The following is a 72,089-nucleotide window of genomic DNA, read 5'->3' on the forward strand; positions in this document are numbered from 1 at the left end:
GCGGATCTCTTGTGCTGGCGACTTGATATTCAGTTTCTTTATTCTTTATTCTTTTGCTTTCCTTGAATCCACGCTCACTCCACAATGCCAGACGCGTTTCGGGGTCTTGCGCCCCTTCCTCAGTGGCCACTGAGGAAGGGGCGCAAGACCCCGAAACGCGTCTGGCATTGTGGAGTGAGCGTGGAGTCAAGGAAAGCAAAAGAATAAAGAATAAAGAAACTGAATATCAAGTCGCCAGCACAAGAGATCCGCTATCAGATTTGAAATTACCGCCGCATAGCAGTGACGTCATCTAAGCGTCCGCCCGGAACCCCAGAGCATCAGGTCACGTGGGACGCCACAGACGGCCGTGTTCGGCTACCTGGAAAATCAGCGCTACAGCCGTGCAACAAGGAGGGGTGAGACCGGGTGAGACCGGGAGACTGCAAGCGGCTGGACACTGTGAGTAATCTGAGGATCTGTGCAAATATTCACATATGCAATTCTTAATACTGGACATTGCTATATAGTCAGCAGTATTGTTCCATCGCATTTGAATTGAATACACCCGTTGGTGCCATCTTCTGGATACTCCGTACTATTTTGTGCTATCATACATCTACATAGCACCGTACGAATTGGGACATTATTTGGATGAACTTTATTTTATTGCACCCACAGCAGTATCCAGAGCACTGCAGCTGAACAGTGGACATTATTATCCATACCAGTGGATTTATATGCACATGAATTACAGGTTGCTATCAATACATTTTTATGTATGTTTTATATATATCTTTTTAGGGGAGTGTTTTTAGAGTAATAAATATTAATTATTCATCCATCAATTGTTTCCCTGGTGCGTGTGCCCCCTCACTTCACCTATTACCTTTTGACCGTGTAATAAACCTCCAGCCACATAATCACTTGATCTTTTCTGTCCGGTAAATGCCTAATGTTTGGGGCCTGTAGTCCATTGGCCTGCGGTAAAATTGTTATCCAATGACCGTCTAATATACCTCCAGCCACATGATCACTTGATCTTTAATCTACGGTGAATGCATAATTTTTGAGGCCTGTAATTTAACTGGCGAACAGTAAAATTGTTATACAGTGACCGCGTAATGTACCTCCAGGCACATAATCACTTGTTCTTTTCTATCCGGGAATGCCTAATGTTTGGGCCCTGTAATCCACTTACCTGCAGTAAAATTGTTATCCAATGACCATCTAACATACCTCCAGCCACATAATTACTTGATCCTTTTTGTCCTGTGAATGCCTAATGTTTGGGCCTGTACTCCACTGGCCTGCAGTGAAATTAATATCTGTTGACCGTCTGATATATCTCCAGCCACATAATCACTTGTTCTTTTCTGTATGGTTAATGCATATTTTTTTGGGCCTGTACTCCACTGGCCTGCAGTAACATTTTTATCCAATGTCCATCTAATATACCTCTAGCCCCATAATCACTTGATGTTTTCTGTCCGGTGAATGCCTAATGTTTGGGGCCTTTACTCCACTGGCCTGCAGTAAAATTGATATCCAATGACCGTCTAATATACCTCCAGCCACATAATCACTTGATCTTTTCTGTCCAGTGAATGCCTAATGTTTGGGGCCTGTACTCCAGTGGGCTACAGTAAAATTGTTATTCAGTGACCGCATAATGAGCCACATAATCACAATTTCTTTTATATCAGGTGAATGCCGAATTTTTAGGGCCCATACTCCCATGGCCTAAAATAAAATAAAATTCTAGGCTCCAGCAGGGCAGATTTTTAAGAATTTCCCTTTAAGACGCATAAAAATGGCCCATGACAAAAAATACATATTTTTTGTGGGAATTTTTGTCATTAATCCTCCTCTAGTATGTCACTGTCCATGTTGTGGGATCATTTGTGCACTTCTAGTAAGTATTTGGTGGCTTCAAATATGACCTGAAGGTTTTTCAGGTTCGCCTGCCATTAAAGGGAATGGGGTCCGCCGCGATCTTGCGGTTCACAAACATTTGATCGCGTTTGTGCGATAGCGTTCACGGCCAATGTTCATCCATCACTAGTGGACAACCCCTTTAAAGTCCCACTCTTACAGACCTAACCTTCTACATGCACACGACTGTTGCTTTGGTCCGCATCCGAGCCACAGTTTTTGTGGACGCGGACCCATTCACTTCAATGGAGTCGCAAAAGATGCGGACAGCGCTCCATGTGCTGTCCGCATCTATTGCTCCCTTCCGTGGTCCGCAAAACAATATAACTTGTCTTTTTCTTGTACGTTTTGCGGACAAGAATAGGCAGTTATATTAATGTCTGTCCGTACCGTTCCGCAAAATGCGGAATGCACGCGGACGCCGTCTGTGTTTTACGGATATGCAAAACACACAATGATCGTGTGTATATAGCCTTACTCAGTAAATAGGTTGGTAAATAATTTCAACATGATATACATGGTCACTATAAAAGTTATTTTTTTTAGATCAAACTGTAGTCATTTTTGAAAAAAGAAGTCCCGAATTTAGATTTTTCTCACATTTGCAAAGATACTTATTTTGTCAATTCAGCTACTTCACTTTATTTCCAGTCATTTTCTAAAATGTTATGTACTTTTTGGACAGTATGAAAAAAAATCTGATTTTTTTTAATTAAATTCCAGTGGATTGCTTAATTAGCAATATACAGTAAAGCATTCTGAGAAGAGGCTAATTACTTGATTGTCAAATAAAATAACAACAATTTTCCTCACAGTGAAAGCTTTCATCCTGCAATTAGATTATGTCATCGTTTGACTAGAATAAAAAAAAACAAACAAAAAAAAACAATAACTTTTATTTTTGCTTTTGCTTTTTTTCTCATTTACATATCAGATTATTACATTATTAATATTGACTAGATTATCAAATCTTTAACAGTTTGTTGAACATGTTCATCAATATTTCACATGACAGTTATAGTCATCCTACAAAGTGCAATCTATTGATTGTTTTCACATAGAGATGAGGATTGCTGAATTTCTTAAAAATTTGGTTCAGACTAGTGATGATCAAGCACCAAAGTATTCGGGTGTTCGGCCTGAACACATTGCTATATTTGTGTGCTCGGCCGAGCACCCGAGTATAATGGAAGTCAATGGGAGACAACCAGGAACCCCTGCTCTGAACAGGTGAGGGTGCCTGGTCCATTGGAAAAGGTCAGAAAGTGACAGAAACACCACCAAAATGAATCAGGAACACCATGGGGATGATGTCTGGATGCATCTTGGACTGTCGGGAACCATGTTGTCTGAGTTGTACACCACTTTTACAGACTGACAAAAATATGCACAAAACCCCCCAAAAAAATCTATTTTACAGGAAAAATTGTTAGGAAACATTCTTTCCTGTATATTCAATTGTATATAAAGTTCAAGTGCTGCAAAAAATTGCAAGAAAGAGGTACTCCTAAACAGCCTGTATATCACATAAAGGAGGGCCTAATTCACATTATAGTACAATTGTTCAGGTAGTGGAACTCCTACACTCATAAAGTGAAAGGTCTGCCAAAAATTACAAGGAACCGGCACTCCAAAACACCCTTTGTTACACATAAAGGAGGGCATCATACACACCACTGATGGTCTGCTGGTGACCCTCAAAAACATTTGGAGCAAGGGCCTGCTGATCTGACCATCTAAAACCTTAGGGGTGAGGGCCTTCTGCCACATTGGTGACTCTAGATAACCTCTGGGCGATTGCACTTCCCCGTGATGGCGACAATCCATTTGGATGTCTGCCCTATCAACTTTCGATGTTCTTTTCTGCGCCTACCATGGTGATCACCGGTAACTGGGAGAATCAGGGTTCAGTGTCGATTACCCACTCCCAAGTCGGGGAGGTAGTGACGATAAATAACAATACAGGACTCCTAAGATGCCCTGTTATTGGAATGAGTAATAAAAAATTACAGGGAATGTCACTGCGGTATTTTGGATGAGGAAACGATATACAGGAGAGGCCCTGCTGCCGCTTTGTTGCCTCTAGAAAACTTCTGCCTGATTGCACATCCCTGTGACGTCCACGATCCATTTGGATATCTTTCCTATCAACTTCTGATGTTCTTTTATGCGTCTACCATGGTGATCACGGTTAATGGGGAATCAGGGTTCGATGCTGGGGAGGAAGCTTGAGAAAGGGATACCACATCTAAGGGAGGTCAATGGCTGAAATCTGATTGGCTGTTGTTGCCTTGCCACTTTTTTTTTCATAATTGTCAATCACCCAGAGAGCGTGGGTCAAGTTATTAAAGCAGAAACATCCAAGGAAGGCAGCAGGCGCACGGCAATTACCCACTCCCGACTCAGAGAGGTAGTGATGATAAATAACAATACAGGACTCTTAAGATGCCCTGTTATTGGAATGAGTAATAAAAAATTACAGGGAATGTCACTGTGGTATTTTGGATGAGGGAACGTTATACAGGAGAGGCCCTGCTGCCGCTTTGTTGACTCTAGATTACTTCTGCGTGATTGCACGTCCCCGTCACGCCAACAATCTATTTGGATATCTTACCTATCAACTTTCGATGTTCTTTTATGCGCCTAATATGGTGACCACCGGTAACGGGGAATCATTGTTCGATTTTGAGAGGGAGCCTGATAAACGGCTAAGGCTACTACTTCAAAGCAAGGCAGCATGAGTTGTGGGCCTGCAGGTGAGCTGACTCTGTAAAAGATTAAAAGATTTGAGTTGCAGGCCTGAAGGTGAGCATACCCTGTAAAAGATTTTAGGTTCGGACCTGCTGGTGAGCTGACCCTGTAAAACATTTTATGTGATGGCCTGCAGCTGAGCTGACCCTCTAAAATGTTCTATGTGAGGGCCTGACTGTGAGCTGACCCTGTAAAAGATTTAAGTTGCGGGCCTGCATGTGAGCTGAACCAGAAAAATGATTTGAGTTGCGGGCCTGCAGGAGAGCTGACCCAGTAAAAGATTTTAGGTGCGGGCTTGCTGGTGAGCTGAGGTGGAACCGACAAACCAAACTTGAATTTGATGGCTGCATTAATCTGCAGATGACTGTGATACAGCTCCACAGATGGTTTCCATCTGCATCTTTCTAAACAATCTGTGGCAGGGCCGGCTGCACCTCCAAGGTTGGAGCGCAAGTTCGTGCCACGTACCAAGCTTGGACATCTAGTAGTTGTAAGGCACTGAGGGATCATTTAGGACGCTGACACAGTCTGCTATGTATTCCTTCACCATCTTCCACCATCTGGGCCTGCAGGAGAGCTGACCCAGTAAAAGATTTTAGGTGCGGGCTTGCTGGTGAGCTGAGGTGGAACCTACAAACCTTGAATTTGATGGCTGTATTAGGCTACTTTCACACTTGCGCTTGATCGGATCCGTTCTGAACGGATCCGATCATATTAATGTAGACGGAGGCTCCGTTCAGTACGGATCCGTCTGCATTAATAACTTTAAAAAATTTCGCAAGTGCGCAAGTGCGCAGGTAGCCTGCGCGGATCCGTTCAGACTTTCAATGTAAAGTCAATGGGGGACGGATCCGCTTGAAGATTGAGCCATATGGTGACATCTTCAAGCGGATCCGTTCCCATTGACTTACATTGTAAGTCTGAACGGATCCGCACGCCTCCGCACGGCCAGGCGGACACCCGAACGCTGCAAGCAGCGTTCAGCTGTCCGCCTGTCCGTGCGGAGGCGAGCGGAGCGGAGGCTGAACGCCGCCAGACTGATGCAGTCTGAGCGGATCCGCATCCATTCAGACTGCATCAGGGCTGGACGGAGGCGTTCGGGTCCGCTCGTGAGCTTCTTCAAACGGAGCTCACGAGCGGACCGACGAACGCTAGTGTGAAAGTAGCCTTAATCTGCAGGTGACCGTGATACAGCTCCACAGATGGTTTCCATCTGCATCTTTCTAAATAATCTGTGTCCTCAGTCTTTTATCCAGACTCTCATTGTGCCACTATGTGCCATCTCCACACCATGTCACCTTGCCACTCATTTTTATCACCATGTTGCTGCTCATGTTGCTTAAAAGGCCTTAAACTGATCACCAGGACCACAATTTAGTTAATCTTTTGTAATCGATAAACCAAACTTGCTTTTGTGGGCTGCTTTAGTAGCGTAGATAGAATTGACTGGGCACCACAGTAAATTTTTTAATGGGGCTCCATCCCACAGTAATTTTTTAGCGACCCCTTTCTTTCATGCCGCCCCCATTCCTGTGGCTAGTAAAGATCGCTCTCTCAGACCAGGGCCGGCAGCTGCTTCATCAGTTTTATACACTGTCTATAATGTCACTGTATATAATTTCATTGTGTAATACTGTTGAGGGGGCCCTGACCAAATCCTTTAGTCCTCCTCCTCCTGGATGCCCGTCAGGGCCCCAAAGCTGCAGCTTCCCCTGCTTCCCATATAGCTACGGCCCTGGTCTGCATTAATCTGCAGGTGTCTGTGATACAGCTCCACAGATTTTTTTCATCTGCATCTTTCTAAACAATCTGTGGCCTTAGTCTTTTATCCAGACTCAGTCATTGTGCCTCTATATGGCCTCCTCATGCTGCCATCTCCACACCATGTCACCTTGTCACTCATTTTTATCACCATGCTGCTGCTGATGCAGCTTAAAAGGGCTTAAACTGATCACCAGGCCCACAATCTAATTAAGGTTTTACGCACAAAACCAAAGTAAAAAAATCTATTTTATAGCAAAAATTGCTTGAAATTTTTTTTTCCCTGTATATTTACTTGTATATAAAGTTCAAGTGCTGCAAAAAATTACAAGGAAGAGGCACTCCGATACAACCTGTATATAACATAAAGGAGGGCCTCATTCACCTTGAGTTGAGTGCCTGCAGGTGAGCTGACCAAGTAAAAGATTTTAGGTGCGGGCCTGATGGTGAGCTGACCCTGCAAAACATTATATGTGAGGGCCTGCTGTTGAGATGGAACTGTAAAACATTATATACGAGGGCCTGCACTTGAGCTGACCCTCTAAAACATTAGGGGCGAGGGTCTGCTGGTGAGCTGACACTCTAAAACATTATATGCGAGTGCTTGCTGATGAGCTGGTGCTCTAAAACATTATATGTGAGTGCCTGCTGGTGAGCTGATGCTCTAAAACATTATATGTGAGGTCCTGCTGCTGAGCTGACCCTCTAAAATATTAGGGGTGAGGGCCTGCTGCTGAGCTGACCCTCTAAAACATTATATGCAAGGGCCTGTTGCTGAGCTGACCCTCTAAAACATTAGGTGTGAGTGCCTACTGGCGAGGTAACCCTGTAAAACATTATATGCAAGGGCCTACTGCTGAGCTGACCCTATAAAAAAATTCGAGTTGAGGGCCTGCAGTTGAGCTGACCCTATTAAAAAAATTTGAGTGGAGGTAATATATACAATCTGAATGAGAAGGAGGTGGAGAATGCAAGATTCAACCATATACTCTTTTTTGTGGTGGAAAACGTGCATGGGAATACACTACAGTAGATTGAGTAACATAGTACATATGTACATTATAAATAATAAATTGGAATTGCCTTTATGTTCATCTTTAGCTCAGCTCTCCTCTGGTGGAGTTGAGAAGTCAGGGGCAATCCAGGCCTTGTTCATTTTTATCTGAGTCAACCTGTCAGCATTGCCAGTGGACAAGCGGATACGCTTATCTGTTATAATGCCACCAGCAGCACTAAATACACGCTCAGACAAAACGCTGGTGGCAGGGCCAGCTGCATCTCCAAGGTTAGAGCGCAAGTTCGTGCCACGTGCCAAGCTTGGACATCTACACTACGTGCAGAATTATTAGGCAAATGAGTATTTTGACCACATCATCCTCTTTATGCATGTTGTCTTACTCCAAGCTGTATAGGCTCGAAAGCCTACTACCAATTAAGCATATTAGGTGATGTGCATCTCTGTAATGAGAAGGGGTGTGGTCTAATGACATCAACACCCTATATCAGGTGTGCATAATTATTAGGCAACTTCCTTTCCTTTGGCAAAATGGGTCAAAAGAAGGACTTGACAGGCTCAGAAAAGTCAAAAATAGTGAGATATCTTGCAGAGGGATGCAGCACTCTTAAAATTGCAAAGCTTCTGAAGCGTGATCATCGAACAATCAAGCGTTTCATTCAAAATAGTCAACAGGGTCGCAAGAAGCGTGTGGAAAAACCAAGGTGCAAAATAACTGCCCATGAACTGAGAAAAGTCAAGCGTGCAGCTGCCAAGATGCCACTTGCCACCAGTTTGGCCATATTTCAGAGCTGCAACATCACTGGAGTGCCCAAAAGCACAAGGTGTGCAATACTCAGAGACATGGCCAAGGTAAGAAAGGCTGAAAGACGACCACCACTGAACAAGACACACAAGCTGAAACGTCAAGACTGGGCCAAGAAATATCTCAAGACTGATTTTTCTAAGGTTTTATGGACTGATGAAATGAGAGTGAGTCTTGATGGGCCAGATGGCTGGATTGGTAAAGGGCAGAGAGCTCCAGTCCGACTCAGACGCCAGCAAGGTGGAGGTGGAGTACTGGTTTGGGGTGGTATCATCAAAGATGAGCTTGTGGGGCCTTTTTGGGTTGAGGATGGAGTCAAGCTCAACTCCCAGTCCTACTGCCAGTTTCTGGAAGACACCTTCTTCAAGCAGTGGTACAGGAAGAAGTCTGCAAGGTAAGAAAAACATGATTTTCATGCAGGACAATGCTCCATCACACGCGTCCAAGTACTCCACAACGTGGCTGGCAAGAAAGGGTATAAAAGAAGTAAATCTAATGACATGGCCTCCTTGTTCACCTGATCTGAACCCCATTGAGAACCTGTGGTCCATCATCAAATGTGAGATTTACAAGGAGGGAAAACAGTACACCTCTCTGAACAGTGTCTGGGAGGCTGTGGTTGCTGCTGCACGCAATGTTGATGGTGAACAGATCAAAACACTGACAGAATCCATGGATGGCAGGCTTTTGAGTGTCCTTGCAAAGAAAGGTGGCTATATTGGTCACTGATTTGTTTTTGTTTTGTTTTTGAATGTCAGAAATGTATATTTGTGAATGTTGAGATGTTATATTGGTTTCACTGGTAAAAATAAATAATTGAAATGGGTATATATTTGTTTTTTGTTAAGTTGCCTAATAATTATGTACAGTAATAGTCACCTGCACACACAGATATCCCCCTAAAATAGCTAAAACTAAAAACAAACTAAAAACTACTTCCAAAAATATTCAGCTTTGATATTAATGAGTTTTTTGGGTTCATTGAGAACATGGTTGTTGTTCAATAATAAAATTAATCCTCAAAAATACAACTTGCCTAATAATTCTGCACTCCCTGTAGTAGTTGTAAGGCACTGAGGGATCATTTAGGACGCTGACACAGTCTGCTATGTATTCCTTCACCATCTTCCAAAACGTTTCCCTCCTTGGTCGCGCTTCTTGGTGAGGTTGCTGGTGGGGTGTCATGAAAGTGTCCCATACCTTGTAGAGTGTTGTCCTGCCTTTGTTGGAACTGCTGTTTGCTCCACTTGTCTCCCTTCCTCAGTTGCCTAAGGAAGTATGGACTCTGCCGCCAGCTTTGTCAGATGGAACATTTTGGAGCAATCTCTCAACAAGTACCTTCTGGTATTGCACCATTTTACTTGTCCTCTTCTGAGGGATGAGAAGTTCTATTTGTAGCGGGGGTAGAGAAGGGTGAACACCCAGTAATCTGTGTTATCTAAAATGCGTATAACGCGAGGGTCGCTGGAAAGGCAGCCTAACATGAAGTCAGCCATGTGGGCCAGAGAACCAACATGCAAGACGTGGATGTCGACATCAAGATGACTATCCATCTCCTCATCCTCCTCCGCCTCCTCTTCTGCTCATCCACGCTGAACAGATGGAATTAAACTTCCAAGGGTACTACCCACTGTAGCAGAAGCAACTGTCTCCAGCTCCTCCTCCTCCTCCTGCTCTTCATAGTCCAATTTGCGCTGAGAAGACGAACTAAGGGTGGGCTGGCAAAAACCCTGTGTAATGTCATCCCCCATTTCCTTATCTGCCACATTCAGACCGTTGTCCTGAATTGTGTGCAGCGATCGTTTGAGTAGACACAGCAGTGGGATGGTTACGCTGATAATAGCGTTATTGCCACTATCCATCTGTGTGGATTCATCAAAGTTTCTTAAAACCTCACAGAGGTCTGACATCAATGCCCACTCCTCACTTGTAAATAGTGGCAGTTGACTCGAATGGCGATGACTATGTTGCAGCTGGTACTGTATTCCACAACTGCCCTCTGCTGCTCACAAAGCCTGGCCAACATGTGGAATCTAGAGTTCCAGCACATGCTCACGTCGCACAACAGTCGGTGAGCTGGAAGCTTCAAGCACTGCTGTAGCGCTGACATACTGGCTGAAGGTGTGGATGACTTGTGGAAATGGGCACACACGCGGCGCGTCTTCACTAGTAGCTCTGGCGAATTGGGGCAGGTTTTGATAAACCGCTGAACCACTAAGTTTAAGACGTGGGCTAGGCATGGGATGTGTGTCAGGTTGCCGAGCTCCAAAGCTGCCGCCAAGTTACGGCCATTGTCAGACACAACCATGCCTGGTTATAGGTTGAGTGGCGAGAGCCACAGCTCAGTTTGGTCCCTTATACCCTGCCACAGCTCTGCATTGGTGTGCTGTTTGTCCCCTAAACAGATCAACTTCAGCATAGCCTGTTGACGCTTACCCACAGCAGTGCTACACTGCTTCCAGCTAGCGACTGATGACTGACTGCTGTTGGAGGTGGAAGTCAAGGAGGAGGTGGCAGAGGAGGAAGAGAAGTGGGGGTTGTAATATAGCTGCTGGTGGAGACCCTGATGGACGTAGGGCTCGCAATCCTGAGCGTGGGTAGCACCTGTGCCATCCCAGTGTACGACTCACTCCCGGCCTCCACAACATTCACCCAGTTTGCAGTCAGGGAAAAGTAGCGCCCCTGGCCACCAGCACTTGTCCATGTGTCCATGGTTAAGTGGACCTTCCCAGTAACTGCATTGGTCAGGGCACGGGTGATGTTCTGGGACACATGCTGGTGTAAGGCGCGCACGGCTCACCGTGAAAAATAGTGGCGGTTGGGGACTGCGTACCAAGGGACGGACGCCAACATCAGGCTGCTGAAGGCTTCAGTGTCCACAAGCCTAAATGCCAACATTTCAAGAGCCAGTAATTTAGAAAGTTGTGCATTTAGTGCTATGGCCGGTGGGTGGGTGGGTATTTGTGCTTCCCTTCAACCGACTATGTTATGGACATTTTGACGCTGCGCTGGCACAGAGAAGTGGATGTTGTTGCTGATGGTTCATGCAAAGGTCCAGGTGCAGGGCGAAGGGCATCCGGGCCTGCGCCTTCGACAGGGGATTGGCCAGCAGTGGAAGAGGAGGCAGTGGTGTGACCCGCAGACCTAGATTGTGGACTCAGGCATTTGTCCCACTTGTTAGGGTGCTTGAATGCCATGTGGCGGATCATGCTGGTGGTGGTGAGGTTGCTACTGTTCATGGCCTGGCTCATTTTGGTAGGGCACAGGTTGCAAACTACCACTCTTTTGTTGTCTGCACTTTCTTCAAACTACCGCCATACTGCGGAACACCTACCCCTTGGCAAGGTAGATTTACGCATGGGGGTGCTCAGTGTAACAGTTGTGGGCCTGTTTGATGTTGGCTGACTACTCCCTTTTGTAACCCCACTGCCTCTTCCAGCCTGTTGCGGTACTGCGGATCCCTCCCCCTCTGTACTGCTGTCGTCACTCGGCTTTTCACCTTCCCATGTTGGGTAAGTGGCCTCAACGTCAACCACCTCCTCTTCCACGTCCTGACTCTGCTCATCCTCCTGACTTGACCTAACCACAACCTCAGTGATTGGTAACTGTGTCTCATCATCATCCACCTCGTGAACGAATGATTGCAATTCACCACCGCCATCTTCTTGAGACTGTGAAGGCTCAAGAGGTTGGGAATCAGGGCACAATATCTCAGGTCCATCTTCAAGCATGCTGGGCACGAGGGCCAAATGTAATAGTGGTGCTGGAAAGAACTCTTCGGAATATCTGAGTGTGGGATCACTCATTTGGCAAGCCTCTCCATTGTGGCAGGAATGATGATCAGAGAGAGAATTCAGTTGACCAGACTCTTGGTTACAGAAACTGGACATGGTGGAAGAGAGGGTGGTGCTTAACCGACTGGAAGCATTATCTTCAGCAATCCAACCGACCAACTGTTCGCACTGGTCCGACTGTCCTGCGCCGCTACCAGCTAAATTGGACATGAAGCTGGGTACGATGGATTACTATTTTTTCTAGTGCACTGGCAGCAGACACTGTTTAATTGTGCCCAGGGCTACGGCCTCTGCGTGCACCATCAGCATGACGCCCACTTCCCCGTCCCTTAGTGCTCACCTTCTTCATAATAATGGATTTGTCACTAGATGTGGTGCAGATTTATTTACAGTCTGCTAAAAACACCGTTTTCTGATGCAGAACAGTATATGTCACAGAAACACACAGAATATGGACACTATTTTAGGCCCTGATTTTTTTAATTTACCCTAAAGAAAGAGTTTTCGGATGCAGGACAGTATTTGTCACAAAAACACACAGAATATGAACACTATATTAAGCCCAGATTAATGGAATTTGTCCTAAAGAAAGAGTTTTTGGATGCAGGACAGTATATGTCAAATAAACACACAGAATATGGACACTATATTAGGCCCAGATTTTTGAAAATGACTCTAAAGAAACAGTTTTCGGATGGCGTACTGTATATATCACAGAACACCACTGAATATGGACACTATTTTAGGCCCAGATTATTGGAATCTGCAGTACAGACACTGCACTGAGAAAAATAGTTTTATGTATTTTTTTTTTCCCCCCCTATATCTAGGCATGACAACCACACAAGGTATTGAAGCGCAGATCACACAATTCACAGATTACACCGTTGACAGCAAAAATGTGTATAGATTATGGGAGGAATTTTGTTTTCTGTATTTTATTTTTTCCGTATATATAGGTCTGACCACCACACAAGGTATTGAAGCGCAGATCACACAATTCACGGATTACACAGTTGACAGCAAAATTGTGGATGGATTTTGGGAGAAAAATTGTTTTATGTATTTTAATTTTTTCCTTATATCTAGGCCTGACAACCACATAACATGTTGAAGCGCAGATCACACAATTCACGGATTACACTGTTGACAGCAAGAATGTGGATAGATTATGAGAGAAAAATAGTTTTCTGTATTTTACATTTTTTCCCTATATCTAGGCCTGAGAACCACACAAGGTATTGAAGCGCAGATCACACAATTCACGGATTACACTGTTGACAGCAAAAATGTGGATAGATTATGGGATACATTTTTTTCTGTATTATAATTTTTTCCCTATATCTAGGCCTGACAACCACACAAGGTATTGAAGCGCAGATCACACAATTCATGGATTATACCGTTGACAGCAAAAATGTGGATTATGGGGGAACAAAATATTGTTTTTACTAATATTCTTCCTATCTCTGCCCCAAACACACAGAAGGTATTGCTGCACAGATGTCACAAGTCAGTGCAGACACCTTCTATATAGCAAAATAATCACAATTTCACAAAAAAATAAAAAAGGTAGTACAACTTTGCACAATTAAATTGCTGCCACCACACACAATAGTCCTTAAAAGGACTTTTGGGTCTTTGAAACATTATTCACTGAAATATATTGTGATCACAATCTCCCTACACTTTCTGTCCCTTCCTAAGCGCAGCTCTCCCTGACTACATTTTTTCCGTATATATATATATATATATATATATACTTTTCAAAGAACGAGGCAGCACTTCCAGATTTCGGTGGCAGGGTGAAGACCCCAAAACTTTATTCCCAGCAACGTTTCGGCCTACTCAATGAGGCCTTTGTCAAGCTTGACAAAGGCCTCATTGAGTAGGCCGAAACGTTGCTGGGAATAAAGTTTTGGGGTCTTCACCCTGCCACCGAAATCTGGAAGTGCTGCCTTGTTCTTTGAAAAGTACATATCTTGGAGGAGAAGACGACCTCTGAGAGGAATTGCACCCAGTGCACACTGTCTGACTGTGCTGCTGCGGTATTTGGTGTTTTAAATATATATTATATATATATATATATATATATGTATATATATATAGGTCTGACCACCACACAAGGTATTGAAGCGCAGATCACACAATTCACGGATTACACTGTTGACAGCAAAAATGTGGATAGATTATGGGAGAAAAATAGTTTTCTGTATTTTAAATTATTTCCCTATATCTAGGCCTGACAACCACACAAGGTATTGAAGTGCAAATCACACAATTCACGGATTACACTGTTGACAGCAAAAATGTGGATAGATTATGGGAGAAAAAATGTTTTCTGTATTTTACATTTTTTCCCTATATCTAGGCCTGACAACCACACAAGGTATTGAAGTGCAGATCACACAATTCACGGATTACACCGTTGACCGCAAAAATGTGGATTATGGGGAAATAAATTATTGTTTTCACTAATATTCTTCCTATATCTGCCCATAACACACATAAGGTAATGCTGCACAGATGTCACAAGTTAGTGCATACACCTTCTATATAGCAAATAATAGCTATTTCGCAATAAGAAAAAAATATATAATTTTGAGTACAACTTTGCACAATTAAATTGCTGCCACCACACACAATAGTCTCCCTACACTTTCTGTCCTTTCCTAAGCGCAGCTCTCCCTAATTCGCAATGAGACGAATCGATAGCACCCGATGACGCGTTCTGGCCAGCCAATCACTGTAATGCCAGCAGCCAACATGGCTACTGGCATTACAGTGATGGCAGTACTGACCTACACGTTTATTGGCTGCTAAGTAGGGTTGAACGAACCCGAACTGTAAAGTTCGGGTTCGTACCGAACTTTAGGATTTTTGGACCCCCGACCCGAACCCGAACTTTTCAGTAAAAGGTTGGGTTTGGTGTTCAGCGATTTAATGGTGCTTTTTGAAAGGCTGCAGAGAAGCCAATCAACAAGCGTTTAACTTGTGTGCCCATAGAAGCCATTACAGCCATGCCTACTAATGGCATGACTGTGATTGGCCAGTGCAGCATGTGACCCAGCCTCTATATGAGCTGGAGTCACGTAGTGCTGCATGTCACTATGCTCTAAATAGTGTAGCGATAGGTTGCTGCTGCTGTGAGGGAGAGAATAGGACAGAATCTTGAATCTGAAGTGCTTGTTAACTCAGCAATCTACCTAGATTGTGTTTTGTGGGTGCAGTGCACAATCTTTTTACCCTGCCCTGAGCCCAGTGACCCAGAATTTTTTTTTTTATCCGTTTGTTAGTTAGGTGGGCGGCGGCGGCCATTTTATGCAAGTTCTGTGCACCAGCACAGCATATGTGCATTTGTGACAGTCAAATAGAAGCTTGAAATACTGCAATTATATTCTGGGTTTTAAAAAAATCACCCCTTTTTGGCAATACCCTTCATCTGGGGCATATGCAGCATTAGTCAGTGTGAAATTTAAGCTTTAAATACTGCAATAATTTTATGGGTTTTAAAAAACACCCTTTTTGGGCAAAATAATAAATTTTACTTCCCTTACTGCATCTCTCAGTGTGCAATACAAGCATTATATACTGCTGTCATATTCTGTTATTAAAAAAAACAATCAATTATGGCAAAATCCAAATTTTGCAGCATTTTCTATATCTGTCATTGTTAAATACAAGCTTGAAATACAGCAATAATTTTCTGGGTTTAAAAAAGAACCCCTTTTTGGCAATACCCTCCATCTGGGGGCTATGCAGCATTAGTCAGTGTGAAATTTAAGCTTGAAATACTGCAATAATTTTCTGGGTTTTAAAAAACACCCTTTTTGGGAAAATTAATACATTTTACAGCCCTTGTTGCATCTGTCAGTGTAAAATACAAGCGTTATATACTGCTGTCACATTCTGTTATTAAAAAAAACAACACCCATTTAGGGCAAAATCCTAATTTTGCAGCATTTGCTGCATCTGTCATTGTTAAATACAAGCTTGAAATATAGCAATAATTTTCTGGGTTAAAACAGCACCCCTTATTGGTAATACCTTCTATCTGAGGCATATGCAGCATTAGTCAGTGTGAAATTTAAGCTTGGAATACTGCAATGATTTTCGTGGTTTTAAAAAATACTTTTTTTGGGCAAAAGACAGAATTTTACAGCCCTTGCTGCATCTGTCAGGGTGAAATACCATCGTTAGATACTACTGTCATATTCTGTTATTAAAAAAACACCCATTTTGGGCAAAATACAAAATTTGCGGAGTTTGCTGCATCTGTCATTGTTACATACAAGATTGAAATACTGCAATCTTTTTCTGGGTTTAAAAAAGCACCCCTTTTTGACAATACCCTCCATCTGGGGCTTATGCAGCATTAGTCAGTGTGAAATTTAAGCTTGAAATCCTGCAATATTTTTCTGGGTTTTAAAAACACCCTTTTTGGGCAAAAGACAAAATTTTACAGCCCATGTTGCATCTGTCAGTGTGAAATGCACGCGTTTGATACTGCTGTTATCTTCTATTATTTAAAAAAAAACACCCATTTTGGGGCAAATACTAAATTTGCAGCCTTTGCTGCATCTGTCAGTGTGAAATACACGCGTTAGATACTGCTGTTATCTTCTGTTATAAAAAAAAAAAAAAACACCCATTTTAGGCCAAATATTAAATTTGCGGAGAATGAGGAGAGCGTCGATTAAGGGATGTGGCCCCGGTCGTGGTGCTGCTGGTGCAGCTCCTGTTGCAAGGAGAGGACGTGGTCGATCTGTGCCAGCTACACACACAAGTGAATCACCTTGCGGCTCTAATAATGGTGAGGCCAGAACAAGTAAAGGCGATAGTAAATTGGGTTGCTGACATTGACTCCAGTTCCTTCACATTGTCTCCCACCCAGTCTCCTGCTGAAAGATCATAGTCAGCACCTGCAGCCGATGTCCATCAGTCTTTCACCTCACCCCCTTGCAAATCAGCCAAGCAGTCTGAGCCCCAAGTCATGCAGCAGTCTCTTCTGCTTTTTAATGACTCTGTTAGCAGGGTTTCCCAGGGCCATCCACATAGCCCTGCCCCAGAAGTGGAAGAGATTGAGTTCACCGATGCCCAACGAATTATGTTTCAAGATGAGTAAATGGAAGGAGCACTGCAGCACATCTCGGATGATGATGAAACACAGGTGCCAACTGTTGTGGCTTTTTGCAGTGTACAGACCAACAAGGAGGGCAGGGTTGAAGACTGTGTGAAAGATGATGTGGAGGACGATGAGGTCCTCGACACCACATGGAATCAAGGTCATGAGGTTGAACTGTGTAGTTTGGAGGGAGAGGCAGTGGTCGCGGAGAGCCACCAACAAAGCAGAAGAGGGAGCAGGGTGCAAAAGCGGAGCGGCTGTCCCCTAGACAGTACGCCTGCTACTGCCCAATGCAGCAAGGGACCGAGCACACCAAAGCCAGCTCCAAGGAGTTCCCTGGAGTGGCAGTTATTCAGACAATGTGCTGATGACAAGACACAAGTGGTTTGCACGCTGTGCAATCAAAGCCTGAGGCGAGGCATAAACGTTCTCAACCTGAGCACAACCTGCATGACCAGGCATCTAAGTGCAAAGCACGAGCTGCAGTGGAGTAGACACCTCAAAAACCAAGAAAGGTCTCTGGCTCCTCCTGCTTCCTCTTCTGCTGGAGTCTTGGCCTCTTCATCCACCTCTGGAGTGACATTTGCACCTGCAACCCCGCAAACAGAGGATCTACCAGCAACACCACCACCTGGGTCACCAAGCATCTCCACAATGTCCCAGCGTTCAGCTCTCTATCTCCCAAACACTGAAGTGGAAGAGGAAGTACCCCCCTACCCACCTGCGATCCCTGGCCCTGAATGTCAGCATTTCAAAATTACTGGCCTTTAAAATCCTGTCATTCCGTCTGGTGGAGATGGAGAGTTTTAAAAGCCTTATGGCGGTGGCTGCCCCACAGTTAGTCGTGCCCAGCCGCCACTTCTTTTGCAGGCGAGCCATCACTTTCCTGCACAACCAAGTGGGGGACAAAATCAGGTGTGCACTGTGCAATGCCATCTGTGGCAAGTTCCACCTAACTACGGATAAGTGGACTAGTAGTCACGGTCAGTGACATTATATCTCCCTAACATCTCACTGGAGGAGGAGGAACCGTGTTCACAGCTAATGGCCATCGCTGGTGCGTGGCTGCGGGGATACAGAGGACACAGACGATACACCTCCCACAGAGGACAGCTTTTCGTTGCCTCTGGGCAGACTGGCACACATTAGCGATTACATGCTGCAGTGTCTCCGCAATGACCGCCGAATTGCCCACATTCTAAATTGTGCTGATTACTGGGTGGCCACGCTGCTGTATCCTGTTACAAGGACAACGTTCCAACCTTAATTCCGTCACTAGAGCGTGATCGTAAGATGCACGCTGGTAGACGCACTGCTGGCGGCATTACCACCTGACAGCGGGGGCTCAGTGGAAGCACAAGGCGAAGGCAGAGAAGGAGGAGGAAGAGGTCACAAATGCAGCTGGGGCACCAACAGCACCTCAGAAGGCAGGGTTAGCATGGCCGAAATGTGGAAAATCTTTGACAGCACGCCACAACAACCAGCACCACCAGCTGATATGGAACATCTTAGCAGGAGGCAGCATTTCAGCAACACGGTGGAGCAGTATGTGTGCACACTCCTACACATACTGAATGACGGGTCTGCCCCCTGTCCACAGCCAATGTGGACAAGCTCACGTTCATTGAAATGAACCAGGCAGGGATCCCACAGGACTTGTCTGTACCTTGTGCAGAATAGACATGTACAAACCGGATTCCAAAAAAGTTGGGACACTAAACAAATTGTGAATAAAAACTGAATGCAATGATGTGGAGATGGCAAATGTCAATAATTTATTTGTAATAGAACGTAGATGACAGATCAAAAGTTTAATCCGAGTAAATGTATCATTTTAAAGGAAAAATACATTGATTCAAATTTTCACGGTGTCAACAAATCCCCAAAAAGTTGGGACAAGTAGCAATAAGAGGCTGGAAAAAGTAAATTTGAGCATAACGAAGAGCTGGAAGACCAATTAACACTAATTAGGTCAATTGGCAACATGATTGGGTATAAAAAGAGCTTCTCAGAGTGGCAGTGTCTCTCAGAAGCCAAGATGGGTAGAGGATCACCAATTCCCACAATGTTGCGCAGAAAGATAGTGGAGCAATATCAGAAAGGTGTTACCCAGCGAAAAATTGCACAGACTTTGCATCTATCATCATCAACTGTGCATAACATCATCCGAAGATTCAGAGAATCTGGAACAATCTCTGTGCGTAAGGGTCAAGGCCGTAAAACCATACTGGATGCCCGTGATCTCCGGGCCCTTAAACGACACTGCACCACAAACAGGAATGCTACTGTAAAGGAAATCACAGAATGGGCTCAGGAATACTTCCAGAAACCATTGTCAGTGAACACAATCCACCGTGCCATCCGCCGTTGCCAGCTGAAACTCTACAGTGCAAAGAAGAAGCCATTTCTAAGCAAGATCCACAAGCTCAGGCGTTTTCACTGGGCCAGGGATCATTTAAAATGGAGTGTGGCAAAATGGAAGACTGTTCTGTGGTCAGACGAGTCACGATTCGAAGTTCTTTTTGGAAATCTGGGACGCCATGTCATCTGGACCAAAGAGGACAAGGACAACCCAAGTTGTTATCAACGCTCAGTTCAGAAGCCTGCATCTCTGATGGTATGGGGTTGCATGAGTGCGTGTGGCATGGGCAGCTTGCATGTCTGGAAAGGCACCATCAATGCAGAAAAATATATTCAGGTTCTAGAACAACATATGCTCCCATCCAGACGTCATCTCTTTCAGGGAAGACCCTGCATTTTTCAACAAGATAATGCCAGACCACATTCTGCATCAATCACAACATCATGGCTGCGTAGGAGAAGGATCCGGGTACTGAAATGGCCAGTCTGCAGTCCAGATCTTTCACCTATAGAGAACATTTGGCGCATCATAAAGAGGAAGGTGCAACAAAGAAGGCCCAAGACGATTGAACAGTTAGAGGCCTGTATTAGACAAGAATGGGAGAGCATTCCTATTTCTAAACTTGAGAAACTGGTCTCCTCGGTCCCCAGACGTCTGTTGAGTGTTGTAAGAAGAAGGGGAGATGCCACACAGTGGTGAAAATGGCCTTGTCCCAACTTTTTGGGGATTTGTTGACACCATGAAAGTCTGATTCAACATATTTTTCCCTTAAAATTGTACATTTTCTCAGTTTAAACTTTTGTTCCGTGATTTATGTTCTATTCTGAATAAAATATTAGAAGTTGGCACCTCCACATCATTGCATTCAGTTTTTATTCACGATTTGTATAGTGTCCCAACTTTTTGGGAATCCGGTTTGTATACCGGCCTTACCCAGCCATTGTTATACTACAGCACAATTGCTCATTGTTGTATTTTCTATATTTCCCACTCTTTTGGGGTGTACCCTAATTTAAAAAATAAAAATTAAGATTAAAATAAAAAAACTGTGTTGGCTACCTCATCCTCCTCCACTGCTGCTTCCACCTACACTTCTACGTCCACTGCCTCCTCAACCTCCTACTCAATATGGACCTCCACCTTATACATTAAGATTATTTTTTTCAATTTGTACGTATTTTATTTTATTTTATGTGGTTTCACAAATTTTTCTGTTACATATTCGGGTGAAATTCACAAATTTTTGGCTGTAATATACCCCTGCTCTAACTAGTAGACAGGTAAACAAATTTCACAAATTTGTCTGCTACATTTTCGGGTAACATTCACCAATTTTTGGCTTTGATATACCCTGCTCTACCTAGTAGACAGGTTAAAAAATTTAACAAATTTGTCTTGCATTTTCGGGTGGAATTCACCAATTTTTGGATGTGATATACCCCTGCTCTACCTAGTAGACAGGTTAATACATTTCACAAATTTTTCTGTTACATTGTCGGGTGACATTCACCAATTTTTGGCTGTGATATACCCCTGCTCTACCTAGTTGACAGGTTAATAAATATCACAAATTTTTCTGTTACATTCTTGGGCGACATTTTACAATTTTTGCAGTGAATAAACCCCGCTCTACATTGGTGACAGGGACAGAAAGTTTTAAAAATCATCTGTTCCATTGGTGGGTGAAATCAACCCATTTCTGGCAATAAAAAACCCCTGCTCTGCATAGGTGACAGGGACTTAAATTTAAAAAAATAATCTTTAATTGCCCCTTTCATTTGATCCATCTGCTTAAGGCCTCATGCACATGACCGTTGTTGTGTTCCGTTCCGCAAAATGGTTTCCGTTGTTCCGTGATCCGTTTCCGTTTTTGTTTCCGTGTGTCTTCCTTTATTTTTGGAGGATCACCGGACATGAAGGAAAGTAAAAAAAAAGTCTAAGTCAAGTTTGCCATGCAAATGATAGGAAAATAAAGGGAAACGGACGCGCGGACATGGATAACAATCTTGTGTGCCTCCGCGTTTTTTCACGGACCCATTGACTTGAATGGGTCCGTAAACAATTTTTAGTGAAAAAAATAGGACAGGTTATATTTTTTTGAAGGACTGGGATCATGGATGCGGATGACAAACGGTGCATTAGCCGAGTTTTCAACTGACCCATTGACCCGAACCCGAACATCCAGGTGTCCGCTCAACTCTACTGCTTAGCAGCCGTGAAACGTGCAGGGAGGAGACTTGGGCATGGTGCTCGAGCACATGTGATACTCGGCCGAGTAGCTCCATGTGCCGAGCATTGAGTCATCACTAGTTCATACCCAAAGCAGATTGGCTTCATTTGCTGTGGAAATTGGTATACACCCTGTAGTCTCCTAGGACAGACACAATGTAATGAGATAAAAAAAAATGGATTGGGGAGGGGGGTCAGGCTTCCAAAAATCATGCCTTCACAAGGTCAACATGCCTGCTCACAGGAACACACTCAAGTGTTATTATTAGGCGATTGTCGCTGACCACCTTGCCCAGTTGGAGTCGGCAGCGTGACAGCCAGATGGATATTTGCTGCTTGATGTACTTTAGCAACTGCTTGCCTGTGTGGTTACTCTCGCCTAGGCCTATCAGCTCCAACATAGCGCAGCAATGCTTGACTTGACACATGTGATAGGAAGGAGGGAGAGTGGGAGCAGATAAGTGCCCTGCTTGGGACAGCATATTGTCCATGGAGGAGGGGGTGGAGGAGGCAGATAAGTACCTGGTGTAAGAGCCGGACCGTCACAATCATGGAGGTGTAAAAAGGACCTGACATTGTTGCCGGATGAGGCTTCACCGCTGCCATAACAAACATTGACCCAGTGGGCTTTGAAAGACATGTTATGTCTCTGCAGATAATAGATGCTACAGATGCTCCACCGTGGAAAGAACCTTGCCGCAGGGAGTGGCCCACATTTTTTGCCACGTGAGACTAAAAGGCAGGGATAGCTTATTTTGGAGAAATAATGCTGGCTACATATTTTCCAGCGATGCTGAGCGCACAACATCAGATCCCTGAAGACAGCAGACTGTACTAAATGGTATGGCAGCGACTGCACCACCAGCAACTTGGCCAGGTGGGAATTTAATTCTTCCGGCAGTGTGGAGAAAAACTGCCAGACGGGAGATACTTGTGCAGAGCTAGAGGCAGTCAAGCTGAGCTTAGTTCTGGAACGTTTTTGACCTAACCCACCTACAGTGTTTTCGGCATTACCAGATCCCAAAGCAGACATGGCCTTGGCTGTTCTTTGGGAGGTATGCTTGCCTTTGCTCTTTATTGCTGTTGCTTCCAACACCATCTATCTCCTCTGATGTTGCCTCCTTCTCAGCACCCGATCTGGTTTCCAGGTCCTGTCCAACACACAATAGTCATTGGAGTCCTCACCCTCCCTGCCACATTTATCAGACTATGAGATATCATGGTGGCCTCCTTGGCCCCTCTTTCCTGCTTTGAATTTGCCACTGTTGCTGCCCCCGCTGCCAATACCGTGATTATGGGGGCCAGTAATACCACCTCCAACATAGCTAAGCATGGGGTCTGCAGCCTCACTGACTGCTCTCACACAAGTCGTCAACAGCGAGACTCTCTAGACTATCTGCTGTAGGGTGGTTTTCTTGCCACTTCTTACGAAAATGGAATGCATCCCACTATGAATGGGCAGCGAAGACTGAGAGGACTCTGAAAGCCTTCTCTGGGGCTGCAGGGAGGAGAAACAGAAGGAATGGTGTGACCCCTGGCTCCACGGCATGGTGTCAGACTCAGATGTCGCCTCCACTTCATTCTTCTGTGACTGAAAGGAAGAGTGAGCCATCCAATCCACAATCTTATCTTCTTTCTCCTTGATGATAACATTGCACCTTTCTGAAGCCAGGGACAACTGGGGCCTGCTACCACTACTTCTGGCCAGATAGCTAGTGCTGCTGCAACCCACATTCCTTTTGTATTCCTGAAATTTCTGGTCCTCAATGTATACAGTCACACAAAGTACAGAACGTTTTAATAATCTGTTTTCTGGAACTTAAAGTAAGGGAGGTGCAATAAAATGTCCTTTCTTTTCCACAAACACTCTGAAGACACTGCTAGTGACAATTCACTTTGGAAATAATGCAGTATCGGTGCCACTAACAAATTCTGGTATGCTGTGCTCTTAAATATCCAGATTCAGAAAAAAATATTTCTGAAATGATAACCCAAGTTGTTTACATTCTTTGAGATTATTCTGCCCTATCTGAACTATCTGGAGATTCACCAACACTGATTTCGGCCTAGTATTTCATGTTATTACTCAGATGTGTAAACCACTACCCTCTGTATTGTAAGACATGTTTATGCTATTTTCCCAAACCCAAACAAAAAAAAAAGTAAATACTTTTGAACTCTATGGATATGCACCAACCCAGATTTCCACCTAACATTTTACATTATTACTCAGAGATGTACTGTAAACCACTATGGTTTAGAAATGCACGTATATAATATTTTCCCAAACCCCCAAAAAATAAATTAAGTTGCACTTTCTGTAGACACGCCAACATGGATTTTGACCTAGTATTTCATGTTATCACTCAGTGATATAAACAACTACCCTATGTATTGTAAGACAAATGTGTATGCTATTTTCCCAAACTATTTCCTAAACTTTTATGGAGAAGCATTGACACAGATTTCGGCCTAGTATTTCACGTTATTACTCAGAGATATAAACTGCTACCCTCTGTGTTGTAAGATACACATATATAACTATATTCACTAACCAAATAAAAATGTGGGCTGTCTGGAGATGCCCTGACACAGATTTCAGACTAGTATTTCAGGTGTTTTCATTGAGATTTTAAATACTATCTATCCTATGGATGGTAAAACACAAAAAAACTAAAAAAAACTGTACTGTTAAAATGATGTTTTGATGTTCAGCTACAGCTGTGTAATAAGGAAGTACCATATTTTTCGCTTTATAAGACACACCTGATAATATGACGCACCTAGGTTCTTGAGGAGGAAAATAGGAAAAACATATTTTGAACCAAAAGGTGTGCTTTTGGTAGGTTTTAAACTAATGGTGGTCTGTGGATGCCGCACTGTTATGAGGGATCTGTGGATGATGCACTGTTTTGGGGGATCTGTGGATGACGCACTGTTATGGGAGGATCTGTGGATGACACACTGTTATGGGGGGATCTGTGGATGACGTACTGTTATGGGGGGATCTGTGGATGATGCACTGTTATGGGGGGATCTGTGGATGATGCACTGTTATGGGGGGATCTGTGGATGATGCACTGTTATGGGGGGATCTGTGGATAATGCACTGTTATGGAGGGATCTGTGGATTACACTGATTGGGGATCTGTGGATTACACTGATGGGGGATCTGTGGATTACACTGATGGGGAATCTGTGGATGACACTTATGGGGCTCTCTGGATGACACTTATGTCATCCACGGATCCCCATAAGTGTCATCTACAGATCCCCCATCAGATGCATCAGTGTGAAGGGAGGAGGCGGAGACACTCATGGTGGGGCCCAGTGCAGTGATTCTACTTTAATTCACCGGGCCCCGCAGCTGTTAAATACATTCAATCCAAATGGGTCCGCAATTACTGTACTGTACTTACTGTAGTACCTTATATATAGCATTAAGACAGCGAAGACCGGCAGCTCTCTCAGTCATGCGCCGCCTGCCCCGCCTGCCACAGCTCCCTCCTCATGCGCCGCCTGCCTGCTTATCTCACTTTAGGAATGAACAATCAGGCGGAGCAGGCGGCACATGAGGAGGAAGCTGCGGTAGGCGGGGCAGGCAGCTTATGAGGAGGAAGCTGCGGCAGGCGGGGCAGGCGGAGCATGATGAGGAGGGAGCTGGGGCAGGCGGCGCATGACCGAGGGAACTGCCGGTCTGCGTTGTATTAATGCTATACATAAGGTACTACAGTAAGTACAGTACAGTAATTGCGGACCCATTCGGATTGAATGTATTTAACAGTTGCGGGGCCCGGTGTATTAGAGTAGAGTCACTGCAACGAGCCTGCCATGAGTGTCCCCGCCTCCTCCCTCCACACTGATACTTCACTGGCCGCGCTGTGCAGCATAGTGACCAGCAAAGTATCCGCTTTATAAAATGCACAGCCATTTCTCCCCCACTTTTGGGGGGAGGAAAGTGTGTCTTATAAAGCGAAAAATACGGTAATTGCAGCTAGAAGGCACTGCCTGGAACACCCATCCTCAGTTCCTTACTTCTCACTACTTGGCTGACAGCTTTCTCTGTGTTTCTCTATTTCACACACTTCTTATTCTTTCTAGCCTTTCCCTTAAATGTTCCTCACATTAGAATAGAGGCATGGTTGTGACTGTACACTGTCCCTAAGATCATTTCCTGTCACATACTGTGCAGACCCATCAACCCTTATTCAAAGCCCAACAAGGATTGATGTTCTGCAATGGCACCTCCTTGCCTTCTGTAGCACTAATTGGTTTATCCAGGATGTCTGTTGGCCTGTGAGCCAATCAAGGCAAATTGTTGTCCTAATTTCCTCTTAGGGTCATGTGAGCAGCTTTAGTCTTCCTCCCTTGTGCTTTTTCCCCCTGACATGTGCAATGAAATGGTGCTGCATGGCATCTTCCTGGATAAGGATGGACGAACATCTGATGGGATGGTTCGCGAACGCGATCGCTCAAACTCGCCCATTCATTTTAATGGCAGGCGAACATGAAAAACCTCCAGGTCATATTTGCAGCCACAAAATACTTATTAGATGCGCACACATAGTCCCACAACATGAACACTGACATATCAGAAGTATTAAGCGAATCTGCGATCGACAAGCATTCTTTTTTTATCGGCGAAATTTCGGCAAAGTATTAATCGCAAGACCACATGCGCTAGGAAGGCGTGGCCTACAGCAACTGGTTTGCACCGACTAGCAATTAGATGGATGCGATGGTTGGAACGAAGTTTAGCGACATAGAGGAAGAACTCCTGGTGACTGTAAGTAATCTTACATTAAAGTAGTGTATTTGATTACATTTCACCAGCATGTCTGAACAATCGCTTTATATGCATAAAGAGTGTTATAAAAAAATCGCTAGTGCGACCCTCTGCGATTCAGATTTTTCTTAAAGGGAACCTGTCACTAGTTTTATGTCCTAACTTGGGGGAACATAAATAAGTGACTGATTCTCTTAGCAAAATGCTGGGTCACTTTCTTTAATTGACCCAGTCAATTTGCCAACATCTTGTATTAAAAAGCTCCAGCTAATAATGACGAGTCATGAATATTTATGAGCTCCTGACTCTCCCCGCCCACATGCTGCTGATTGACAGTTATTTTCCATATGAATCAGCAGCAGGTGGGCAGGGGAGTGGCTATATCCCTGGACTCAATGACATCACGCTGGACTCAAATCAGCTCATTAGCATGCGACATGTGGAATCTTTGTGTGTAAATTTTGAGGTAACCATCTGTCACACCAGTAAGTGAATACATCTAAGGCACTTTTTAGTAGTTAATTGTATATAATTAGTTAGATTTTAATCAAATATCCACATGACAGATTCGCTTTAAGTGCACCAAACTTCACATTTTATAAGGTCTCACTAGATATTATTGATTTTTGCACTAAGTTTTCCTGTGACATCACACCCACTATGTTAGTAGCATATTTGTATGGAAAGCATAGAAATATATTTAACATGCACATTGCACATGCATTGTCATGCCGCACACTATATACCCCACACACACTATATACCGCACACACACACTATATACCACACACACACTATATACCGCACACATAAAGACACACACTATATACCGCACACACTATATACCGCACACACACAGACACACACTATATACCGCACACACACAGACACACACTATATACCGCACACACACAGACACACAATATATACTGCACACATACACAGAGTCTATAGATTATAGTTTGTATCCTGTTGGTCAGGATTCAGGAGAAGCTTTCTTTGTAAGATCGCCAGTATTTGCTGGTTCATTTAGAGTTACCCAGGGTGCATCCCGGGGAGGCGAACTAACTGTACACTCCATACCGTACTGTCACTTTACTAGGCAGGTACATCTCTGATTCATTGGACACAGGGGCGTAGCTAAAAGCTCATGGGCCCTGGTGCAAGAGTTCAGCTTGGGCCCCCTTTCCCTCAGTGCTTGTTGGCAAGGGGCAGGGGAGCACGTAGCCTTCCTGCTGCCTGAGGCAAACATTGAAAGGGCGCCCCCTCATGCCAAATTCTTAACTTAACCCCTTCCCTCCAGCCAGAGGTGTAAATTGACCAGTATGCACTTTCTATAATGCCAGTGTCTTATGTGGCACAAGGGTCTTTGGGCCCCCTCAGGCTCCTGGGCCCAGTAGCGACTGCTACCTCTGCACCCCTTATAGCTAGGCCCCTGATTGGACAATATGTGATAGCTCAGACCCCACCCACATACAGTCATAATACAATCCCATCTTCTAACCGTAACAGTAAGGCCACATGCACACGAGCGTGTTTTTTCACAACTACGGACCGTATAAACCTAGGCTGCTGTCCTGCAGAGTGGACGAGAGCACAGCGTCATTGGTTGATTACTCGCTATGACGCCATGCGCTTCTTGCTGCCACCGCTGTACATTAATACACTTGCATAGATCATACAAGTGCATCACAGTACAGCGGTGGTGGCCAGAAGCGCACGTCATCGTAGCAATAAATAACGCAGTGCGCTCATCCACTCTGCAGGACGGGTTTGTATGGTCCGTAGTTGTGAAAAAACACTCCCGTGTGCAGGCGGCCTAAATCTAATATTTCCACTTCATAGCATTACATAGTTTTTTCAGTTTACTTGAGTCAATTATTTTCAATACTATTATTGTTAAAAATTGGGATTGTATGCTTGCATTTTTATCTTGCAGAGGATGTTGGGGCGGGGATATGACCGCACCCGGTCCCACGCCGAGAAGCAGCGAATTGTGCAGGAGCTGGCCTATGAGATCTTGCGGCAAATGGGTGTAAAACACCGCCGTCTGGCCATTATAAAAAAAAAAAATGGTGAGACATAAAGCGAAGACAGCCCCGGTTTATAAAAAGAATCCGGGACGGAAAATGCCCAGGTAGATGGATAAGTAACTTTTGAATGTTTTGTCAACACTCTGTAATGTATACAGTGCTAAGCAAAAGTATTCACCCCCCTTGACTTTGTTCTTTTTTTTGTTGTCTCACACCCTGGAGTTAACATGGATTATTTGAGGATTTACATCATTTAATTTGTAGAACATTTCTTTTTGTTGGACCGCGCTGCCTCAGGATTAGCAGAAATTCCACACTCGAAACCAGTCAGATAATTGCGGACATAGGAAAGCATACAGGCCAATCGAAGCCTTTCCTCCTCTCCCTTCCAGGCTTCTATGGAACACCAAGGATGCAGCCAATAGTGAAATACCATCACATGAATTAGAGTAAAACAGGGTTTATTATACTCACAATACACAGGTAAAAGAACGAGCAGTGTACAAAAGGATCAATCACCCGACCCGGGTTTATCTCAGTCGAGCTTCGTCAGGGGTATTCATCCCGCCCTTTCCAGGGCAGTCTTATAAGGGATCAGGTTGGTCCGCACCCACCTCTCCACTCAATCATGATCCAATTCTTTACAACACTGAAATTCAATATTAAAACATCCAGCAATATAAATACAAAAACAAAAAGCTGTGTGAACTGTACCCACTTCACCATTGGGACCTGTGACACAATTAGACAACGTACTTCTTGAGGCTGTTTTTATTATTATTTAATTTGTAGAACATGCCCACAACTTTGACCTTTTTTTAAATTGTTTAATTGTAAAGCATACTAAAAATAGGACAAAATAATAGAAAAGGTAAATGCGCATAACTATTCACCCCCCTAAAGTCAATACTTTGTAGAGCCACCTTTTGCATCAATCACAGCTCCAAGTCGCTTTGGATAAGTCTCTATGAGCTTGCCACATCTTACCACTGGGATTTTTTTTTTTTATTTAATTTTTTTATTGGTTTACCAACAATAAACAAAGGGTAACAGGGTACCAAGGTAGAGGCACGCAGGCCTTTTCAGAGTCAGAGACGAGTACATTCCATCTTCACATATAAGCACAACATTGGTTCAGGATGCATATTCAAGACCACAATAAGCGTTACATTGTCAGGTGGTGTAGCCTTATGCTGAAGAATGAATAACATACTAATAAATACTAATAACTTAGCTCAGCCTGGCTTTGGGACATTACTTGCAGTAGTATTGAGGCATGTAGGGCTCAGATCAGACAGGGCTCAATTTACGTCCGAGGAGGGGAGGGGGACTAAATTTATGTACGTTATTCTGTCTCACTGGACTGGTTCCCGTCTCCCCTAGACACTAAAAGTAGAAACTTCCCAATGGAGAGTCAGTTAGTGTAGAGGCCAGCCACCTAAGTCTGCAGTGAGATGTCGTTGTGCAGAGTAACAATTCACTTTTGGGGGTTTCTGAAATCTGACCAGAGAAGCCACTTCTTTAGGAAGGTGCTATGAGCTCGCATTTCCCAAGAAGATAGTTCTTCAAACCTATGGATTTGATCTAATTTTTGAATCCAATCTTCTACGCTTGGGATGTGGGATTGAAGCCAGTGCTTGGGGAGCAAAAGGCGCGCCGCTATAAGCATTTGGGCAAACATATATGGTAGTTTCACCGTTTGATCAGTCAGAGGAAGGGAAAGGAGAGCCAACTGTGGGGAAATTTGGATAGAGGTCCCACAAATCCTGTTTGAATGGGCAAATATCTCCGTCCACCATTTGTGGATAATAGGGCATGTCCACCATATGTGGAAGAATGTACCCCTCTCCCCCTGGCACCTCCAGCATATATCTGAGGCAGAGGCAGAATATAGTGATGTTTTGTCCGGAGTATTATACCATCTGGTGAGAATCTTATAATTATTCTCTTGAATCCGAACGCAGCGGGAAGTCTCGTGGGGAGAACTCAGGAGATTGGGAAGACTGTTAAACGGAATAACAATATTAAGATCTCTTTCCCAACCTGTGATGAATGGCGGTTTAACGAGCATAGGTGGCGATCTAAGTTTGCTATGAATCATCGAGATGAGTTTCTTGGGTGGGGAGCGAGAAGAGATGATCGATTCAAACCACACTATGGGACGATGTAAATCCCCTATATTTATGTGCTGTTTTAGATATGCTCTGAGGTATGAAATGGTGAAGGTATCACATGGGCGAGGGTTCAGAAGAGCGTTCATTGATTGATGGTCCAACCACTCACCTGAAGGTTGTGCCAAGGCATTTACTTGTAAAAATGTGGATTTAAGCCCTTGGGAAGTAGCAGATCTTAAGGTGGAAGGGGCAGTGTCTATGATGTCTTTTACTGTCAGAAGAGGGGAGGGAAACGGGATAGTGCCATGTGAGGACAAGAACCACTTCCAGGCCTCTAGCGTAGCTTTAATTAATGGGTAATGGGCAAATTGACTTGGGATAATCGTTTGGGAACCGAGGAGTAATGCCCTGGGGGATCTCTTTAAAATATCCACTTCCACTTCCACCAAAGGCGAATGAGGGGCGGGCCGCAACCATGCCACTACTCGGGCTAGAAGAATAGCCCTACCATAGTTTTCTGGGTTTGGCAAGCCGATCCCTCCCTCATGTCTGGGTCTGGTAAGCAGAGAGTACGACAGTCTTGCCTTTTTGCTGTTCCAAACAAAGGTTCTAAACTTCTTGGCTATTTGCTCATAATATTGTCTGGGGACCGTAATAGGCAATACCTGTTGTAGGTAGGTTAGCCGCGGGAGAATGAGGGATGCGAGAAGATTTTTGCGACCGAACCACGAGAGAGTTGGATTGGATTGCGCCAATTTGTCTATAGCTTCAAATATGGATTCCCTTAAAGGGGTGTATTTAAGGGAAAAGAGATCTTGAATGTTAGGACTAATTTTGACCCCTAGGTATGTGATAGTAGGTGAGGACCAATCAAAGAGTGAGTCTACCATCAACTGGTTCTTTGTGGATTGGGGTACCCCTATGCAGAGGACTAGGGATTTGCCCGCGTTGATTTTAAAATCTGAGGCTAAACTGAAGCTATTTAGATGGTGTTGAATTCGTGGTAGGGAAACTTTAGGATTGTTTGTCATCATGAGGACGTCATCCGCAAATGCAGCTACTTTTTGCTCCCTGCCTCCCAAACATAGACCTGAGATCTCCTCGTCTCTCCTTATGTTAGCAAGAAGGGGTTCTAGCGCCAATATAAATAGTAGGGGTGAGAGGGGGCAGCCTTGTCTGGTCCCATTGCTTATCCGGAAAGGGGCAGATAGGCTTCCATTTATTTGTACTCTTGCTGACGCCTGTTCATACATGGCAAAAGTTGCTTTTATGAAGGGATCAGGAAGGCCAAATCTCTGAAGAGTCAGCTTTAAATATTGCCAGTTTACCCTATCAAACGCTTTCTCCGCGTCGGTACTAAGGAGAAGCAAAGGGGAGGAAAGTCTCTTGGCGTGACAGATGACATTTATCACTCTGGATGTGTTATCCTTGCCCTCTCTTGCACGAATAAAGCCAACCTGGTCTCCATGTATGAGGATGGGGAGAAGAGAGGCTAGTCTGTTTGCTAACATCTTGGCTAGGAGCTTGAGGTCTATGTTTAGGAGGGATATGGGCCTGTAGTTGGCGCAATATTTGGGATCTTTCCCTTCTTTTGGTATAAGGGTAATATGTGCCATGGTCATGTCTCTTGAAAGTGGGCTTCCCAACAGGGATTGGTTACAGACCTTCAAAAGGCGGGGGAGGAGAATTCCCTGAAAGGCTTTATAATATGTGAGAGGAAGTCCGTCTGGACCTGGGCTCTTTCCGGCTGGCATCTGTAGCATTGCTTTCTTAAGTTCTAAGATGGAAAAAGGGGCTTCTAGTTTTAATTTCTGTTCTGAGGAGAGGTGTGCTATTTTGGAAGAGTCTAGGAAACTTCCAATGACTGAAGCTCGTTTGTCAGTAGGTTCTGTGGGGGGAAGGTTATAAAGGTTGCTATAGTAATCCCGGAATTGCTCAGCAATTTGGGAGATAGAAAAGATCGATTTGCCATCCGGAGAAGACAGCTGATGAACATAATTCGCAGACCTCCTTCCCTTGATCCTGTTCATCAAAAATTTTGTAGCCTTATCTCCATGAGCAAAGAACTTATGTTGTATGCTCATAAAATACTTTGCTGTTTTAGATGATAGGAGGGATTGGAGTTTCGCTCTACATTCAGAGAGTTCTTTCAGCTGTGAGTTTAATAGGGAAGATTTGTGGCTGGACTCGAGACTTTGTATTTTTTTGAGGACCTCATCTATTGCTTTCTCTTGCATTTTCTTTTTAAAAGAGCCCATACTAATAAAGTGACCCCTAATAACTGGTTTATGGGCATCCCACAGGGTGTTAATAGAAATATCTGCATTTTCATTCAGTAAGAAATAATCTGCTAAATGTTTGGAAGCTTGGTCCAACAATTCTTGGGATCCCAATAAGGTCTCATTTAGGCGCCAATTAAAACATGCAGGATTTTTAGAGGGAGCTAGTATCTTAATAAATATAGGGGAATGGTCTGATAGATGGATAGAACCTATTGATGCTGAGTCGCAGAGGTGGAGGTGTTCTTTAGAGATGAACAGGTAGTCCAGCCGGTGATATGTGTCGTGAGCCGAAGAGTAAAAGGAGTAGTCAAGGGAATTGGGGTGAAGGGAACGCCATGAGTCGACCAGGTGAAGATCCCACAGGCTCTTCCTGATAAATTTGAGGGATTTGCTTGAATGGGAGGATCTGCGTGAAGATATATCTAGATTGAGGGAATAGAGCTACATTTAAGTCTCCCCCCATTATCACAATCCCTTCTTGAAAAGGGCTGACAATTGGGACGAGATTAGCCAACCACTGAGATTGGTTGGTGTTAGGGCTATATATGTTGATGAAGGTATACACCTGTTTGCCAATGAACCCCTTGATCAGCATATATCTCCCTTCTGGGTCCAGGACTTGATCTGAGAGCTTAAATGGGATCTTTCTGTTGAAGCCTATGCTAACCCCACATGAAGCTGAAGAACTACCCCCACAATGGTACCAGTCAGAGTAATAGGAGAACTGCATGTTGGGGTAACGATTGAACCTAAAGTGTGTCTCTTGGAGGAACACCACCTCAGCCTTGGCTTTCCTTAGAATGGCAAAGACCTGACTCCTTTTGGAAGGGGAGTGAAAGCCCTTGACATTGTAAGAAGCCATGTGTAAGTCAGCCATACTGTGAAGTGTAGGTGCAAGTACCTCTATGCTGGTGATGTCTCCTCCAAGAGAGTAAAAAGGTGTCGAGTGCCCTCATCTCTAAATATGCAGCAAGTATCGGCGTGCCGCCATGATCACATGCAATGGATAGGAATGTCTCGTACCTTGGGAAAGAAACAGGGTGAGAATATGGAACATAACAAGAAATAACAAACAATAAGGAACAAAGCATACATGCATATGCTACAATCATGAGGGGGAAATGTGGTCTTGTGACCAAGAAAGAGGTCATATAACACCTCAGCTAGGGCCATTAAATTATCCAAGAGAGAGAGTCTTCCTGAGCACTTAAACAGGAAAAAACAGAAATAATCATTTAAGCAGTATTGCCTATAATGACAGGCTATGGGCAAGCACTCCGGGACCTACTCAGGAGAGAAAAGAGCAATGGGAAAGCATTAAAAAGTCCCAGTCATATTGAGAAGAAACTTCTGTGTCTTAGGCTAATGGTCTTGGGAGAGGCTTCTTGGTGTAAACTGCAATCCTCTTTTCCTGGATCTGGAGTTCTTCGGAGTGCGTGGGACCTCAAAAGGAACTATTCTGGGCAGTTCTGGAAGATCCTTCAGGTCTTGATAGAGCTCCCAGTTCTCAATTGGTAATGGGTCAATATTTAGGATGTCGTAGGTAGCAAACAGGTCAGTGAAGGAAGTGATGAATACTTTTTTCCCAGAGAAGGAGAATGAAAGTCCAAATGGATAAGACCAGCGATAAAGGACTTTATTAGACCGGAGCCAATCGGTCAAGGGCTTCAGTGCTCGGCGTTTCTTCAAGGTAGAGGGGGCCAAATCTTGGTATATCTCAAGTTTAGAGTCCCCATATGATAAATCTGTAGCGTTGCGAGCTGCCTCTAAGATGGCGGATTTGACCGGAAAATTTAGAAACTTACAAATGATGTCTCTGGGTGGGTCAGAGGGCTTGGGTTTCGGGCGGAGAGCCCTGTGCGCCCGTTCTATGGACACTTCTCGTGGAAAGTCAGGCCCCAGTAGAGAGCTGCAAATAGTGAGGACAGTTGCCGGGATGTCACCTGGTGGTATCGCTTCTGGTATCCCGCGGATCCTTAAGTTGTTGCGGCGCCCTCGGTTTTCTTGATCTTCGATCATATTGTGAAGCCCATTCAGGTAAGTTGAACACCGGTTTAGGGCATCCGTCGTTGCGGCTTGGTGGTTCAGTGACGCAGATTGGAGTGACTCCACGGCTTCAACCCGATCGCCGATGTGCTTTACCTCTTGTCTGAGCGCAGAGATTTCCGTGAGGATGGGTTCCATAACCCTGCTCAGGGCTCGATCCAGATATTTTCTGGTGAGGGGAAGATCATTACTAGCTTGCGGTTCCTCCACTTCACTTTCTCCCTCTGAGAGAGCCGGAGCACGCTTCTGCGCCTTTGCTTGTGGAGTCGGCGCCATCTTGGCTTCTCTCTGTGCGACCGTTGCGGCAGCTTTTTTAAGGAACTTCTCCATATCTCCAGGAGGAATTTGAGATTTAGAAGTGGTGGAATGTTCCCCTTGCTTTGGGTTACCAATTTTAACCATTCTCGCTCAAAAATGCTTCTGGTAGCTGGTGTTATGAGCAAACCTCTTAGGAGAGCTGTGAACTATGCAGCCATCTCCATCCGGCGCTAGCTCCGCCCCCACCACTGGGATTTTTGCCCATTCCTCCTTGCAAAACTGATTCAGCTCCTTCCAATTGGATAGTTTGCGCTTGTGAACAGCAATCTTTAAGTCTGACCACAGATTTTCTATTGGATTGAGATCTGGGCTGTGACTCGGCCATTCCAACACATTTACATGCTTCCCCTTAAACCATTCAAGTGTTGCTTTAGCAGTGTGTTTGGGGGGCATTATCCTGCTGGAAGGTGAACCTCCATCCTAGCCTCAAATCATGCACAGAGTGGTACAGGTTTTGCTCAAAAATATTACTGTCAATGTTTCCCTCAACTCTGACCAGTTTCCCAGTCCCGGCTGCTAAAAAACATCCCCACAGCATGATGCTGCCACCACTATGTTTCATTGTGGGGATGGTGTTCTTTGGGTGATGTGATGTGTTGGCTTTGTGCCAGACAAGTGACGGACTGAACCATCACTGTGTCTGCAGTAGAAGCCTGAGGACTAGCCTCCTTCCTACGGGCTATTGACCCAGGACTATGTAGACCCTATGTAGAGGGAACTATAAACCATTATTTTTTGGTTCAGTTTACAGGCCACATCTTTCCTATTCCCCATTAAAGTTGCATGGTGTGAATCCATAAAGGTAATAAGGGTTAACTCTGCACTGAGACTCCCAATGAATGTGTGTCACACCGGTGACAGGTTTTAGAAGGTCTGAAAGATTATCTGCATATTAGTGATCTGACAGCCTCTTTTGCTTTTGGTTTCACTTTGTCTGTGTGTTGCTTGTATGTCCACACCTCCTGTTCAGGTGTGGATCATGTGACCTTTACCTCCCCCTATTTAGTCTGACTCTACTCATCACTCCTTGCTCTGGATAGCTTCATTTGGTTTTTGGAAGAGCTGGAGTGTGGTTCTAGTTGAAGTCCTGTTCATCCATCATCCATCTTCCTCAGAAGTTAAGTGTTCCGTTTGTTGTATTTTGTACTCCCCCCCCCACCTTTGTTGTTTACTAGGCATTAGTGAGATGTTGGTTCCTTCACCAGGGAAGGAGCAGGTAGTCTTTGCCCTGTCATTAACATTAGGGCATCCGAGGGCCACCAGGGTTTTCTAGGTTCCTGTGTATGGGCATCTCTACCATCGAGAGATGCCCATACGGATAGGAGTTAGGGCCAGGAGCAGGGTTTTATAGGTTGTGACCCTTTTCCTTCCCTAGCGGTGAGGCCTAGTGTCTTTTCCCATCCTTCTTGTTGTCTTTTGGTGTTCTCCCCTACTACATCCATGACATTATCCAGAGCCAATACCGCCATTTTTTTGTTCTGATTTGTGCAGCTATGGATGCTATGACTGCACTGGTCAAACAGCTGCAGAATCTGACTTTGGAGGTAGCAGATCTATGTGCAATGGTTTTGCAGATTCAGAGTCCACAGGCTGATGGTTCCGATGGTGGGTTCCAGGCCTGCCCTGAACCGAAAGTAGCTCTCGCGGACAGGTTTTCCGGGAGTAGTGACAATTTCATCCAGTTCAGGGACTCGTGTAAATTATACTTTAGGCTGCGTCCATACTCTTCTGGTGATGAGTGTCAACGTGTGGGTATGATTATTTCATTGCTTAAAGAGGATGCCCAATCTTGGGCTTTTTCTCTGCCGACTGGATCACCATCCCTCCGGTCGGTAGATTAATTCTTTAGAGCCTTGGGTCTTATCTATGATGACCCGTATCGGATCTCTCAGGCCGAGACCAAGTTACGGGGTTTGCGGCAGGGAGAACCTTCTGCGGAGACCTATTGCTCTGAATTTAGGAGATAGGCTACGGATACAGAGTGTAACGATTCTGCTCTCCATAGCCAATTCTGCCAGGGTCTCTCTGGGAGACTGCAGGATGCATTGGCTTTTAATGAAAATCCTGAGTCATTGGAAGCAGCTATGTCCCTTGCTGTACGTCTTGATAGACGCCTGAAGGAGAGATCTAGGGGTCCTCACCTTCAGGACGTACTGTCCAATAAGGGTACTTCTTCTTTTGACACTTATGGTGGAGAGACACTGGTGGTTGTGCCTTCTGATGAGCCTATGCAGTTAGGAGGAGCTACTACTGGCAAAAGCTTGGGTCATGTGAAAGGAGTCTGCTTTTGTTGTGGCAAGATGGGACATTTTGTGAATATTTGTCCGTACTTGCAGCATCAAGGTGAGAACAAAAAGAAAAAAAAGTTTAATCCCCAAATTGCTATTGGTAGTGTGGGTGGGGAACAAGAAAACCTACTTTTGTCTTTTACTGGTAGTACCCGTTTCTCCTGTCTGCCTAGGTGGCGCTAGAGTCCAAAACTGTGAAAATCAAAGCATTTATCGACAATGGGGCAGGAGTTAACTTGATTGATGAACAGTTTGTACGCATTCACGGGTTGACTACTAATGCATTTGAGAATAGTATTTCTGTCTTTGCAATTGACTCAGCACCTCTTGCCCAAAAATGCCTGTCGCAGGTAATGAATGACATTCATTTAAGAGTGGGTGATTTGCATCAGGAATCTATCTCCTGTTATGAGTTGGTGGGTCTGCCTGCTCCGTTGGTTTTGGGCTTACCATGGTTAAGGAAACATAACCCTAACATCGATTGGCAAATGAGACAGATTCTCGATAGTGATGAGCGGGAGGTGCCATATTCGACTTAGACAAAATTTGCGAATATACGCTAGAATATTCATCTCATATTCATCAAAATTGAATATTCGTCATTATTCTAGTTATCGCGATTAATATGCGATTTAAATAATCGCGTATTGCGATTTTAACTTCAGCAACTTTCCTATTGGTTTGATATCTAGAATTAGCGAAGATGACGAATATAACGATTGTATTTGTCATATTCCTCAAAACAAAGATAACAAAATATTCTCCATATTCGTCAACTTCTCTAATTCTAGCAATCAAATAGGAAAGTTGACTATAGAGACAGCTGTGTTTAATTCGCTATGCAATAATATAACTTAGCTTTTTTTTATAAATAGAACAATTATAATACTTGATAATTATTATAATTATTCTATTTATTTAAAAAATAAGCAAAGTAATATAATTGCATAGCGAATTAAACACAGCTGTCTCTATAGTCAACTTTCCTATTTGATTGCTAGAATTAGTGAAGTTGATGAATATGGAGCTAAAACAAAGATGGAGAATATTTTGTTATCTTCGTTTTGAGGAATATGACAAATACATTTGTCATATTCGTCATCTTAGCTAATTCTACCAAGCCAACCATAGTAAATCAGGTCTAAGTTGAAATCGCAATGCGATTACTTCAAGTTATATTAATCGCATTGCGATTTCAACTTAGAGCTGTGTTTTTAATGGGTCAGCTTGCTAGAATTAATGAAGTTAACAAATATGGAATATGGCAGTGCTAAGTTGAAATCGCCATGCGATTAATATAACTTGAAGTAATCGCATTGCGATTTCATCTTAGCACTGCTATATTCCATATTTGTTAACTTTGTTAATTCTAGCAAGCTGACCCATTAGAAACCCAGCTCTAAGTTGAAATCACAATGCGATTACTTCAAGTTATATTAATCGCATTGCGATTTTAACTTAATTCTCACATCCGACAGTACATTCTAGTATGGAGGTGCTCCATGAGCACGGAAGTCAGCAGAAGCGGCAACGGGCACTGACTGGAGCAGCCAGGAAGCTAGGAATCCTCAGAACAGGTAAGAACTACTTTTAGGAAGTGGGAAAGAAAAAAATATAACAATAAAAATTTAAAAAAGAATATTCAAAATGACGAATTTATAGCGCTATATTCGAAGTGCCGATATTCGCTAAAAAAAATTGCTATTTGAGTATTCGCGCTCAACACTAATTCTCGATTGGAGTGATTTTTGCATGGACAACTGTCTTAATGCATTGTTCTCTATGGTTACCACTAAAACTGTACCCTCATTCATTTCTAAATTTTCTGATGTGTTTTCTGAGAGTGGTAATCAGGAGTTGCCTCCGCATCGGGAGTATTACTGTCCCGTCAATCTTATTCCCGGAGCTAAATTGCCCAAATCTCGGTTCTATAATCTTTCGGAACCCGAAAGAAAGGCTATGCGAGAGTATATCACCGAGAGTTTGGCAAAGGGACATATTAGACCATCCAAGTCCCCAGTGGCTGCTGGATTTTTCTTTGTAAAGAAAAAGGATGGTACCCTGAGACCATGTCTGGACTTTCGTGAGCTCAATCGTATTACCGTCCGTGATCCTTACCCCCTTCCTTTGATTCCGGATTTGTTTAGTCAGATTGTCGGTCCCAAGGTGTTCTCTAAATTGGATCTGAGGGGGGCATATAATCTGGTAAAGATCAAGGAGGGGGATGAGTGGAAGACCGCATTTAATACCCCTGAGGGTCATTTTGAAAATCTGGTCATGCCCTTTGGGTTAACCAATGCTCCTGCGGCTTTTCAACACTTTGTCAATGACATCTTTCATCATCTGGTGGGGAGGTTTGTCGTTGTATACCTTGATGACATACTCATTTATTTGCCTAATATGGAGACTCATCAGGATCATGTGAGACAGGTGTTACAGATCCTAAGAGAGAATAAGTTGTATGCTAAGATGGAAAAGTGTGTATTTGCTATACAGGAAGTGCAATTTCTGGGTTACCTGCTCTCATCCTCAGGTTTTCGTATGGATCCCGAGAAGGTCCGTGCCGTGTTGGACTGGGATCTACCCGAAAATCTGAAAGCCCTTATACAGTTTTTGGGGTTTACCAACTGCTACCGTAAATTTATCTTGAACTATTCATCGGTGGTTAAACCTTTAACAGACATGACTAGGAAGGGTGCTGATATTTCTATCTGTTCTGATGCGGCATTACAGGCCTTTTCTGCTGTTAAAGAATGTTTTGCTTTGGCTCCTGTTCTGGTGCAACCGGACGTGTCTCAGACATTTATTGTTGAGGTTGATGCGTCTGAGATAGGGGTAGGAGCAATATTGTCGCAGGGTCCTTCACCCTGTAAATGGCGCCCATGTGCATTTTTCTCGACTGCTGAAAATAATTATGATGTGGGGAATAGGGAATTGCTGGCCATTAAGTTGGCATTCGAGGAATGGCGGCATTGGTTGGAAGGAGCAATTCATCTTATTACGGTAATTACGAATCACAAGAATCTGGCCTACTTGGAGTCGGCTAAGCGACTGAACCCAAGGCAGGCCAGATGGTCATTGTTTTTCACCAGATTTAACTTCATCGTCACTTACCTCCCTGGGGTTAAGAACGTCAAGGCGGATGCTTTGTCACGTAGCTTTCCTGGGGGGGTGAGTCTAATGACCCTAGTCCCATTTTATCTGAAGGGGTGGTTATATCCGCTCTTTATCCTGATCTCGAGGCCAGGGTTTTGGAGGCACAGGAGGATGCTTCAGACTCTTGTCCTCAGGGGAAGTTGTTTGTTCCCTCAGAATTACTTCACAAGGTGTTCGAGAAACATCACTGTACGGTGCTTGCTGGGCACCCTGGGAGTAGATCGACTGTTGATCTCATCTCTCGCAGATTCTGGTGGCCAGGGTTGTGTAAGTGAATTGAGGACTATGTGTCAGCCTGTGGTATCTTTGCACGTGCTAAGGTGACACATACTCGGCCTTCCGGATCTCTGCTTCCATTGCCCATCCCGTCCAGACCTTGGACCCATTTGTCCATGGATTTTATCACGGATTTACCGAATTCTTCGGGAAATACCATGATTCTGGTGGTTCTCGATCGTTTTAGTAAAATGGCACACTTTATTGCATTACCTAGTCTACCCAATGCTAAAACTTATGCGCAGGTGTTTGTCGACAACATTGTTAAACTACATGGCATTCCCTCTGATGTGGTGTCCGATAGAGGTAATCAGTTTGTTTCCAGATTCTGGAGAGCGTTCTGTACTCGTCTGGTTGTACAATTGTCCTTCTCTTCGGCTTTTCATCCTCAGTCGAACGGACAGACGGAGCACACTAATCAGAATCTGGAGACTTATGTTTTGTTTCAGAGAATCAGGAAGAGTGGTCTTCATTTTTGTCGTTAGCTGAGTTTGCTATAAATAACGGTAAACAGGAATCCACTGGTAAGTCGCCGTTTTTTGGGGGCATATGGGTTCCATCCACAGTTTGGTACATTTTCTGGTGCTCATAATTCTGGAATTCCTGAGGAGGAACAATTTTCCTCTTCTTTGTCTTCTATTTGGCGGAAAATCCAACATGACTTTTTTATTTTTTTGTTTTAAAAGTTTTTATTTTACTCTCAAGAAAATATACAGTGTAACAGTACACCAACAGTGGTGTAAATCGGTACCATACACAAAATCATATAAGTGCATTGTTGTACATGGAGGAATTAGAATATAGACCCTTACAGAAAGTTAAAAGAGATACTCAACATATATAAGTTGTAGACTGTAAGCTAGGGCGTGTGGGACAGGATCCAGGTATTACTGAACAGAAATAATGTTGATCTAGTTAAAGGGAGGCACTTTATGATCAAACACGCCTTAGTGACAAGATGCCCACTCCTAATTTGTATGGGGTGTATATGGTGCGTGACAGGACCGGGAACAAAGATAAGGACGGATATCCCTAACTACCTCTTAGTTATCAAGCCAAATTGATCATGTTCTAAGTTATTGGCAAAACTCGTAAAACATAAAGAACAAGACCAATGGTGTGGCCAGGGGTTGGTGCAGGGTAAGCTAATGCTGGAGAAATCTGTATTTTGTCCAGGGGGCCCATTTTTTCAAGAATATCGAGTGTGACCGTGACTCCCAAGAGGCCATTTCCTCAAAACGGTGGATTTGATCTACTTTAAGTCTCCATTGCTCCATTGAGGGTAAGCTAGTCTGTAGCCAATGTTTAGGAACCAAAAGACGGGCTGCTAATAAGAGCTGCTTAAAGAGGAATGTGGGGGGCAGTGACGTTTTGTCATTGAAAAAAGAGAGCAAAGCAAAGCTCCATAAGGGGAAGAGGCTATATTTGAGGAACATATTAGGTTACTGATCTGAAAGATTTCTGCCCACCATTTATTGATAGCAGGACACAACCACCAAATATGTAGGAAAGTACCTTTCTCCCTTTGACATCTCCAACATATGTTAGATGTAGGTCTGGTGAAATGTGAGGACTTGATTGGGGTGATATACCATTGCGAGAGAATTTTGTATCCATTCTCCTGGGCTCTAACACATCTAGATGACTTGTGTGGAATTTCAAATAGTGTAGGTAAAATTTGAAGAGGGAGATCCACACCAGTTTCAAGTTCCCAAGAGCGGATGAAAGCTGGTTTAATAATTAACGGGGGAGATCTTAGTTTGTTATATATAAGAGAGATAGTTTTTTTTGGGGAGCTGGGGTTAACTATTAAGGCCTCAAACCATGTAAGGGGACGGAGGAGTTCACCATTCATGTTATTTTTATTAACAAATGATTTGATGAGTGGAATGAGGTTGAAGTCACATGGTTGTGGGTTGAGAAGGGTTTTGATGGTATCATTTGATGGTGCTAAGCCCTGGGGTTCCAGGAGAAGGGAGATTGGCATGGAGGAGGAACTGATTAATTTAGAGGAGGTACTTCTAGGCCCGCTGGAGGATGAACCGAGGATATCACTAATTGTAACCAGGGGAGATGGGAAGGAAATAGAGCAGTGATAATGATTTCACCACTTCCAAGCTTCAACTGTGGCTTTGATGATTGGGAAAGGTTGCAGATTAATTTGGGGAGGTGTGTGATGACCCAAACATAGGGCTCGGGTTGGCATACCAATAATGCTCTGTTCCATGGCCACCCAGGATTTGCTGTCAGTGTTTCTCAGCTAATCAATGATTCGTGACATAAGGATAGCCTTCCCATAGAGTTCAGGGTCTGGGAGTCCTATACCACCTGACGTACGTGATCTAGATAAGAATGAGTAGGGTAGTCTCGCTCTCCTGCCATTCCCTATAAATGTTCTGAACCTCTGTTTCAGGGAGGAGTAATAGGACTTTGGGATGGGGATTGGGAGCACTTGTTGGAGGTATGTGAGACGGGGAATAATAAGAGCCGAGAGGATGTTTTTCCTTCCAAACCAAGATAGGGTTGGGGCTGATTTAGTGAGTTTTTCAAGGGCTAAGAATAAAGCGGCTTTTAAAGGGACGTAATTGAGTGTGAATAGATCCGAAATGGTAGGGCTAAGTTTCACCCCTAGGTAGGTAATGGTTGGAGAGGACCAATTGAAAGGGGAGTCTTTCATTAAAGAGAGCCTAAGTTGCTGTGCAAATGATGGTGGACTTGGTCTCATTGATCTTAAAGTCTGAAACTGCACTGTAGTTCTTTAAATGTTCCGGAATTATGGGGAGGGAAGTTTTAGGGTTGGATGTCATTATCATGACATCGTCTGCGAATGCCGCAATCTTATGGGTCCTACCCCCTAGGAATAGACCTTTGATCTCAGTATCCAATCTAAGCCTGGATAGGAGGGGCTCCATGGCCAGAATGAATAATAGGGGGGACAGGGGACAACCTTGACGAGTTCCGTTTTGGATTCGGAAGGGAGAGGATAGGTCACCGTTGACCATTACTCGGGCGGTAGCCTGATTATACATAGCAAATACAGCCTTGATATATGGATCTGGTAGGCCGAAGAAGATTAGAACATGTCGTAGGTAGTTCAAGTGTATGCGGTCAAACGCTTTTTCAGCGCCAGTGCTGAGAAGTACAAGAGGAGTGGAGGTATGTCTGGCATAACAGAGAGCATTGATGACTCTAGTAGTGTTATCTCTACCTTCCCTGTTACGCACGAAGCCCACCTGATCCATATGTACCAGCAGAGGGAGAAGGACTGCCAAGCGATTAGCCAGTAATTTCGCAAGTATTTTAAGGTCAATATTCAGAAGAGAAATTGGCCTATAGTTTGCACATTGCTTAGAGTCCTTCCCCTCCTTTGGAATCAAGGCTATATGAGCAGACGCCATATCCCTGGATAAGGGGATACCCTGCAGGGACTGGTTGCAGACCGTAAGTAGATGTGGCAGAAGTTGTTTTTTGAATGCTTTATAATAGAATGCAGGGAGTCCATCTGGACCCGGGCTTTTCCCCTGAGGCATTTGGGCCAGAGCTATAGAAATTTCATCCATGGTGAATGGAGCTTCAAGCGATTGCTTTTGGTCCACTGATAAAGTCGGGCAGGTCGTTGATTTAAGAAACGCATCTACTAGTGAGGAGTGAGATGTTGGAGGTATGATGGAAGGGAGGTTATATAAGGCTTCATAGACGTCCCTAAATTGTTTGGCAATCTTGAATGAGGCAAATACTGGATCACCTTTAGGAGAGGACAGTTGGTGAATGTAGTTGTCTGCTCTTCTAGATTTTATTCTGTTCATGAGAAATTTGGTGGCTTTATCCCCGTGTGCAAAAAACTTGTATTGGGAATTGAGGTAGTATTTAGCTGAATTGTTGTGCATTAGAGCTTTTAATTCAGCTCTTGCTTTGGAGAGCTCTTGAAGTTGGGATTCAGAGAGGGTACTTTTATGGGTAGATTCTAACTTGTTTATCTTGGAGAGAAGATTATTAATGTTACTTTCCCTGTTTTTTTTTAAGTGCGAACCTAGGCTGATGAACTCACCCCTGATAAAGGGTTTGTGAGCATCCCAAATGGTTTGGGGTGAGAGTTCTGGTAGAGAGTTTAGGTTAAAGTATTCTTCCAGTAGTGACGCAATTTTCTTTATGGAGTCTGGGTTCCCGAGGATAAATTCATTTAGTCTCCAATTAAAGTTTTTTGGTTTGCGGGTAGGGGAGGATACCTTTATAAAAATTGGGGCATGGTCAGACAGATGTATAGATCCAATTTTGGCCATTGGGCATAGTTGAAGGTGTTCTTTTGAAATAAAAAGGTAGTCTTTGCGGTGATAATTATTGTGAACATGGGAATAAAATGTATAGTCTAGAGTGCTAGGGTTATGAGTGCGCCAAACGTCTATTAAATGGAGATCCCAGAGAGTGTTTTTAATGAACTTTAAGGAGCGTTTTGAGTGGGAAGTTTTTCTTGCTGATGAATCTATTTGGGGATTAAGAGCTATATTAAGATCCCCACCCAGTATTACAATACCTTCCTTGAAAGATGTAATCGTTGGGGATATGGAAGAAAGCCAACCAGCCTGTTTGGTGTTAGGGGCATATAGGTTTATAAAGGTATATTTCTGAATCCCTATATTCCCTTTAACCATGATAAATCTACCCTCAGGGTCTTGTATATGGTCAATGTATTTAAAAGGAACTTTCCTCTTGAATCCTATACTCACTCCCCCGGACGAGGCAGAGCACCCCCCACAATGGAACCAAAGTGGGTAGTGAGAAAATTCCATATTGGGATAATGATTGAACCTGAAATGTGTCTCCTGGAGAAGCAGCACATCCGAGCCCTCTCTACGTAGGATAGTAAAGATCTGACTTCTTTTGGAGGGTGAATTGAAGCCCTTTACATTGTAAGAAGCTACATGAATATCAGCCATGGGCAAGGGTTATTGTGGCTGGAAGGGTGCAAGGTGTGCTAGTCCTCCAGGAGAGGACACTCACGGTTTTGGGTATCTCCACCCCGTCCAGGAGAGAAGCCGGGTCCCTCGGGTCTTGTCTGTCCCTCAGGAGAGTCAGATAATTGTGTGTCAGGTACCTAGAACTAAACAAAGGGAAAGGGGAAAAAGTAAGAACAAAACAGAAAACCATGAAATAACCTGGTCTGTGGGGTGACCCACTAGTGTAAAGCATGGGGGAAAGGTTGGTCAAAGACCGGTTAACATACCGTTCTGCACATAAAATTGCAGTCTGAAAATTATCTTATGTTAGTTTAAGCTATCATCGGGATTTCAATGAGCAGGAGGAACTGGCCAAGCCCTCCTCAAGAAAAATTAAGAAGGGAAAGTAAAGGGGGAGGGGGGAAAGGGAGTCAGGCATAAGGAACATGAATTATTAGGTACAGAGGCAGTATCCTATCAAGCTGGACTCAGTCCCGGATCTACTAGCAGTAAATAGAGCTAACTAGGCAAACTTTTGCAAAAGTCCCATATAAGGAAGAAGCAGATTATCTGGATAGATCCAAGTGAGTCCAGAAAAATAAAAATAAAAATAACGCCTCTGTGTGAGAGACTCGTAACAAAATAGATCCTGGGATTAATCTTGAGACAGTCTCTTGGGTGTTAACTGACGACTTTTCTTCCCCGCTTTATGATTCTTTGGAGTATGTTGTAAGGTGAAGGCCTCCACCGTAGGAACTTCAGGTAGAGCACCGAGATCTTGGAATAAATCCCAATTTTCGATCTGCATGGGAGGAATTTGTAGATGGTCATAAACCGCCTCTAAGTCGGCAAAAGTGGTGATATTTATGCGACGGCCTCCTTGTAGAAAGGAAAGTCCAAAGGGAAAGTTTCATTTGTAAAGGATCCTGTTCGCCCTTAGCCATTCCGTCAGTGGCTTGAGAAATTTGCGTTTCCTCAAAGTGGAGGGGGCTAAATCTTGATATATTGAGATTTGTGCGCCTTCAAATAGTATGTCTTGTCTGTTTCTAGCAGCTTCTTGAACAGCAGATTTCACTTGGAAGTTTAGAAACTTGCAAATTATGTCCCTTGGGGGTTCCTCCGCTTTAGGTTTAGGACGCAGAGCCCTGTGTGCCCTTTCCAGCACAATCTCTAGAGCGAATTCTGGGCCCAGGAGTGAGGAGCAAAGGGAGATAACTGCAGCCGGGATGTCACCAGGAAGCACTGCCTCAGGGATCCCTCTTATGCGTAAGTTGTTTCTGCGGCCTCTATTTTCTTGGTCTTCTAGGGCGTTCTGAAGTTGGTTCAGGTAAGACCCACACTTCTGGAGTGAGTTTGAAGTGGCCCTCTGGTGATCCATTATCTGGGCCTGTTGGTTCTCAAGGGCTTCAACTCTGTCCCCTATGTGGCGCATATCTTGGCGCATGGCGGCAAATTCGCTCAGGAGGGGTTCAAGGGCTTTACCCAGGGTGTTCTTTAAGTAATTTCTGGTAATCGGGAGGGCTCCCTTACCTTGCGGTTCTTCACCATCGCTCTCTTCCTCCGATCTGGCTTTCTGAGACTGAGCGGGCGCCATTTTAAAATCGCGAGCCACATATGAAGCGGCCGCTTTCTTCAGGAACTTGTCCATATCTCCCCCTGCAACTTGACTTTTATTGGTGCTGGGGTGCTCCCCAGTTTTAGGGTTCCCGATTTTGACCATTTTTCAAGCGATTTGCTAAAGATAGCTAGTGCATTGGACGGTCTGTAGAGCAGAGCTCAGAAACAAGCGGCCATCTCAGACCGGCGCTGGCTCCGCCCCCAAGAAACATTAAACTTAAGGTACCTTCTTGGAAGTTGGGACCAAGATTTATTGGTCCATATAAGATCACTGCCATTGTTAACCCTGATGCCTTCCATCTTGAACTTCCTCAGGCATTGAAAATCCATAATGTTTTTCATAAATCGTTGTTAAAGAAATGTGTTGAACCTGTTGAGCTGTCCTCCTTGCCTCCTGCTCCTGTCATGGTGGGCAGCAATTTAGAATTTCAGATCCGCAGGATTGTGGACTCCCGAGTTCTCTGGAGATCCCTCCAGCATCTCGTTCATAGGAGAGGGTACGGACCAGAGGAGAGGATGTGGGTTCCAGCGACTGATGTTAATGCTAGTCACCTGGTGAGAGCATTCCACAGAGCTCATCCTGATAAGGTCGGTCCTGGGTGCCTGGAGGTCACCCGTAGAAGGTCGGGTACGGTTTTAGAAGGTCTGAAAGATTATCTGCATATTAGTGAGCTGACAGCCTCTTTTTCTTTTGGTTTCACTTCGTCTGTGTGTTGCTTGTATGTCCACACCTCCTGTTCAGGTGTGGATCATGTGACCTTAACCTCCCTCTATTTAGTCTGACTCTACCCATCACTCCTTGCTCTGAATAGCTTAATTTGGAGTGTGGTTCTAGTTGAAGTCCTGTTCATCCATCATCCATCATCCAAGAAGTTAAGTGTTCCGTTTGTTGTGTTTTGTATTCCCCCCCCCCCCACCTTTGTTGTTTGCTAGGCCTCAGCGAGATGTTGGTTCCTTCACCAGGGAAGGAGCAGGTAGTCTCTGCCCTGTCATTAACATTAGGGCATCCGAGAGCCACCAGGGTTTTCTAGGTTCCTGTGTATGGGTATCTCTACCATCGAGAGATGCCCATACGGATAGGAGTTAGGGCCAGGAGCAGGGTTTTATAGGTTGTGACCCTTTTCCTTCCCTAGCAGTGAGGCCTAGTGTCTTTCCCCTTCCTTCTTGTCTTCTTTTGGTGTTCTCCCCTACAACATCCGTGACAATGTGTTAATTTGTCCCTTTGTTCTATTGTGTTAGTGATGGGATTAAGAAGTAGCCGACTCTGGTGTAGAGAAGTAGATCATCCTTTGATACACTCAGGAGTTAATCCTTTCCCATGGGTCTCCTCTCGCCCTATTGTTTTATCAAGACACTGTGTAGGGGATGTCTTTTTGCATGCTGTTCATTTTTGATTGACTTATGCATCATAAAGCATGCAGCCACTGCAATTATATATAGATCCCTCCATATTTGAATTTCTTTATATCTAATGTTGTTAAGATTTCAGAGTTGTTTATCTAAAATCTGAACATTCTGTGATCACATAAGTTCCTATTCCCTCCATTCGGAGAAAGCGATCGGCGGAGGCCGTGGAGGTGGTGGAGGTTGAGGAGGAAGAGGAGGAGGATCCTCCCAGCCAATTGAGCCACCCACACCAGATGTGGAAGAAGTTAAAGAGGTGGAGGTGGAAAGTGCTGGACCCTCCAGCAACACCCCATCTCAGGACCCGGAGGAAGAGGAGGCGATCACAAGCCCCCGCCAGGAGGGTAAATATGTGCACATAGCAATATGATTATGTATCCATAACATGTACATAAACATTAAAAGGGCCAACAATGAGGCAACAACATACACTATAGTAATACAAAAAAGAACACTGGACAATAACTTCTTAATCTGCATTAAAACCATTAACTTAACAAATAAATAATATTAAACTCTATAGAACTATCACTCACAAGCAAAATAAAATTATACTGTACTGAAATATCACTAACTAATAAACTATATAATCATCATAAATATCACAAACTAACATATTGAGATTTAAATTGTGAATGTGTATAAAGACTTTAAATAAAAAATAAATAAAAAAAAAATAGACAAACAAACAGACATATTTAGTACTGCCATGTACATATGGACCATCTCTATAAAAATATCCTATGATCTAACCCCTCAGGTCACCTAACATTACTAAAAGTGCAACACTGAGCTATCAAAAAAGGCATATGCCCCCAAAATAGTAACAATTGGTCATTTCATTCTGCCAAAAATGAGACCCTAACATTAGACAATCGCCAAAAAGAAAACAATAATATGGCTCTCAAACTATGGAGACATTAAAACATGAATTTATTTTGGTTCAACAATGCTTTTATTGTGTAAAATAGAAATAACTAAAAAATAATTAAAAAATATTAGGTCTTGACTCATCTGTAACAACCAGCTGTATAAAAATATCATACCAACTAACCCCTCAGGTGGATACCTTTCAAAACAAAAAATTAAAACTCTCTAAAATTTTTTTTTTTTTGACAACTTTTATCACAAAAAGGTGTAATAGCAAGCGATCATAAAGTCAGATGCACCACAAAATAAAGGTTTAAAGGTTTACTAAGACTTGCAACATAATGTTAATATATATATTTTTTTTTTAAAACAGTACTGAAGACATTGAAGGCCAAATTGGCCAAAATGCACAAGGAGCAGTGCAACGATGTGTGGGCCTTTCAGGAGCGCATGAAGGCCATGGGGGAGAGGCAACTCCAGGCCATGAAGGGGGTGCAGGAGATCCTGAAATTTCGAAAAGTTGCCAACAAATTTGTTATTTTTTTTTCTAATAAGTTATATAAATAGTTTATACAGTTATAACATGTATTTTGTTTTTTGTAATATTGCTCTGTTTTAGTGTAATAGCTTGGCCTAAATCAGAACTGACAGCAGCCGGTAAATACATGTCAATTACATATAGGGTCCATTCACACATCTGTAACATGGGTCCGCATCCGTTCCCCAATTTAGCTGAACGTTTACAGAACCATTAATTTTCAATTCCAGTCTGAAAAATTAGGCATTCACAGGATAAACAAGTAAGTGTCGGCCATTACAGGCCCCAAAAATTTGCCAACAGGCGTTCATCTGACATTAAAGAATTTTTTATTCTGTGGCTGGTGGCACATTAGCCATTCACAGGATAAATAAGTGTCGGCCATTACAGGCCCCAAAAATTAGCCAACAGGTGTTCACCTGACAGCAAAGAACTTTGTATTCTCTGGCTGGAGGTACATTAGGCATTCACCGGATACAGAAGTAAGTGTCGGCCATTACAGGCCCCAAAAATTAGCCAACAGGCGTTCACCTGGCAGCATAGAACTTTGTATTCTGTGGCTGGAGGTACATTAGGCATTTCCCAGATACAGAAGTAAGTGTATTTGGTGGCTGCAAATATGACCTGAAGGTTTTTCAGGTTTGCCTGCCATTAAAGTGAATGGGGCCCAACGCAAAATTGTGGTTTGCAAACATTTGATCGCGTTTGCGAATCGTCCCGCCAATGTTCGTCCATCACTAGTGGACAACCCCTTTAAAGTCGCACTCTTACAGGCCTAACCTTCTACTTAGGCTACATGCACACGACCGTTGTTTTGGTCCGCATCCGAGCCACAGCTTTTGTGGCTCGGATGCGGACCCATTCAATTCAATGGGGCCACCATTACAGGCCCCAAAAATTAGCCGACAGGCGTTTACCTGACAGCAAAGAACTTTGTATTCTGTGGCTGGTGGTACATTAGGCATTCACAAGATAAATAAGTCTCGGCCAGTACAGGCCCCAAAAATTAGCCGTCAAGCATTCACCTGACAGCAAAGAACTTTGTATTCTGTGGCTTGAGGTACATTAGGCATTCACTGGATACAGAAGTAAGTGTCGGCCATTACAGGCCCCAAAAATTAGCCAAAAGGCATTTTTTATTCTGTGGCTGGTGGTACATTAGGCTTTCACAGGAAAAATAAGGGTCGGCAATTACAGGCCCTAACAATTAGGCATTCAACGGACATAAAAGGCCTTTTATGCCGCTGTATTTACCGAAGACAGGGACAATAATATGCTATGGGTGGTGGTGGATATTTGTGGGCTGTCATGAGGAATTTAAAACAAACATGGTCTACTGGTCACATGTGTTGAATTACGCCAGGATCCATGCCTCATTCATTTTTAGAAATGTGAGGTAGTCAACACTGTCGTGAGCTAGGCGAGTGCGCTTATCGGTCACGATCCCCCCTGCTGCGCTGAACGTCCTTTCGGACAGGACACTTGACGAGGGGCAAGCCAACAGTACCATTGCAAATTGTGCAAGCTCTGGCCAGAGGTTAAGCCTGCCCACCCAGTAGTCCAGGGGTTCATCACTTCTCAGAGCATCCACATCGGCCGTTAACCCGATGTAGTCGGACACCTGTTGGTCTAGGCGTTCCCTGAGGCTGAATCCGGAGGACAGCTGTCGATGGGTCGGCTGAAAGAATGATCTCATATCAGAAGTGACCAACACATCTTCAAACCGCCCTCTTCTTGCAGGAGCTGTTGGATTGGTACCTGCAACTGTTTCTCTGTGAGTGGAAATTCCTCCACCGGCGCCCACCAAAGCAGAATGCAGCATTTCTCAAAGAAAGGCCTGGAAGTGCTGCATTCTGACAGCCGTCTGTGCTGGTTGTAACATTTCCGCCATTTTTTGTTTGTACCGGGGGTCTAAGTGCGTTGCCACACAGTGGAGCATGAAGGCCCCCATTTGCACTAAACTGGAAGTGGTGTAGTGGCCTGGCTCCTGCTCATCACCCAGGATAATGTTGTCCTCGTTCTCCTTCCCCCATCCACGGACAACACCAGGGATCCCAGAAAGGTTTAAAGCATGCTCTTCTTGCTCCTCCTCATCCACCCTGGCACCATCCTCCTCTGGCTCCTCTTCAGACTCCTGTTGTTGACTTGTCTCAGATGGAGTAGCCCCCCCCCTGGGAATTCATCCAGCATTGTGACTTCCTCATCTTCCAGCTCCTGCTCCTCAACGGCTTGATCAATGACACAACGCAATGCATGCTCCAGAAAGAAGGCAAAGGGTACAATGTCACTGATGGTGCCCTGGCTGTGACTGACCAGTTTGGTGATCTCATCAAATGGCTGCAGAAGTCTGCATGCATTGCGCATGAGCAGCCACTGGCACGGTGGAAAAAAAAAACAAGCTCCCCAGAACCTGTCCTGCCGCAGAGTTCGTACAGGTAGTCGTTAACTGCACATTTCTGCTGGAGCAGCCTATCGAGCATATACAAGGTTCAATTCCATTGTGTCGGGCAGTCACAAATTAGACGTCTGACAGGCAGGTTGTGTCGCCGCTGAATGTCAGCAAGGCAAGCCATGGCAGTGTAAGATCTTCTTAAACGGCCGGAGATTTTTCTGGCCTGCCGCAAGACGTCCTGGACCCCAGGAAATTTGACAACGAATCGCTGCACGACCAAGTTCATGACATGTGCCACATTGTACTTTTGCCCTGTTTCAGCGCGCTCGGCAGATTGGTACCGTTGTCGCACAGCACCTTACCAACTGTCAAATTGAGCAGTGTTAGCCACTGATCTGCCTGTGAAAGCAAAGCTGAAAGGAGTGCAGGACCGGTGTGGCTCTTAGCTTCCAGGCACAACAGACGCAGCACATCATGGCAACGTCTCACCTGGCATGTCGAATAGGTTCTGCGGATCTTGGGTGGTGCAGCAGAAGAGACGGTAGCAGCGGAAAAGGAGGAGTCAACCGAGGAGGAGAGGGAGGGTGGAGGAGAAGAAGAGGCAGGCCTGCATGCAATCCATGGCGGTAAAACCAAATCTACACGGGTGCCACGTGTAACATGCTTGATGGCCACCAGAAGGTTCACCCAATGGGCAGTAAAAGCTATATACCTTCCCTGCCCGTGTTTGCTAGACCACGTGTCTGTGGTCAGATGTATCTTGGCACCGACACTGTGTGCAAGAGATACATTCACTTGCCGCTGAACGTGGCCATATAGCTCTGGGATGCCCTTCTGCGAGAAATATTTCCTTCCTGAGACCTTCTATTGTGGTGTTCCAATGACCACAAATTCTCAAAAGGCCTCCGAGTCCACAAGTTTATATGACAGTAGTTTGCGGGCTATAATTTCCGACAAGCCAGCGGTCAACCATTGGGCAAGAGGGTTTACGGCGTCATAATTTTTTTACGCTCGAACATTTGGGCCATGGAAGCCTGTCTTTTTCCAGACAAATGTGAGGACGGCATGATGGAAGGTGGAGTGGAGGACAATTGTGAGGAGAGAGGAGAAGGAGAAGGAGAAGAGGCTTGGCGGTGAGAGCCTGGAGTGTGGCTTTGTGGGTTCTGACGGCGTTGCTCCCACTATGCTGTGTGATGGGAGGCAAGGTGCCTTCTTAAGGTGGTCGTCCCTAGGTGAGTGTTGGGCATACTGTGACTTATGCGTTGACTGCAAAGGCTGCAAATGGCAACACTATTGTCGGCAGCTGACACTTTTTCAAAAAAGCCCACACTGCGGAGCCATGTGCCGGCATCCCGGGAGCGCCAGATGTGACCGTACATGGTTTATGGCTTGCTCCTGATACATTAGCAGTCTGGTTTGTCCCTCCTGTGAAATGCAAGTTTGGCCTGCTTCTCCTCCCTATCTGCTGGTCCATCTCTCCCTCTGAAATCCCCTCCTCGTCCTCTCTTGTGGGCACCCACGTTACTTCCATAGACACGTCATCATCGACGTCACCTTCCCCACCACTAACATTAGAGATATCAGAGTAGGCAGCAACATTGGGGACCAACTTCCTTGGGCTGATCTGGGTACTGTCGTCAGACTGCTGAGTGGCGGCTGTTGCTACCTCCCCTTCCTGATCTGATGCCAAGAATGGCTGCACATCGGAAATGTCTTGTGATGGATCGGAAAATAATTCCTGTGACTCAAGTGGAGGGTATATGGTGTTGGTGGTGTTGGTGGTCGTGTCTTTGGGGGTGCACACAGCAGAGAGTGAAGAGGGTGCAGATAGAGAGGATGAGGAGGGTGCAGAAGCGGAAGGCTGAGTGAGCCACTCAACCAAGCCTGGTGCGTCCTTTGACGTAATCAAACACACCTTCTGCAACTTCCCACTTTGACTCCGGCCTGGTGCTCCTACCTGACCCCTACCACCCCTGCGGAAGGGTCTGACAATTCCTCTGCCTGTCATTTTTTTAATGACCCTGTGACAAAAGTCTCTAGAGAAGTGCAGTGTATGTGGAAGAAGGTATATAACACTCCGCTTCAATATGTTGTTTTGGGGGGGCCACTGGTCTATCACACCAGTTATAAAAATTCCTGTACATTTTCTCACTGTGTGTAGCAGAGGTAATGCAGTGAAAGCGGCTACACTTCTGCAGTACCCAAATACACTATTTGAAAAGTATATTCTTAGATAACACCCCGCTTCAATATGCTGTTTTGGGGGGCCACTGGTCTATCACACCAGTTGTAAAAAAAAAAAAAAATCCTTAAAATTTTCTCACTGTGTATAGCAGAGGAAACACAGTGAAAGAGGCTAAATTTCTGCACTACCCAAATACACTATTTGAAAAGTATATTCTTAGATAACACCCCGCTTCAATATGTCGTTTTGGGGGGCCACTGGTCTATCACACTAGTTATAAAAAAATAATAATTCCTGTAAATTTTCTCACTGTGTGTAGCAGAGGTTTAACAGTGAAAGCGGCTACATTTCTGCAGTACCCAAATACACTATTTGTAAAGTTTATTCTTAGATAACATCCCGCTTCAATATGTCGTTTTGGGGGGCCACTGGTCTATCACACCAGTTATAGAAAAAAAATTCCTTTAAATTTTCTCACTGTGTGTAGCAGAGGTAATGCAGTGAAAGCGGCAAAATTTCTGCAGTACCCAAATACACTATTTGAAAAGTATATTCTTAGATAACACCCTGCTTCAATATGTCGTTTTGGGGGGGCCACTGGTCTATCACACCAGTTAGAATACTTTTTTTTAATTGCAATTGTCACTCTTTGTAGTTGTAGTATCGCTGCAGAAATGATCACCAGTCACAATGCTGCACTATACAAATCCACTATAGTATGCTTTGTATATTGCAAAGTATATTATAAGTGTATTACACCCCTATATACTGCACACCAAGCAATAGCACACCTATAGCAGTCCTTAAAAGGACTTTTGTGTACCTATTAGTTAGCGATTTGTGTCACTAACACTCTAACAGTCTGTCCCTGCTTCACACAGAAACCTCTCCCTACACTGACAAAAGACAGAATGTAAAATGGCAGCCAGATCAGGTCTATTTATAAGGTAGGGGGTATGTCCATGTGCTGAAATGTCTCAATTGGCTGTCCTGTACCACCTGATGGATGTGTCATGGGTCAAAGTTCTTCATGTAAAAGAATATGGTGGTCGCGAATATCGCCATATGTTCGCATATTCGGCGAACAGCGAAGGAGCAAAGTTCGCCGCAAACCGACCGCTGGATGAACCGCAAGGCCACCTCTACTCCTGGATTCATCCAAAACTAACCTGAAAAGCTTTGGGTTTGTGTGCTGGCCTGCATTTTGGGAAGTTCCTAATGAGCCTGTTTCATTACAAACTGATTAGCTTATCTCTATTTTAACATTAAACCTATACTAGTGTACATACTCTACATACTTATTTGAAGTAGGTTGTCAGGCACAATTCACTCTATACTTGATTCTGTAACAGTGTGGATCCACTGTGCCAACTAACCAGTTTGACTTTGGGCTAAACTTAAGGGCATTCTCCTGGCTGTCCCTTGGTATTCACCCTTTAACCTCTCTACTGTGATCTTTCTATGCTTTTCCTATCATTTCACTACAGTGTCTGAAAACTCTCTCTACGATCTCCCTACACTGTCCCTGCACTGATCCTATCCATTATTTTACAATTAAAAGATTGCTAAAACACTGTCCCTAGCACTTGCTATGACTCTCTCTATATTCAGTTCACAATAAATTGACAGAGACCAGGCTGTGACATCACAGGGGATGGCTATTTGCTGATTGGCTGGTATTAGAGATGAGCGTTTTAAAGCTGACAATTTGGAATTCAATATGAATTTCAGGAAAAATTGGATTCACAAATGCTAATTTCCTCGCGCTTCGTGGTAACGAATCACAATTTTCCTAAAATGGCGGCTACACGTGTGAGGACTGAGGACATGAGGTAAGGAACTCTGGGAAGGCGGGATCACCCAGATTGACATCCATTTTATATTCTGCCATTTTCCAGCATTCAGACTGCAGGGACAGACGTGTGAAGGCAATAGAGACAGCAATTGGAAAAACCACTATGTTAAAAAAAAAAAAAAAAACTGAAAATAAAAGATTTATAAGTGCAGGGAAAGGAAGGAAAGGGAGGAATCATTGTACAGCATCTTAGTGCAGGGAGAGACATAAGAAAATTGATAGGAAAGTGATTTACAAGTGCAGGGAATGATTATTTGGGGATCAAAATGATTCAGCTCTGTCATTCCAGATTTGTGTTATTGGTCTGCAAGTGTTATGTTGGAAAGCCTTTAGTGGCTTTTATCTTAGTATCTTAATCAGTACGACAAGAAAAATATATACCCATTTTACTTATTTTGAAAGCGTATAGGTGAGTATTTCAGTCCAACAAGAAAAATATATATGCACTGCTGTTATTTTTGGTGAAAGAGTATAGGGGTGTATATCAATATTACCAGAAAAATACATACACACTGCCCTGTTGCAGCTATTTATGGTGAAAGCATATAGGAGCGTATTACAGTAGAAAAAGAAAAATATATGCACACTGCACCATTGCAGTTATTTCTGTTGAACGTGTACAGGGGCGCATTTCAGTACTACCAGAAAAATATATACACACTTCACTATTTAATTGTTTTCTGGTTAAAGCGTATAGTAGCCTATTTCATTCCAAGAAGAAATATATATTCTTAGGTCACTACTGCAGTTATTTCTGGTGAAAGTGTATAGGGGCGTATTTCATAAAAAAATAATATATACAGTACAGACCAAAAGTTTGGACACACCTTCTCATTTTCTTTATTTTCATGACTATGAAAATTGTAGATTCACACTGAAGGCATCAAAACTATGAATTAACACATGTGGAATTATATACATAACAAAAAAGTGTGAAACAACTGAAAATATGTCATATTCTAGGTTCTTCAAAGTAGCCACCTTTTGCTTTGATTACTGCTTTGCACACTCTTGGCATTCTCTTGATGAGCTTCAAGAGGTAGTCACCTGAAATGGTCTTCCAACAGTCTTGAAGGAGTTCCCAGAGATGCTTAGCACTTGTTGGCCCTTTTGCCTTCACTCTGCAATCCAACTCACCCCAAACCATCTCGATTGGGTTCAGGTCCGGTGACTGTGGAGGCCAGGTCTTCTGGTGCAGCACCCCATCACTCTCCTTTATGGTCAAATAGCCTTTACACAGCCTGGAGGTGTGTTTGGGGTCATTGTCCTGTTGAAAAATAAATGATGGTCCAACTAAACGCAAACCAGATGGAATAGCATGCCGCTGCAAGATGCTGTGGTAGCCATGCTGGTTCAGTATGCCTTCAATTTTGAATAAATCCCCAACAGTGTCACCAGCAAAGCACCCCCACACCATCACACCTCCTCCTCCATGCTTCATGGTGGGAACCAGGCATGTAGAGTCCATCCGTTCTCCTTTTCTGCGTCGCACAAAGACACGGTGGTTGGAACCAAAGATCTCAAATTTGGACTCATCAGACCAAAGCACAGATTTCCACTGGTATAATGTCCATTCCTTGTGTTCTTTAGCCCAAACAAGTCTCTTCTGCTTGTTGTCTGTCCTTAGCATTGGTTTCCTAGCAGATATTCTACCAAGAAGGCCAGATTCACACAGTCTTCTCTTAACAGTTGTTCTAGAGATGTGTCTGCTGCTAGAACTCTGTGTGGCATTGACCTGGTCTCTAATCTGAGCTGCTGTTAACCTGCGATTTCTGAGGCTGGTGACTCGGATGAACTTATCCTCCACAGCAGAGGTGACTCTTGGTCTTCCTTTCCTGGGGCGGTCCGCATGTGAGCCAGTTTCTTTGTAGCGCTTGATGGTTTTTGTGACTGCACTTGGGGACACTTTCAAAGTTTTCCCAATTTTTCAGACTGACTGACCTTCATTTCTTAAAGTTATGATGGTCACTTGATTTTCTTTTCTTAGCTGCTTTTTTCTTGCCATAATACAAATTCTAACAGTCTATTCAGTAGGACTATCAGCTGTGTATCCACCTGACTTCTCCACAAGGCAACTGATGGTCCCAGACCCATTTATAAGGCAAGAAATTCCACTTATTAAACCTGACAGGGCACACCTATGAAGTGAAAACCATTTCAGGTGACTACCTCTTGAAGCTCATCAAGAGAATGCCAAGAGTGTGCAAAGCAGTAATCAAAGCAAAAGGTGGCTACTTTGAAGAACCTAGAATATGACATATTTTCAGTTGTTTCACACTTTTTTGCTATGTATATAATTCCACATGTGTTAATTCATAGTTTTGATGCCTTCAGTGTGAATCTACAATTGTCATAGTCATGAAAATAAAGAAAACTCTTTGAATGAGAAGGTGTGTCCAAACTTTTGGTCTGTACTGTATATATTCTCAGTTCAATGCTGCAGTTATTTCTGGCGAAAGCGTATAGGGGCGTATTACAGTTAAAAAAGAAAACCATATATGCACTGCACTGTTGCAATTATTGCTGGTGAAAGAGTATCGGGGCGTATTTCAGTAAAATAACCAAAATATATACACACTCCACTGTTGGAGTTATTTCTGGTGAAAGCGTAAAGGGCGTATTTCAGTAAAATAAGAAAAATATACCCGCACTGCACTGTTGCAATTATTTCTGGTGAAAGTGTTTACTTCAAGAAATGTATATACGCAGTTCACGCTTTAATTTTTTTCTGGTCAAAGCGTATAGGGTCATATTTTAGTACAACAAGAAAAATATATTCTTAGTGTATTTTAGCAGTTAATTGTGGTGAAAGCATTTAGTGGCCTATTTCTGTACAAAAAGAAAAATATATTCATCTCTTTTATGGGTGTTTTAATTTCCATTTCATTTGTTTAGTTCAGCTACAAGTATGTCAGTCAGAGAAGTGCCAGGCCATGCACAAAGGAGTGGCAAAGGTTTGAATGTTTCTGGCGCAAGCAGGGGTCACAGCAGAGTAAGGGGTTGTGGCAGCAGCAGTCGCAGCAAGAGGTGTGATCTAGCGGTTGTGTCTTGACCAGCAAACCTGCAGTTCTTGATTGGTTAACTTGGTCATCCAAGTCATCCCAAGTGACATCAGACAACAGTCGGTGGGTTCGTCAGACACAACACTTAGTTGGCATGGCTTGGGAGCAGGCCCTGTGCCCTCACCTGTCCTCAACCTACCTCTGGCTTTTTCTGTTCCATCACCACAATAATTACTACATGCAGTTGTCTCAGCTTCACTTTTCAGCGAGGAAGAGCTACTAGAGGACAGTTAGCAGCTACTGCCCAGCCAAGATGTGGAGGAGAATTCCTACACTAGGCGGGCAAGTAGTGATGAGGAAAGTGGCATGGGAGCTTGTGTTGCGAGTGGTCAGAGGCCGTTGAGGAGTGATGTGCAGACACTACTTTATGATGATGAAGCCAATCACACTTGAGTGACGCGTGAAGAATGGGCTTCGTCATCATCAGGAGAAGCGGGTGGCAGAAGTGGAAGGTCGGGAGCCAAACGTGCCCAGAGTAGACCACCTGCTTGGGAAGTAGTGGTGCAAGGGTTCACGGATGCAGCGGCGGTAGAAATCTGTCAGTGCAGACTGTTGGGGGAAAAAGCACCTACTCGGCAGTGTGGCAGTTTTTTTCAAAGCACCAGAGGAGGTGAACGTGGCCATATGTGGCATCTGTAGGCAAAAGGTAAAGCGCGGCCAGGGTGCCAATGTTGGCATTTTAGCACTGCGTAAACATATGCAGCGTCGACATACAGTGGCTTGGGAGAACCAAGGCTCCGATGTGGTGGTCCAACTAGTGGCACGCACCAGGTTTCAGGCAGTCAAGGCTCCACCATCTTAGCTGAAGAGTGCTGTCTGTTATTCCCATCTTCTGCTGGTACAGATGCTCCTGCTCCTCCTACTCATCCTCAGTCATTCCGTCAGCAATCAATCACCGAAGCGATTGCCAAGAGACAGCAGTATGTGTGCATGCATCCAATGGCACAGAAGCTGAATGTGCTCCTGTCCAAGTTGCTGGTGCTGCAGTCCCTCCCTTTCCAAGGGGTGGACTCCTCACCTTTCAGAGATCTGATAGCTTGTACCGAGCCAAGGTGGAGAGTCCCAAGCCGTAATTTATTTTCGAAAAAGACAGTACCAGCCCTGTTCAAATATGTAGAACAGAAGGTGGGCCAGTCCTTGAGCCTGTCGGTGTCTGCCAAAGTGCACGGCAGTACCGATGTGTGGAGCTGTAACTACAGTCAGTGACAATACATGTCCTTTACGGCCCACTTGGTGAATGTGGATTATACACAGCCACACCAGCAACTTGGCCAGTTCACGCCACTTCCGCCTCCACGTTTTCACGCCGTTGGTCCTGCAACAATTGTCCGCCTCTGCCTCCTCATCCTCCACCATGTCCTCAACCTCCACTGCAGGAAAATGTCACAGTGCCCCTCCAGCATACCACATGTGCAGGGCTCTGCGGTGTCACGCTGTTCTGCACCTGGTTTGCCTTGGTAAACAGAGTTACACAGGGAAGGAAATGGTCTATGTGATACATCAAGAAATTGAATCCTGGCTTTCTCCTCGACAACTGAAAATCGGAACCATGCTGACCAACAACGGGAAGAACATGGTGTCGGTGCTGCGTCAAGAAAGGCTGGCACACAGGTTTAATCTGGTTGTCAAGCTGCTCCTAAAGTCTTCCACCCATCTGCAAAAAAATGGCCAAGAAACTTTGCATGCACTTCAGCCACTCGTATACCGCAAAAGCACACCCTCCTTAAGCTGCAGTGGCAGAACTGCATTCCCCAACATAGGCTGATATGCAACATTTCTACCCGTTGGTATTCCACCCTCCATATGTTTGACCAACTATACGAACAGAGAAAGGCCATCAATGATTTATCGATGATGCAAGCGGATAGGAGTACTCCCCTGTGTAACTTCAATGTCAGCCAGTGGCAGCTCATGCTATTTACTCAGGCCCTTTGAGGACGGCATGTTATTTGTCAGTCGCCAGGACTATGGGATGAACGACTTCATTCCACTGCTTCCTGGAATAGATGCTGGTAACAATGACTGGTCAAGGCAAAGGAGACATGGCGCCTCGATCTCACTGCCACATGAGCCCTGTGGGGGCTGAACTGGAAGAGGATGAGGAGGGGGAGGAGGACATTGGAGCACAGGCAATGTGTAGCCAAATGGGTGGTTTTTCTACTCAGCTGACAGGACAGGAGGAGCAGGAGCAGCCAGAGGAGCTACTGGGTGATGAGGAAGATGAGACAGATGATCTGGACACACCATGGCAGTATGCAGTGGAGATGGAGGCAGGGAGTCCATCTGAGTCACTTGCACAAATGGCACGATGCATGCTCACTTGCCTGTGTAGTGAAAGCCGAATTGTCACCATTCGGACGAGGGATGACTTCTGGCTCTCCCCCTTGTTGTACCCTCGCTATTGGTCCAGAATGGGGACCTTTTTTTGCACCCACCGAGAGGGAGGGCAAACTAAACTACTACAGAGACATCCTATGTAGTAAGTTGGCCACTGCCTATCTGCGCCATCGTCCATCCTCTCGCAGGTCTGACCGGGGGGGGGGGGGGGGCCTCTCCACTCACGTTCCACTGCCATGGCTTCTGGGGAGGAGTGGGGTGGCAGGAGCAGTACCAGCTCCATCAACAGCAGCCTGAGTATACAGTCGCTGATGAGTAGCTTTCTTTACCCGCATAGTGAAGAAACTACTTGCTAGCTGCAGCAGCAGGTAGACCTGGAGCAGGACCTTAACCAGCAGGTGGTGGTATACTTGGACAGCACCCTGCCACCCCTCATTGAAGATGCGCTGGACTACTGGGTAGCCAAACTGGATTTGTTGCCGCAACTAGCAGAGCTTGCCCTGGAAAAGCTGTCCTGCCTGGCCAGTAGTGTGGCATCAAAGTGGTTGTTTAGTGCGGTGGGGGCCATAGTTACCCCAAGGAGAACTCACCTGTCCACCCAAAATGTGGAGAGACTGACCTTTGTCAAGATGAATCAGGCGTGGATCAGCCAGGATTTCCACCCACGAATGCCTGATGTATCAGACTAGATCATCCAGGGTGCCACACCAACCCTTTGATAAAAGAGACTAGTTTCTTCTGACTACCTGCCTCAGCTACTATTCTGATGCTGCAACCCACCTGATGCCACACATCTGATGCCAACTGCTCCTTCTTGCACCCACCTTCATCAGTGGGTACTCCACCCACCGCCCCACTCTGTTACCGAGTCACTTTGTGGCCTCCTGATGCTGCTGCTGCTGCCATCTCCAAACTATGTCACCTTGCCACTCTGTGGTATCCTGCTGCTGCTGCCATCTCCACATTATGTCACCTTGCCACTCTGTGGCCTCTTCATGCTGCTGCCATCTCCACACTATGTCACCTTGCCACTCTGTGTTCTCCTCATGCTGCTGCAATCTCCACACTATATCACCTTGCCACTCTGTGGTATCCTGCAGCTGCCATCTCCAAATGATGTCACCTTGCCACTCTGTGGTCTCCTCATGCTGCTGCCATCTCCACACTATGTCACCTTGTTATTCTGTGATATAGTGCTGTTGCTGCTGCCTTCTCCACATTATGTCATCTTGCCATTCTATGGCCTCCTCATGCTGCCAAATCCACACTATGTCAACTTGCCACTCTGTGGTCTCATGATGCTGCTGTTGCCATCTCCACACTATGTCCCCTTGCCACTCTGTGTTCTCAGGATGCTGCAGCCACCTCCAAACTATGTCAACTTGCCACTCGGTGGCCTCATCATACTGCTGCCATATACAGACTCTGTCATTGTGCTACTCTTTCAAAGTGTTATTTTTTTTTGCGGTAAAAATCATGGGTGACTGAAAAACTCATTTTTCTGTATGGACTGAATGATATCATGTGAGGTCGTGTGACGTCTGAAAGTGTGAGCAAAATATATATTATGAAACAACAGATATACAAAAAGTACATGAAAACAATGACAACCTCCTGATGCTGTTGCCACCTCCAGACTCTGTCATTGTGCCACTCGGTGGCCTCTTCATACTGCTGTCACCTCCAGACTCTGTCATTGTGCCACTCTTTCAAAGTGTTTTTTTTTTGTAATGTTGATGGTTGACTACAAAACTCTTTTTGCTGTATGAACCGAATGACGTTGTGGTGAAATTTTTCTTTCAAATTAGTTTTTTTCTGTTAAAATTATGGGTGACTGTAAAACTCCTTTTGCTGTATGGACCGAATTACATCATGTGAGGTCGTGTGATATCTGAAAGTGTGAGGAAAATATATATGTTATAAAAAATATTATGCAAAAAGTACATGGAAAAAATGACAACCACCTGATGGTGCGGCCACCTCAAGACTCTGTCATTGTGCCACTCGGTGGCCTCAGCATACTGCTGCCATCTCAAGATTCTGTCATTGTGCTACTCGGTGGCCTTCTCATGATGCGACTGCTGAATCCGCCTCCTCCAGACTCTGTCATTTTGACACTCGGTACCTTCTCCTGATGCTGCTGCTGCATCCGCCACTTCCAGACTCTGTGATTGTGCCACTTGGTGGCTTTGTCCTGATGCAGCACCTCCAGACTTGGTCATTGTGCCACTCGGTGGCCTCCTCATACTGCTGCCAAATCCAGACCCTGTCATTGGGCCACTCTGTGCTCTCTTTATGCTGCTTCCACCTCACCACTATGTCATAGGTCCACTCTGTGGACTTCTCATGCTGTTCCCACCGTCACCACTTCATGACTGGTCCACTATTTTGCCTTTCGGCCTGGCTGACATCATCATTTATTTGACCTTTCTTCTGATCTGTCAGAAGGAAGGAAAAATGAGATGCACAACAGGTTCTGTCTGTGTAGCAGATGTAAGGCCTGTATGATCCCATCAGAATTTGCTTATGATTTGGTAGCCAAAAGCAGGAGTGGGTAGAAAACACGCAAAAGACATGTCATCTCTGTTTTACATCCAGATCAACCAAAGAGAATCACTAATTTGAGAGAGGAACCGGTTGCCCCCATGTCGGGTTGAACTTACCAAGGTGCCAAAGAAGTGAAGTAGTAAATGGGAGAAATTTAATATAGAAAGATCGAGCTTAGGAATGATGTAAGCTAGCCCCCATGGAGTGAAGCTTCCTTTAAATAACTCGGGAAGTGGAATGGATCTGGAAAAAAGAAGGCAGAGTATTAGTATCTCAGATTAATTAGTGGTATATAATGTTCAGTCAGTGCATGTGATCAGATGAAAGCTGACAGCTCGTACTCTCTATTTAGACCCCCTCGGTTCCAGGCTTTGTAGCCTGTGTATCCAATAGGCTTCCCGTTTTTTGAGCATATGTTGTCGATTGCCCCCTCACCTGGGCATCCTTACCTGTTCTATGACCTGGAACTTAAATTGGGATATATTGTGCTTCATTTAGTGAAAATGGCGTGGGACTGGAAGTAGGAGGTTTTGACAGCGGACAGTGGATTTGTTCTGGCAGACCCTATCTCTAACACTTTGGGTTGTCCCGCCAACATATATCAGACCACAGGGGCATTTGAGTAGATAAATCACATAATTAGACTGACATGTGTGATAACCCTTGATCTGTATTTCTTCACATGTCTGTGGATGATGGATCTTGTCCCCTTTCAACACATTAGAACACTGGGCACAATGTAGGCACGGGAATGCACCCTGTCTGGCCTTCCCTAGTAGATGTTAATGCAGAATTCCATGGTTGGAGCCAATGTCTGCTCTGACCAGCCAATCTTTGAGATTCTTGGGTCGTCAAGTGCATGGTGAAAACTGTGTTTGAAACTCTTCGATGTTGGGATAGGAACGAGTGAGGATGTTTCAATGTCTGTTGAGGATATTGGTCACTCTATGTAAGTAAGGATGATATGTGTGTACGAAGGGGAGTCTCTTTTTAGTATCTAGTCTTAGTTATGTATTAGGTACAGGGTTCTGTTCGATAGTGACCAGGGGATAACCCCTCTGTTGAAATTTCATGGTCATTTATGAAAGCCATAATTGTCTAACATCTCCTGAGGTCACTATTCTCTTGACCCGCTCAAACTGAGATTTGGGTAATGCTTTCTTAGTAGAGGGTGCATGACAACTGCTGTAGTGAAGTAGGTTGTTTCGGTCGGTCGGTTTCGATAAAGATCCATAGTCAAAGTACAGTCCTCGTGTTTGTAAACCAGGGTGTCGAGAAAATGTATGGTATGTTTGTTATGGTGGATGGTAAATTGTAGTTCAGAGATAACATAATTCAGATAAATATGAAATGATAAAAGGGAATCTTAAGGGCCATCCCATAGACAAAATATGTCATCTATGTATCTCTTCCACATTCTGACATGTTGGAGAAAAAGGGTGTGTGGGTATACATATTCTTTTTTGAAACGGGCCATGTAGCTATTAGCTTAAGGTGGCGCTGCATGTGAACCCATAGCGGGTCCTTGTTTTTGGCTATAAAAAGAATCCTCAAACATAAAAGAAGTTCTTCTGTAGGATAATGGTTAGAAGATCAACAAAAACTCAATTAAATGAGGCAACATATTAGCTTCTTCCAATAGAAGTCTGGTGGCCCTGATACCTTTAGTATGCTGTATAGAGGTATATAGGCTGTTTAGATCCCAGGTTACAAATCTCCATCTGTCAGGAAGTGCGTGGGTGAGGCAACAGCCTCAATGCCTTCCTCATGACCAATAGACGTGTAAAGGCTTACAACATCTATTGTTACCAGCCAGCTCTCAGCCGGGATCATATGAAGGTCAGCAATCATCTTCTTGAATATAAATTTGAAGATGATTGCTGACCTTCGTATGATCCCGGCTGAGAGCTGGCTGGTAACAATAGATGTTGTAAGCCTTTACACGTCTATTGGTCATGAGGAAGGCATTGATGCTGTTGCAAAATTGTTGAGAACTAGTGATTACTATTATTTACAGCGATGGGGAACCGCAATGGGATCGAATGTGGCCCCGCCCTACGCAAATGCGTTTATGTCCGCTTTAGAAGATCGTTTTGTCTATAACAGTAATTTTTACCAAGATAATATCATTATATGGAAGAGATTTATAGACAATATTTTTTGCGTGTGGGCGGGGCCACATCAGATCCTATCCGGTTTCTTTGACCATCTGAACATGGTCTGTCAAGGTTTGAAATTCACTATGACTTGTGATAAGAAGAGAGTGAGCTTTCTTGATATGGTGGTGGTGAAGGATGATCAGGGCTATCTTTCCACTGATCTATTTAGGAAAGAAACAGATAAAAACCGTATTCTGCATTTTTCTAGCGCTCATCCACCCTCGCTTAAAAAGGCAATCCCACGAGCTCCATTTCAGAGGATTAAGCGTATAGTCTCTGATTCAGAGACACAGGAGCTGAGGCTAGATGAGATGACTGATAGATTTGAGAAAAGAGGTTATCCTAGGTCTATACTTGATAGGACGAGATTAGATCTTTCCTCTCAAAACCCTCCTAGGATTAAACAACAGAGAGTGGCATTTATACATAAATTCCATCTGTATAATGCACATTTAGGTAATATGGTTAGGAAGTACTGGCATATTCTAACTAAAGTCTATCCGAATGTTGATTAATTTAAATGTCCGCCTCTGATTTGTAATAAGAAAAATCCTAATTTAAGGGACAAATTGGTGCATGCGGACCTAGGCAGTGGTAGGGAGACCCCTAGACAAAATGTGTTGAGAACTGTGAAAAACGGAACGTCTCCGTGCCTTCACTGTCTGCAGTGTTCCCATATTATCAAAGGTCCTGAATTCCATCACCCACGCACAGGTCAAGCGTTCAAAGTGAAAGGGTTTTTTACCTGTGAATAAAAAAAATTGATTTACTTGATTAAGTGTCCGTGTAGCCTGGGATATGTGGGAGAAACAATGCAGACAGTGAGGGACAGGAATTGTAAACACAAGTCTACCATTAGGATCAAAAATCTCCTATTACCACTACCCTATCATTTTGATAAGTGTAGACATAGAATCTCGCAGTTAAGATTCCAGGTCCTGGAACAAGTGACAAGACCAAGGAGAGGAGATGATATCAAAAAACTCCTCCTCCGCCGTGAAGCCTATTGGATACATATGTTGGATACATTTTATCCAAAAGGTTTAAACCGTGATTATGAGGTTGCTAGACTGTAATTTATGGTATTATTAATGATACTGTATGTGTTTCTTTCTTTCTTTTTCTCCTTTTCTATTTAGACACAGCAGATCCGCTGATTTCTATTCTCTGACACTGGATATCCTATACTCTCTGGTGCTCCTATACTCTCTGGTGCTCCTCTTGATGAATAGAAAGTAGGTGATCGATTGGTGGGTAGTGAATACCCGCCTATTAGTGGGTGGATGACGTCACTTGTACCTGTAATTGATCTGCCTAGATCTATCTGTGTCACACATGTGGAATGTACTTCTTGAGAAAGGCTGTGTGCCAAAACGTGCTAAATATTGTTTTTTTTTCTTACATAATAAGCAATAAAAGAAGAAGATTCAGCATATTTTTTTTTTATAAATTCTTTATTTTTTCATTTTTATAGAATCAAGTAACAGGTGTGCATTAGTATGACAAAAAAGTGTGCATTTATGACATAGGTTTCAAAGGTCATACAATAGCAGTTAATTGAAGTTGTTCAATTACATACATGGATCTTAATAGTTGACAAATAAGTTGGCTAATTTCACTTATCAAGTAGATGGCTGAGAGCATGGATTCTCTTTTTCTCAGGGAATCCACAGTGCTCCCTATTCAAGCCATGTATGAAGCATGCAATAATAACTAAAGACAATAAAGAAATATAAAAGAGGGAAGAATAAGAAATGAAGATAAGAGTAGTAAGAAGGGGGGATGGGGGAGAAGGTAGCTCATAGATATTGCAATCCCAGGTCACAGGGTCATTGCGTCTGTTTAGTCAGGGTTCACCTTCGCCAGAGATCTCCAAGAGCTCCATATCTTCGCAAATTTATCATGCGTCCTATCAAACCAGCTAGACATTTCTTCAAATCTACAGATTTGAGTCACCTTAGCTATCATTTCTTGTGTGGAAGGGGGGCTAACATCAAGCCAATGTAGAGGGATCAATGCTTTAGCTGCCGTTATGATATGTGAGATCAAGTTCTTTTTAGAAGGGAAGTATTGAGGTGATGGGAGTGCAAGTACTACCATTTCTAGGGTGAGTATAAAACTAGGAGTTGTAAGTTTCCGAATCAGTGCTTCTGTTTCCTTCCAATAAGGCTTAATCTGCGTGCAATTCCACCATATGTATGATATGGAAACACGCCATTTCCACACCTCCAGCATTCCCTAGCAGACGCCAGGCCTCTTTTGTAAAGAAAGTCAGGTGTTTTATACCACCTTTCTCAGTATCTGCTTTACCTCAGTGTCAGTTAGCACTCTATCCAACTCTTTTTCCCATTCTCTGTCGTACACAGGACTCAGCGATTCACCCTCGCCTCCCACCACCGGCTAAAGCTTCAACACCTTTTTAGCAGCAGAAAGTGGTGATAAGATCAGTTTCTCAAACTCGGTCAAGGACCTTCGAAGAAGGCACTTCGCTGTCAACTCCCCACACACAGCTTGAACATGAGGTTTTGCTAGGAAAAAACCTGGGGAGTCAGTGATCGAGCGCGGGAGTGCCTTTAAAATGGAGGCTTCCACATTTGGGGTGACTTCGCCCAGTTTTACCGAAGTTAGTAAGTTCCACAGATGTAGTTTGTCTAGATTGTTATGATTCAGGAGGTCTGGTAATAGGCTCACCGGTAGCAGAGGAGATGGCAATCTAGAGGAGCCAATCTCCCTTTCATTTCTCTCCAAGTCCCACCTAGACTGCGCATCAATGGGTCTATAGTTTTGTCGTTATGGTTGTTCCTATCTGGGAGCCATAATTGTTTCTGGAAATACTTCCCTACACTGTAACTACAAATGGCTTCAACATCTGGTCGTCTTTTTGGATCTACCATTTCAAGCCATCTATTAAGCTGTATCACTTTATAGTATCTGGATACATCTGGCAGACCCAGTCCTCCTTTCTCTTTATTTCTAGTTAAGATTTTGTGGGATATCACAAGGTTTCCTGCCATTCCACAGGAACTTAGAAAATATACTCTTCACGCTCTGAAAGAAAGATTTAGGGAGCCAAATCGGTACCAATTGCATAGTATATAGGACTTTCGGCATTACATATGCCTTCAGGATGTTTTTCCGCCCCATCCAGGAGAGATAGGGAAGGTTGTATTTTTGTAGCAAGCGCTGTAGGTCCCCTAAGAGGGAAGCGTAGTTGTGTTGGTATAGGTCATTGGTGTCCCTGGGGATTAAAATCCCTAAGTATTTAATTGGCCCTTTAGTCCATTGGAATGGAAGTCGGGCCTGCAAGGGGGCAATTTTGGAATCTGGTAGTGAGATGTTCATTATCTCCGATTTGGAGTGATTAACTTTGAAGTCTGATAAAGAGCTGTACTCGTCTATTCTCTCTGCTAACGGATCCAACCCCTTCTCCGGGTCCATTATCAAGAACAATAAGTCATCTGCGAATGCAGTACATTTTAGTTCCCTTCCACCATACTTGACTCCTGAAATTTCAGGGGACTGCCTAACTAGTTGTAAGAGCGACTCTGCTACCAAGATAAACAATAAGGGGGACAAGGGACATCCCTGCCTAGTTCCGTTGGTTATGTCAAAGGATGGTGATAGTGTGCCATTTACTTTCAGTCTGGCGTATGGGTTTTGGTATAGAGTGAATATCGCTCTAGTGAAAGCTTCTGGGAAGGCGAAGGGCTGCAGAGTCAGTTTCATGAACAGCCAGTTGACTCTGTCAAAGGCCTTTTCGGCATCAATACTTAGTAAAGCTAAAGGTAGCTTCTTTCTATGTGCCATGTGTATAGCGTGGAATATCCTGTGGGAGTTGTATTTTCCCTCTCGGCCCTGGATAAAGCCAGACTGTTCGTGTCCAATCAAGGTTGGCAGGAACTTGCCGATTCTACAAGCCAAGATCTTGGCCTAAAGTTTTAAATCCAGGTTCAAGAGGGAAATTGGGCGGTAGCTGCCGCAGTTCAAAGGGTCTTTACCCTCTTTAGGTATCAGAGTGACATAAGATTCAAGCGTCTGCTTAGGCAGGGAGTTCCCTTGCATGAGTGCATTACACATATCTGTGAACCTAGGGATGAGGACATCCTGGAACTTTTTATAATATAGTAGGGGTAAGCCATCAGGTCCTGGGCTTTTCCCTGGGGGGAAAGTTCTGAGAGTACTGATTACCTCATCAGTCGATATTGGCCTAACTAGGTAATTTGAATCTTCTGGTGTTATAGTCGGGAGATGGAGGGATTCCAAAAAGTTTCTGATGCGGCACTCTTTTTGGAGTACCTGCCTGATGTAAGTTGTATAGTTTTGAGTAGAACTCTTTAAAGGCACTGGCTATTTCTGGAGTGTCATTGGTCAAATTGCCATTTGGCTGTTTTATTGAGGAGATGTGAGTGACATTCTTGGCTTTCTTAAGCAAGGATGACATCAGCTTTCTTCCTTTCTCTCCATGAGCATAGACCTTCTGCTGAAAATTCATAATTTGCTTCGCTACTCTATGGCTAAGAAGGTCTTGCAGTTTAAACCTGAGTTCTGTCAGTTCTTTTTGGTGCTCATTGCGCAGTGAAGCTTCATGTTTCCTCTCAATTGTCGCTATTTCTGCTAAGAGTGTGTCAACATCCTTTTGCTGTTACTTTTTTACTCTAGTGCCTAAGGAAATAAAGCATTCTCTAATGAAAGCCTTGTGGGCCTCCCATGCAATAGGTTGTGAGTTGTGTGTGGAGGAATTAAGTGCAAAGTACTCTATCAGTTGGGTCCTGACCTGGTCCGTGTGGCGTTGGTTGTACAGCAAAGATTCATTTAGCTTCCAGCTCCAGTCCCTTTTTGGTAGAGAGGCCAGGGTGAAGGTCGCACAGCATGGAGCATGGTCAGATAAGGTGATATTACCAATATCTGCATTCCTGAAAAAGGGAAGAAGAGAAGATGCAGAGGTTAGAATATGATCTAGGCGTTGATACGTCCCATGCGGAACTGAGTAGAAGGAGAAGTCCTTACCCGTGGGGTAAAGGCTACGCCATACATATATTAAACGTACATCATGAAGTTTCTTATGGAGTTTACTACGAAGCCTTTGCGTTACCTGGGATTTAGCTGAAGATGAGTCAATGGTGGGATTTAATGC

The sequence above is a fragment of the Bufo gargarizans genome, chromosome 1 (genome assembly GCF_014858855.1).
Source record: "Bufo gargarizans isolate SCDJY-AF-19 chromosome 1, ASM1485885v1, whole genome shotgun sequence".
Lineage (NCBI taxonomy): Eukaryota > Metazoa > Chordata > Amphibia > Anura > Bufonidae > Bufo > Bufo gargarizans.